The 72,089-nt window shown below is 42.9% G+C and overlaps 10 non-coding genes across 10 annotated transcripts; 5 read left to right on the top strand and 5 right to left on the bottom strand.

The window, feature by feature from the left end:
* Positions 1-11,862: 11,862 nt before the first annotated feature.
* On the top strand, positions 11,863-11,976 carry LOC140317317 (U5 spliceosomal RNA). The gene has a single exon (XR_011917641.1). It is a non-coding gene; the product is annotated as a U5 spliceosomal RNA (small nuclear RNA).
* Positions 11,977-12,284: 308 nt separating this feature from the next.
* LOC140317036 (U2 spliceosomal RNA) lies at positions 12,285-12,479 on the top strand. The gene has a single exon (XR_011917388.1). It is a non-coding gene; the product is annotated as a U2 spliceosomal RNA (small nuclear RNA).
* A 2,645-nt stretch (positions 12,480-15,124) lies between these two features.
* Positions 15,125-15,315, bottom strand: LOC140317310 (U2 spliceosomal RNA). Its single transcript, XR_011917635.1, has one exon. It is a non-coding gene; the product is annotated as a U2 spliceosomal RNA (small nuclear RNA).
* Positions 15,316-15,632: 317 nt separating this feature from the next.
* Positions 15,633-15,746, bottom strand: LOC140317418 (U5 spliceosomal RNA). Its single transcript, XR_011917734.1, has one exon. It is a non-coding gene; the product is annotated as a U5 spliceosomal RNA (small nuclear RNA).
* Positions 15,747-35,742: 19,996 nt separating this feature from the next.
* LOC140317284 (U5 spliceosomal RNA) lies at positions 35,743-35,857 on the top strand. The gene has a single exon (XR_011917611.1). It is a non-coding gene; the product is annotated as a U5 spliceosomal RNA (small nuclear RNA).
* A 2,145-nt stretch (positions 35,858-38,002) lies between these two features.
* Positions 38,003-38,117, bottom strand: LOC140317283 (U5 spliceosomal RNA). Its single transcript, XR_011917610.1, has one exon. It is a non-coding gene; the product is annotated as a U5 spliceosomal RNA (small nuclear RNA).
* A 21,162-nt stretch (positions 38,118-59,279) lies between these two features.
* Positions 59,280-59,393, top strand: LOC140317393 (U5 spliceosomal RNA). The gene has a single exon (XR_011917711.1). It is a non-coding gene; the product is annotated as a U5 spliceosomal RNA (small nuclear RNA).
* A 316-nt stretch (positions 59,394-59,709) lies between these two features.
* Positions 59,710-59,900, top strand: LOC140317298 (U2 spliceosomal RNA). Its single transcript, XR_011917624.1, has one exon. It is a non-coding gene; the product is annotated as a U2 spliceosomal RNA (small nuclear RNA).
* Positions 59,901-62,542: 2,642 nt separating this feature from the next.
* Positions 62,543-62,734, bottom strand: LOC140317020 (U2 spliceosomal RNA). The gene has a single exon (XR_011917373.1). It is a non-coding gene; the product is annotated as a U2 spliceosomal RNA (small nuclear RNA).
* Positions 62,735-63,050: 316 nt separating this feature from the next.
* LOC140317203 (U5 spliceosomal RNA) lies at positions 63,051-63,164 on the bottom strand. Its single transcript, XR_011917537.1, has one exon. It is a non-coding gene; the product is annotated as a U5 spliceosomal RNA (small nuclear RNA).
* Between the last annotated feature and the right edge of the window lie 8,925 nt (positions 63,165-72,089).

Below are 72,089 nucleotides of genomic sequence, written 5' to 3'. Positions count from 1 at the left end.
AAAGTCCGACCATGGTTTGTAAAAAGCGGGTAAGAAAAGGTGCGAATGCCCGACAATGTATGATCAAAAGAGGGAGTGGAGGTTTTCGGCTGCAAGAAGGTCTGAATGTCCAACCATAATTTGTAAAAACCGGGGAAGAAAAGGCTCGAAAGCCCGACTATACACCATCAAAAGTGGGAGCGGAGGTGTTCAGCTGCAACAAGGTGTGAATGTCTACCCATAATTACTGAAAAATGGGTAAGAAAAGGTGCGAATGCCTAACCATACATCATCAAAAGAGGGAGCGGAGGTGTTCCGCTGTAAGACGGTGTGAATGTCCGACCATAGATGGTAAAAAGCGGGTAAGAAAAGGTTAAATTACCCGACTGTACACAATCAAAAGAGGGAGCGGAGTTGTTCAGCTAAGAGAAGGTGTGAAAGTCCGACCTTGGTTTGTAAAAAGCGGGTAAGAAAAGGTTCGTATGCCCGAATATACACCATCAAAAGCGGAAGCGGAGGTGTTCGGCTGCAAGATATTGTGAACGTCCGACCAAAGTTTGTAAAAAGCAGTTAAGAAAAGGTTCGAATATCTAACCAAACATAATCAAAAGCGGGAGCAGAGCTGTTCGACTGGAAGTAGGTGTGAATGTCAGATCATAATTTGCAAAAAGCTGATGAGAAAGGGTGAGAATGCCCGACTATACACCATCAAATGCGGTAGCGGAGTTGTTCGGCTGTGAGTAGGTGTGAATCTCCAACCATAATTGCTGAAAAATGTGTTAGAAAAGGTAAAAATGCCGGTCCATACATAATCAAAATCGGGAGAGGTGGTGTTCAGCTGCAAGAAGGTCTAAATGTCCATCAATAATTGCTAGAAAACATGAAAGAAAATTTTCAAAAATCAAACCACACATGATCATAAGTGGGAGAGGAGGTGTTCAGCTGCAAGAAGGTGTGAATGTCCACCCATAATACCTGAAAAATGGGTAAAAAAAAGGTGCGAATGCCCAAACATACATCATCAAAAGCAGGAGTGCATGTGTTCGGCTACAAGAAGGTGTGAACGTCCAACCAAAGTTTGTAAAAAGCAGTTAAGAAAAGGTTCGAATATCCAACCATACATAATCAAAAGCGGGAGCAGAGCTGTTCGACTGCAAGTAGGTGTGAATGTCAGATCATAATTTGCAAAAAGCTGATGAGAAAGGGTGAGAATGCCCGACTATACACCATCAAATGCGGGAGCGGAGTTGTTCGGCTGTGAGTAGGTGTGAATCTCCGACCATAATTGCTGAAAAATGTGTTAGAAAAGGTAAGAATGCCGGTCCATACATCATCAAAAGCGAGAGAGGTTGTGTTCGGCTGCAAGTAGGTGTGAATGTCCAGCCATAATTACTCACAAACGGGTAAGAAAAGGTAGTATTGCCAGACCATATATGATCAAAACAGGGAGCGGAGGTGGTTCAGCTGCAAGAAGGTTTGAATGTCCGACTAAAGTTCAAATATATTAACAAAAGCGGGAGGAGAGGTCTTCGGATGAGAGTGGTTGAAAATTTCTAACCATAATGTATAAAATGCGGTGAAAAAAAGGTGTGAGAGAACACTAAAAGGTGGAGCGGAAGTGTTCAGCTGCAAGAAGGTGTGAATGTTCGACTATATTTGGTGAAAAGCAGGTGAAGCAAGGTCTGAATGCCCAACCTTACATCATCAAAAGCGAGATCAGAGGTGTTTGGCTGCAAGAAGGCCATAGTTTGCCAAAAGCGGGTAAGGTGCGAATGTCCGACTAAATATCAACAAAATTTGGGGCGGAGGTCTTCGGATGCAAGTGGGTGTGAATGTCCGACTATATTTGGTGAAAAGCAGGTGAAGCAAGGTCTGAATGCCCAACCTTACATCATCAAAAGCGAGATCAGAGGTGTTTGGCTGCAAGAAGGCCATAGTTTGCCAAAAGCGGGTAAGGTGCGAATGACCGACTAAATATCAACAAAAGTGGGGGCGGAGGTCTTCGGATGTAAGTGGGTATGAATATCCCACCATACAAGTATGGTGGAGAGGAAGCTGTGAATGGCCGACCATAGTAAGAGGCGGGTGAGAGAAGGTGCGAATGTCAAACCATACATAATCAAAACAGGGAGCGGAGGTGTTCTGCTGTAAGAAGGTGTGAATGTCCAACCATAGTTGGTAAAAAGCGGGTAAGAAAAGGTTAAAATTCCCGACTGTACACAATCAATAGCGGGAGCGGAGTTGTTCGGCTACTAAAAGGTGTGAAAGTCCGACCATGGTTTGTAAAAAGCGGGTAAGAAAAGGTGCGAATGCCCGACAATGTATGATCAAAAGAGGGAGTGGAGGTTTTCGGCTGCAAGGTCTGAATGTCCAACCATAATTTGTAAAAACCGGGGAAGAAAAGGCTCGAAAGCCCGACTATACACCATCAAAAGTGGGAGCGGAGGTGTTCAGCTGCAAGACGGTCTGAATGTCCATCAATAATTGCTAGAAAACATGAAAGAAAATTTTCGAATATCAAACTGCACATGATCATAAGCGGGAGAGGAGGTGTTCAGCTGCAAGAAGGTGTGAATGTCTACCCATAATTACTGAAAAATGGGTAAGAAAAGGTGCGAATGCCTAACCATACATCATCAAAAGAGGGAGCGGAGGTGTTCCGCTGTAAGACGGTGTGAATGTCCGACCATAGATGGTAAAAAGCGGGTAAGAAAAGGTTAAATTACCCGACTGTACACAATCAAAAGAGGGAGCGGAGTTGTTCAGCTAAGAGAAGGTGTGAAAGTCCGACCTTGGTTTGTAAAAAGCGGGTAAGAAAAGGTTCGTATGCCCGAATATACACCATCAAAAGCGGAAGCGGAGGTGTTCGGCTGCAAGATATTGTGAACGTCCGACCAAAGTTTGTAAAAAGCAGTTAAGAAAAGGTTCGAATATCTAACCAAACATAATCAAAAGCGGGAGCAGAGCTGTTCGACTGGAAGTAGGTGTGAATGTCAGATCATAATTTGCAAAAAGCTGATGAGAAAGGGTGAGAATGCCCGACTATACACCATCAAATGCGGTAGCGGAGTTGTTCGGCTGTGAGTAGGTGTGAATCTCCAACCATAATTGCTGAAAAATGTGTTAGAAAAGGTAAAAATGCCGGTCCATACATAATCAAAATCGGGAGAGGTGGTGTTCAGCTGCAAGAAGGTCTAAATGTCCATCAATAATTGCTAGAAAACATGAAAGAAAATTTTCAAAAATCAAACCACACATGATCATAAGTGGGAGAGGAGGTGTTCAGCTGCAAGAAGGTGTGAATGTCCACCCATAATACCTGAAAAATGGGTAAAAAAAAGGTGCGAATGCCCAAACATACATCATCAAAAGCAGGAGTGCATGTGTTCGGCTACAAGAAGGTGTGAACGTCCAACCAAAGTTTGTAAAAAGCAGTTAAGAAAAGGTTCGAATATCCAACCATACATAATCAAAAGCGGGAGCAGAGCTGTTCGACTGCAAGTAGGTGTGAATGTCAGATCATAATTTGCAAAAAGCTGATGAGAAAGGGTGAGAATGCCCGACTATACACCATCAAATGCGGGAGCGGAGTTGTTCGGCTGTGAGTAGGTGTGAATGTCCGACAATAATTGCTGAAAAATGTGTTAGAAAAGGTAAGAATGCCGGACCATATATCATCAAAAGCGGGAGAGGTTGTGTTCGGCTGCAAGAAGGTGTGAATGTCCAGCCATAATTACTCACAAATGGGTAAGAAAAGGTACTATTGCCAGACCATATATGATCAAAACAGGGAGCGGAGGTGGTTCAGCTGCAACAAGGTTTGAATGTCCGACTAAAGTTTGTAAAAAGCGGGTAAGACAAGGTGTGAATGCCCGACAATGTATGATCAAAAGAGGAGCGGAGGTTTTCGGCTGCAAGAAGGTCTGAATGTCCACCCATAATTACTGAAAAATGGGTAAGAAAAGGTGCGAAAGCCCAACCGCACATGATCATAAGTGGATGAGAAGGTAGTAAGTAGTGCAAGTAGGTGTGAATCTAAGATCATAATTTGTAAAAAGCGGGTAAGAAAAGGTAAGAATGCCCAACCATAAATTATCAAAAGCGGCAGCAGAGTTTCGGCTGGTATTTATCAATGTCTAGATAGATTTCAACAAAAAACAACGTTGTACTTTGCAGTAAAAGAAAGTGCAAATCAAAAGTTTTAGGAATCCGAGAATAAGCTTATTTTCATGAGTTCTGCACGATTTCGGATTTTATGTATAAAATGAATTTCTTCACGCAAACTAAGTTAACACTGCTTTGTCCTTCATATGTACCCATTTCTACATATATTTCAAGCATAAACTTCCTCATACTACCCTGAATGAGAAAGAGCCACACTTGTGATTAAGCCATACCTCCCTTTTGAGGAGTTCTGCATGATTTGGGATTTTATCTATAAAATTAATTCCTTCACTCAAACTATGTTAAAACGGCTTTTACCTTCATATTTATCAATGTCTCAATAGATTTAAACAAAAAAACAACGTTGTACTTTGCAATAAAAGAAAGAGCAAATCAAAAGTTTTAGGAATCCGAGAATAAGCTTATTTTCATGAGTTCTGCACGATTTCGGATTTTATGTATAAAATGAATTCATTCACTCAAACCAAGTTAAAACTGCTTTTTCCTTCATATTTATCAATGTCTAGATCGACTTCAACAAAGAACAACATTGTATTTTGCAGTAGAAGAAAGAGCAAAACTGAAGGATCAGGAATCCGAGAATAAGCTTCTTTTCATACGTTCTGCATGATTTGGGATTTTATGTATAAAATGAATTCCTTCTCTTAAACTAAGTTAACACTGCTTTGTCCTTCATATGTACCCATTTCTACATATATTTCAAGCATAAACTTCCTCATACTACCCTGAATGAGAAAGAGCCACACTTGTGATTAAGCCATACCTCCCTTTTGAGGAGTTCTGCATGATTTGGGATTTTATCTATAAAATTAATTCCTTCACTCAAACTATGTTAAAACGGCTTTTACCTTCATATTTATCAATGTCTCAATAGATTTAAGCAAAAAAAACAACGTTGTACTTTGCAATAAAAGAAAGAGCAAATCAAAAGTTTTAGGAATCCGAGAATAAGCTTATTTTCATGAGTTCTGCACGATTTCGGATTTTATGTATAAAATGAATTCATTTCTCTCAAACCAAGTTAAAACTGCTTTTTCCTTCATATTTATCAATGTCTAGATCGACTTCAACAAAGAACAACATTGTATTTTGCAGTAGAAGAAAGAGCAAAACTGAAGGATCAGGAATCCGAGAATAAGCTTATTTTCTTATGGGCAAGTGGGAACTGCTTTGTCCTTCATATTTATCAATGTGTATTTGGATTTCAACTTCTTCTACTGCATCTTCTTCACACCTTCTTGTAGCCGAACACTTCCGCTCCCGCTATTGATTGTGTACAGTCGGGTATTTTAACCTTTTCTTACCCGCTTTTTACCAACTATGGTCGGACATTCACACCGTCTTACAGCGGAACACCTCCGCTCCCGCTTTTTATGGTGTATAGTCGGGCATTCGAACCTTTTCTTACCCGCTATTTACAAACTATGGTAGGACATTCAAACCTTCGTGTATCCGAAAACCTCCGCTCTCTCTTTCGATCATACATTTTCGGACATTCGCACCTTTTCATACCCGCTTTTTACAAACCATGGTCGGACTGTCACACCTTCTTGTAGCCAAACACATCCGCTCCCGCTATTGATTGTGTACAGTCGGGTATTTTAACCTTTTCTTACCCTTATGATCATGTGCGGTTTGATTTTCGAAAAGTTTCTTTCATGTTTTCTAGCAATTATTGATGGACATGTAGACCTTCTTGCAGCTGAACACCTCCGCTCCCGCTTTTGATCATACATTGTCAGGCATTCGCACTTTGTCTTACCCACTTTTTACAAACTTTAGTCGAACAGTCACACCTTTTTGCAGCCGAACACCATCTCTACCGCTTTTGATGATGTATGGTCCAGCATTCTTACCTTTTCTAACACATTCTTCAGTAATTATGGTCGGACATTCACACCTACTTGCAGCTGAACACCTCCTCTCCTGCTTATGATCATGTGCAGTTTGATATTCGAAAATTTTCTTTCATGTTTTCTAGCAATTATTGATGGACATTCAGACCGTCTTGAAGCTGAACACCTCCGCTCCCACTTTTGATGGTGTATAGTCGGGCTTTCGAGCCTTTTCTTCCCCGGTTTTTACAAATTATGGTTGGACATTCAGACCTTCTTGCAGCCGAAAACCTCCACTCCCTCTTTTGATCATACATTGTCGGGCATTCGCACCTTTTCTTACCCGCTTTTTACAAACCATGGTCGGACTTTCACACCTTCTTGTAGCCGAACACTTCCGCTCCCTCTTTTGATGGTGTATGTTCGGGCACTCGAACCTTTTCTTACCCGCTTTTTACAAACTATGGTCAGACATTCAAACCTTCTTGTAGCGGAACACATCCACTCCTGCTTTTGATGATGGGTATTCAAACCTACTTGTTGCCCGCTTTTCATTAATTATGGGTGGACATACACACCTTGTCGCAGCCAAACACCTCCGCTCCCTGTTTTGATCATGTATGATTGGACATTCGCACCTTTTCTCTCCCGCTTTTTACTATGGTCGGCCATTCACAGCTTCCTCTCCACCATACTTGTATGGTGGGATATTCACACCCACTTGCATCCGAAGACCTCCGCCCCCACTTTTGTTGATATTTAGTCGGTCATTCGCAGCTTACCCGCTTTTGGCAAACTATGGCCTTCTTGCAGCCAAACACCTCTGATCTCGTTTTTGATGATGTAAGGTTAGGCATTCAGACCTTGCTTCACCTGCTTTTCACCAAATATAGTCGAACAGTCACACCTTCTTGCAGCCGAACACTTCTGCTCCACCTTTTAGTGTTCTATGGGGTATTCACACCTTTTTTTTCACAGCATTTTATAGATTATGGTTGGAAATTCTCACCCACTCTTATCCGAAGACCTCTCCTCCTGCTTTGGTAAATATATAGTCGGGCATTCGAACCTTTTCTTACCCGCTTTTTACAAATTATGGTCGAACATTCACACCTACTTGCAGCCGAACACCTCCGCTCCCGCATTTGATGGTGTATAGTCGGGCATTCTCACCCTTTCTCATCAGCTTTTTGCAAATTATGATCTGACATTCACACCTACTTGCAGTCGAACAGCTCTGCTCCCGCTTTTGATTATGTTTGGTTGGATATTCGAAACTTTTCTTCACTGCTTTTTACAAACTTTGGTTGGACGTTCACACCTTCTTGCAGCCGAACACCTCCGCTTCCGCTTTTGATGGTATATATTCGGGCATTCGAACCTTTTCTTACCCGCTTTTTACAAACCATGGTCGGACTTTCACACCTTCTTGTAGCCGAACAACTCCGCTCCCGCTATTGATTGTGTACAGTCGGGTATTTTAACCTTTTCTTACCCGCTTTTTACCAACTATTGTTGGACATTCACACCGTCTTACAGCGGAACACCTCCGCTCCCTCTTTTGATGGTGTATGTTCGGGCATTCGAACCTTTTCTTACCCGCATTTTACGAACTATGGTCGGACATTCAAAACTTCTTTTAGCCGAACACATCCACTCCTGCTTTTGATGATGTATGGTTGAGCATTCGCACCTTTTCTTACCCATTTTTTACAAACTATGGTCGGACATTCACACCTTCTTGCAGCTGAACACCTCCCTCTCCCGCTTTTGATGATGTATAGTCGGGCTTTCGAGCCTTTTCTTCCCCGGTTTTTACAAAATTATTGTTGGACATTCAGACCTTCTTGCAGCCGAAAACCTCCGCTCCCTCTTTTGATCATACATTGTCGGGCATTCGCACCTTCTCTTACCCGCTTTTTACAAACCAGGGTTGGACTTTCACACCTTTTAGTAGCCGAACAACTCCGCTCCCGCTATTGATTGTGTACAGTCGGGTATTTTCACCTTTTGTTACCCGCTTTTTAACAACTATGGTCAGACATTCATACCTTCTTACAGTGGAACACCTCCGCTCCCTCTTTTGATGGTGTATGTTCGGGCATTCGAACCTTTTCTTACCCGCTTTTTACAAACTATGGTCGGACATTAAAACCTTCTTGTAGCCGAACACATCCACTCCTGCTTTTGATGATGTATGGTTGGGCATTCGTACCTTTTCTTACCCATTTTGCAGTAATTATGGGTGGACATTCACACCTTTTTGCATTTTAACACCTCCTCTCCCGCTTATGATCATGTGCGGTTTGATATTCGAAAATTCTCTTCCATGTTTTCTAGCAATTATTGATGGACATTCAGACCTTCTTGCAGCTGAACACCTCCGCTCCAGCTGTTGATGGTGTATAGTCGGGCTTTCGAGCCTTTTCTTCCCCGATTTTTACAAATTATGGATGGACATTCAGACCTTCTTTCAGCTGAAAACCTCCGCTCCCTCTTTTGATCATACATTGTCGGGCATTCGCACCTTTTCTTACCTGCTTTTTCAATTCATGGTCGGACTTTGACACCTTTTAGTAGCGGAACAACTCTGCTCCCGCTATTGATTGTGTACAATAGGGTATTTTAACCTTTTCTTACCCGCTTTTTGCCAATTACTGTTGGACATTCCCACCTTCTTACAGCGGAACACCTCCGCTCCCTCTTTGATGGTGTATGTTCGGGCATTCGAACCTTTTCTTACCCGCTTTTTACAAACTATGGTCAGACATTCAAACCTTCTTGTAGCCGAACACATCCACTCCTGCTTTTGATGATGGGTATTCAAACCTACTTGTTGCCCGCTTTTCATTAATTATGGGTGGACAAACACACCTTGTCGCAGCCAAACACCTCCGCTCCCTGTTAGGATCATGTATGGTTGGGCATTCGTACCTTTTCTTACCCATTTTGCAGTAATTATGGGTGGACATTCACACCTTCTTGCATTTGAACACCTCCTCTCCCGCTTATGATCATGTGCGGTTTGATATTCGAAAATTCTCTTCCATGTTTTCTAGCAATTATTGATGGACATTCAGACCTTCTTGCAGCTGAACACCTCCGCTCCAGCTGTTGATGGTGTATAGTCGGGCTTTCGAGCCTTTTCTTCCCAGATTTTTACAAAATATGGATGGACATTCAGACCTTGTTTCAGCCGAAAACCTCCGCTCCCTCTTTTGATCATACATTGTCGGGCATTCGCACCTTTTCTTACCCGCTTTTTACAAACCATGGTCGGACTTTCACACCTTTTAGTAGCGGAACAACTCTGCTCCCGCTATTGATTGTGTACAATCGGGTATTTTAACCTTTTCTTACCTGCTTTTTGCCAACTATGGTCGGACATTCACACCTTCTTACAGCGGAACACCTCCGCTCCCTCCTTTGATGGTGTATGTTCGGGCATTCGAACCTTTTCTTACCCGCTTTTTACAAACTATGGTCAGACATTCACACCTTCTTGCAGCCGAACACTTCCGCTCTACCTTTTAGTGTTCTATGGGGTATTCACACCTTTTTTTTCACCGCATTTTATAGATTATGGTTGTAAATTCTCACCAGCTCTTATCCGAAGACCTCTCCTCCTGCTTTGGTTAATATATAGTCGGGCATTCGAACCTTTTCTTACCCGCTTTTTACAAATTATGGTCGAACATTCACACCTACTTGCAGCCGAACACCTCCGCTCCCGCTTTTGATGGTGTATAGTCGGGCTTTCGAGCCTTTTCTTCCCCGGTTTTTACAAATTATGGTTGGACATTCAGACCTTGCATTCGAAAACCTCCGCTCCCTCTTTTGATCATACATTGTCAGGCATTCGCACCTACTTGCAGCCGAATACTTCCGCTCCACCTTTTAGTGATGTATGGTTGGCATTTGCACCTTTTCTTACCCTTTCTTACCCTACTGATTGCTTAAGATTAAGTTGTTTTTTCTCAAACTACAACATTTTTTTAATTGTTGAAACTTGATTTGAAGTGGATAAATAAGGAGGACAAACAGTTTTGAGTCAGGCTGATAGAAGGAATTAATTTTATAGCAAAATCTGTATTTCGTCATATGTCGAGAGATGCTTATTGCTGAAGAAGTACAAAGTACAACGTTGTTTATCGTTGAAACTTGATTAGACATGAATAAATATGAAGGACAAAGCAGTCTTAACTTGGTTAGAGTTAAGGTTTTATAGGAGAATCCGAATTCGTGCATAACTCGTAAAATAGAGCTTATTTTCGGATTCCTGAAGAATGAGTCTGGTTCTTTCTCATAATACAAAGTTTGTTGTTTATTGTTGAAACTTCATCAGAAGTGAAGAAATAAATGAATGCCTATCAACAAATGTGGGATCTAAACTCTAGTGCTTCCTCTAAAATAATTTCCTTTCTCAATTCAGAAATGTGTGTGTGTAAGTTACAACACCCGTGACACCAAAACGGCTTTCTTTTCTCTCTTTTCTCTACACTCTGCACTGTGAGAACACACACCAAATCAGAAAGGCTTTTTTCTCTCTTTTCTACATTATGGACTGTGGGGACACAAAACCGCTCTCTCTTTTTTTTTTTGATTGTGTGCCAGGGCGTTGTCTCACGTATTAGATTATGCTTACGATACGAATGGGTTTATCAGTCACATCAGAATCCATACATACTGATCCTCCCGTAATAAAATGGTCGGATCTTATCAAACACACTTTGTTTCTTGTGACAATCAAGTCAGCGAAACAGCGTATACACGTCAAGACACTGAATCAAGTTTGCCACAAGTTTGGCAGTATTGCTCTGCCGTCAGCAATCATACACCCATTTTATTTTCGTGAGACATGTGCAGGCACCTGTTCATCTACTGTTCTATCACTATGAATTAGTTTATCTATTATCAATAAGGATACTTCTACAACTACTATCAAAGTATGTCCAGACTTCTTATGTTGTCAGTTGCTATATATGAATAAGTGGGTAGCTACTGACAAGCATTAAGCATGTCACACAGCCCAAACATATAACATTTCAGGACACACCACACAGTTAACAACCACCGTGAAGTGTCAAAGCCCAAACATGTAACATTCAACAGGACACTTACACAAGACATTCTAATCAAACAGTCAGACAACATACAAGAACATATACCCCAGCCGGCATTGCTCCCTGCCTATTTTCCTACAGCTCACTATGTGTGCGCACACCTTTATTCACAAACTCTTCAACTTATACTCTTTTACCAAAGCTGCTACAGCTCGATTGGCCGAATACCCTTAGATCCTATTTCGGTGAATTTGACATCTGCCTTACATGTAACAGATTAGCGGTTTAGCAGTTTTAATTTAGTTTGAGTGAAGGAATTCATTTTATAGCAAAATCCGAAATCGTGAAGAACTCATGAAAGTAAGCTTATTCTCGGATTCCTGAAACTTTAGATTTGCTCTTTCTTTTACTGCAAAGTACAACGTTGTTTTTTTTTTGTTTAAATCTTTCTAGACATGGTAAATATGAAGGACAAAGCAGTTTTAACATAGTTTGAGTGAAGGAATTCATTTTATAGATAAAATCCCAAGAGTCTGCTGAGAAAAGAGAGTGAATGCGAAGTAGACTTTAACACGGCTCTGGGAGCGAGCCGAGTGTGGGCTAACCGGGAGAATTGCTTGAAAGAAACGCGACACCGAATGAGCGGTCAGAACAAAGCCTCAATACGGTGTTCCCGTGGTGTTTTTGTTGCTGCCTTGTCGATTGCACAGGGGCAAGCGTTTCAACCAAGCAACGCTCACCATGGGGAAGGTGGCTATGGCAACTAGCCTGATGCCCTGCTCCCGCAGTGACGGATAATCGTACTCTGGTTTCTCTTCATAACATACAAGTCTTTCGCCTTTTACTAAAGACTTTCGTGGAGAGCAGCACTAATGAGTTGTTTCTATTTTTGGCAGGCTTTACCTTTGCGGGTGAAGCCCTTTCTGTCTGTGCAAAAGAAATCTTGTTACTGTGCAGAGTGACTTCTCTGAGTAGAGTCGCCTTACTTGTTGCGATTGTGCCGATGTTCGAAGCTGGAGTGCAAAGTTGTTGCTTGAATGGTGCTTGCTGGAGCATGCGGGAGTGCAAAGTTATACCATTTAAAAGGGCTGAAGAGTGCTCAGTGCAGCGGGTGGGCGGAGGTGCAACGTGACACTCTGGCCACCTATGGCCATAAAAAGAACACTGCTACAAGTGCGCATTGTGCCAGCAAGGGCCCTCGGACCTGAAACAGTGGACAGTTATCGCTTCTCGGCCTTTTGGCTAAGATCAAGTGTAGTATCTGTTCTTATCAGTTTAATATCTGATATGTCCTCTATACGAGGACTACATATTAAATGGATTTTTAGCAATAGGTTGAGTTGAAAAAGTAGCTTGCTCCGTTCACGTTCCAAGCATTGACCCGTACTGCAGTGCCGCTGGGAACGGTGCGCTCTTCTCTACTCTGTGAAAAAGCAAACAGCGGTGCAGGATGCAAGTTTCAGGGAGCCCAAGATGAAACTTTCTTTTAGTCTGCTGAGAAAAGAGAGTGAATGCGAAGTAGACTTTAACACGGCTCTGGAGCGAGTCTGAGTGCGGGCTAACCGGGAGAATTGCTTGAAAGAAACGCCATACCAATGAGCGGTCAGAACAAAGCCTCAATACGGTGTTCCCGTTGTGTTTTTGTTGCTGCCGCTGTTTGCTTTTTCACAAGAGCGCACCTGTTGAGGGGGGCCTGGGGGGGCCTGGGTGATGGTGGGTCTCAGGCCCGGGCTGCTGCGACTGGTGTGACCGGGTGGTTTGGTTTGTATGTTTTTTGTTTGTTGTTTGTTTGTTTTTTGTAGAGGTCCTCCGGAGTGGGGTTGGGTGAGTGGGGTGGGGCGGGATGGGTACCTTCTGGGGGTACAGTAGCTCCCAGAATATGGTCGCTGCAGGCCCCGAGCCTGGTGGACATCAGGGCCCTCCTGTCCTGTGTTGGCTCCCTTTTAAAAAGTACAGAACTTAGAACAGGTCTAGTCCTGGCTTTCGGCAGAACTGTCTTCTTTACTTTTTTTTTTTTTTTCCCCTTATCGTGGTTCAGCATTATGGCAGCAGAATTGTAGTCTGAATACCTTTGATGCCAAACAGATTTGCTTTGCCAAGGGAAGTTTTATAAATGTAAAGCTCCCCTTGATGCCCATTTATTTATTTCTGTTTACAATATATGACATGTAATAGAACTGAACCGGACCGGGGGACAAGGAAAGAAGAAGAGGAAAGAAGAGAAAAACAGAACATACATCGCATACAACACAGCTGTGGATATAGATGACCTGAGACGACATGATAATACATCAACTGCTTAGCGACCATACTACTGGACTAATGAATGTGGTTGTGTGTGTGTGAGAACATGCAACACCCATGGCACAGGACCTACATGATAACCGTGCTTAGTTATGAGTGTATAAGCGTACAGGGGCCACAATCCACAGCCCCCCCAAGCAATCAGAAGCAGGCAGAGAGGGCCACAAGACCCAGGCCACCAGCAGCCCCCCACAGAGCACAGAACCCAGGAAGCCCACTGCAGGGGCAACCACGCATCCACCCAGAAGACTGCAGAGGAAGCCCCCGGAAAAGAGCCCCCATAAGCATAGGGCAGAGGCCCTCCGGGAGCCAGGGGCAACAGCCCACCGACGTCGCCAGGCCCCAGCCGCCCAGACATGGGCCGTGCACTGGATCCGGGCCCCAGGAGCCCGAGCGCCCCCAAACCCCCCGACAGAGGCCCCACCCAATACCCAGGAGGTGCCAAGCGCCCCAGACAGCCACACAGTGGGTCAGCGCCTGCCCCAGCACCCCTGGCCAAGTGCCTGGGAGTCAAGACGTGCCCACAGGTGGGTGAAGTCGCGAGCAGCGGAGAGAGCCACGCCGCCCCCCCCCATCGGGAGAAGCACAGGCAGGCCAGGCGACAGCAAGTCCAAGATCCAGGCCAATCATTACCACACACACTTTCATGTCCCATACATCCACACGTCCTCCCTCCCTCTCAGACTCCGCTGGGGTGTAGTGCAGCGGGCACACAGGGGGGCCAGCAGCCCCCCAGCCACCACAGACCCCAAACCAGCAGAACAATTAATTAATCCTCCTGGCCCCTCCCGCCCCGAGCAGCAACCAGGAAGCAGGGGTGTGCGAAGAAGACCCCTCCCTCACCCTTCTGGCTCTTCAATATTTTCTAATAGTGAGCAATTAAAATTGAGGGGCAGCCAAACTTGTAGAACTGGGAGCGTGGCCCCTCTGGGCAGCCTACATACCCAAAGAGCCCCGCCCACCAGATGCCACTCAGTGTAACCACCCCCCAAGACCTAATGTGTGTGTGTGAGTGTGTTTGATAAGTAGTAATGTCTAAGGTGTAATTAAACACAGGGGTGGGAACTGCAGAGTGCAACTACTGCAGAGTCCACTACACCCCCACCGAACACTACACGCCCCCAAAACCCTTCATGTGTGAGTGTGTGCTGTGTACAGGAACCAGAAGGGAGAATGGGGATATACACTGGGGGCAGCCAGGGACTGGCTGCAATAGGCATCCCCGCTACCAGGGAGCCAACACAGGACAGGAGGGCCTGATGTCCACCAGGCTCGGGGCCTGCAGCGACCATATTCTGGGAGCTACTGTACCCCCAGAAGGTACCCATCCCGCCCCACCCACACTCAACCCAACCCCACTCCGGAGGACCTCTACAAAAAACAAACAAACAACAACAAAAAACAAACAAACAAACCACCCCGGTCACACCAGTCGCAGCAGCCCGGGCCTGAGACCCACCATCACCCAGGCCCCCCCAGAGCCCCCCTCAACAGGTGCGCTCTTGTGAAAAAGCAAACAGCGGCAGCAACAAAAACACAACGGGAACACCGTATTGAGGCTTTGTTCTGACCGCTTCATTTGGTATGGCGTTTCTTCAAGCAATTCTCCCGGTTAGCCGACACTCGGCTCGCTCCCATAGCCGGGTTAAAGTCTACATCGCATTCACTCTCTTTTCTCAGCAGACTAAAAGAAAGTTTCATCTTGGGCTCCCTGAAACTTGCATCCTGCACCGCTGTTTGCTTTTTCACAAGAGTAGAGAAGAGCGCACCGTTCCCAGCGGCACTGCAGTACGGGGTCAATGCTTGGAGTGAACGGAGCAAGCTACTTTTTCAACTCCTATTGCTAAAAATCCATTTAATATGTAGTCCTCGTATAGAGGACATATCAGATATTAAACTGATAAGAACAGATACTACACTTGATCTTAGCCAAAAGGCCGAGAAGCGACAACTGTCCACTGGTTCACGTCCCGAGGGCCCTTCCTGGCACAATGCGCACTTGTCCGCTAACACCCCTGTTCTTTTTATGGCCATAGGTGGCCAGAGTGTCACTTTGCACCTCCGCCCACCCGCTGCACTGAGCACTCTTCAGCCCTTTTAAATGGTATAACTTTGCACTCCCGCACGCTCAAGCAAGCACCATTCAAGCAACAACTTTGCACTCCAGCTTCGAACATCGGCACAGTCGCAACAAGTAAGGCGACTCTACTCAGAGAAGTCACTCTGCACAGTAACAAGATTTCTTTTGCACAGACAGAAAGGGCTTCACCCGCAAAGGTAAAGCCTGCCAAAAATAGAAACAACTCATTAGTGCTGCTCTCCACAGAAGTCTTTAGTAAAAGGAGAAAGACTTGTACGTTATGAAGAGAAACCAGAGTACGATTATCCGTCACTGCGGGAGCAGGGCATCAGGCTAGTTGGCATAGCCACCTTCCCCATGGTGAGCTTTGCTTGGTTGAAACGCTTGCTCCCCCCCCCCCCCCCCCCCCCCCCCCTTGCTCCTCGGCTGACCAAGTAGGAACAATCGGGCCCTATTCGATGGCTGCCTTGTCTTTTACTCTGTGCAAAAGACAAGGCAGCAACAAAAACACCACGGGAAAACCGTATTGAGGCTTTGTTCTGACCGCTCATTCGGTGTCGCGTTTCTTTCAAGCAATTCTCCCGGTTAGCCCGCACTCGGCTCGCTCCCAGAGCCGTGTTAAAGTCTACTTCGCATTCACTCTCTTTTCTCAGCAGACTCTTGGGATTTTATCAATAAAATGAATTCTTTCACTCAAACTATGTTAAAACTGCTTTGTCCTTCATATTTACCATGTCTTGAAAGATTTAAACAAAAAAACCAACGTTGTACTTTGCAGTAAAAGAAATAGCAAATCTAAAGTTTCAGGAATCCGAGAATAAGCTTACTTTCATGAGTTCTTCACGATTTCGGATTTTGCTATAAAATGAATTCCTTCACTCAAACTAAATTAAAACTGCTAAACCGCTAATCTGTTACATGTAAGGCAGATGTCAAATTCACCGAATTAGGATTATTCGGTATTCGGCCAATCGAGCTGTAGCAGCTTCGGTAAAAGAGTATAAGTTGAAGAGTTTGTGAATAAAGGTGTGCACACACATAGTGAGCTGTAGGAAAATAGGCAGGGAGCAATGCCGGCTGGGGTATATGTTCTTGTATGTTGTCTGACTGTTTGATTTGAATGTGTTATGTAAGTGTCCTGTTGAATGTTACATGTTTGGGCTTTGACACTTCACGGTGGTTGTTAACTGTGTGGTGTGTCCTGAAATGTTATATGTTTGGGCTGTGTGACATGCTTAATGCTTGTCAGTAGCTACCCACTTATTCATATATAGCAACTGACAACATAAGAAGTCTGGACATACTTTGATAGTAGTTGTAGAAGTATCCTTATTGATAATAGATAAACTAATTCATAGTGATAGAACAGTAGATGAACAGGTGCCTGCACATGTCTCACGAAAATAAAATGGGTGTATGATTGCTGACGGCAGAGCAATACTGCCAAACTTATGAGTTCTTGTGGCAAACTTGATTCAGTGTCTTGACGTGTATACGCTGTTTCGCTGACTTGATTGTCACAAGAAACAAAGTGTGTTTGATAAGATCCGACCATTTTATTACGGGAGGATCAGTATGTATGGATTCTGATGTGACTGATAAACCCATTCGTATCTTAAGCATAATCTAATACGTGAGACAACGCCCTGGCACACAATCAAAAAAAAAAAGAGAGAGCGGTTTTGTGTCCCCACAGTCCATAATGTAGAAAAGAGAGAAAAAAGCCTTTCTGATTTGGTGTGTGTTCTCACAGTGCAGAGTGTAGAGAAAAGAGAGAAAAGAAAGCCGTTTTGGTGTCACGGGTGTTGTAACTTACACACACACATTTCTGAATTGAGAAAGGAAATTATTTTAGAGGAAGTACTAGAGTTTAGATCCCACATTTGTTGATAGGCATTCATTTATTTCTTCACTTCTGATGAAGTTTCAACAATAAACAACAAACTTTGTATTATGAGAAAGAACCAGACTCATTCTTCAGGAATCCGAAAATAAGCTCTATTTTACGAGTTATGCACGAATTCGGATTCTCCTATAAAACCTTAACTCTAACCAAGTTAAGACTGCTTTGTCCTTCATATTTATTCATGTCTAATCAAGTTTCAACGATAAACAACGTTGTACTTTGTACTTCTTCAGCAATAAGCATCTCTCGACATATGACGAAATACAGATTTTGCTATAAAATTAATTCCTTCTATCAGCCTGACTCAAAACTGTTTGTCCTCCTTATTTATCCACTTCAAATCAAGTTTCAACAATTAAAAAAATGTTGTAGTTTGAGAAAAAACAACTTAATCTTAAGCAATCAGTAGGGTAAGAAAGGGTAAGAAAAGGTGCAAATGCCAACCATACATCACTAAAAGGTGGAGCGGAAGTATTCGGCTGCAAGTAGGTGCGAATGCCTGACAATGTATGATCAAAAGAGGGAGCGGAGGTTTTCGGCTGCAAGGTCTGAATGTCCAACCATAATTTGTAAAAACCGGGGAAGAAAAGGCTCGAAAGCCCGACTATACACCATCAAAAGCGGGAGCGGAGGTGTTCGGCTGCAAGTAGGTGTGAATGTTCGACCATAATTTGTAAAAAGCGGGTAAGAAAAGGTTCGAATGCCCGACTATATATTAACCAAAGCAGGAGGAGAGGTCTTCGGATAAGAGTGGGTGAGAATTTACAACCATAATCTATAAAATGCGGTGAAAAAAAAGGTGTGAATACCCCATAGAACACTAAAAGGTAGAGCGGAAGTGTTCGGCTGCAAGAAGGTGTGAATGTCTGACCATAGTTTGTAAAAAGCGGGTAAGAAAAGGTTCGAATGCCCGAACATACACCATCAAAGGAGGGAGCGGAGGTGTTCCGCTGTAAGAAGGTGTGAATGTCCGACCATAGTTGGCAAAAAGCAGGTAAGAAAAGGTTAAAATACCCGATTGTACACAATCAATAGCGGGAGCAGAGTTGTTCCGCTACTAAAAGGTGTGAAAGTCCGACCATGGTTTGTAAAAAGCGGGTAAGAAAAGGTGCGAATGCCCGACAATGTATGATCAAAAGAGGGAGCGGAGGTTTTCGGCTGAAACAAGGTCTGAATGTCCATCCATATTTTGTAAAAATCTGGGAAGAAAAGGCTCGAAAGCCCGACTATACACCATCAACAGCTGGAGCGGAGGTGTTCAGCTGCAAGAAGGTCTGAATGTCCATCAATAATTGCTAGAAAACATGGAAGAGAATTTTCGAATATCAAACCGCACATGATCATAAGCGGGAGAGGAGGTGTTCAAATGCAAGAAGGTGTGAATGTCCACCCATAATTACTGCAAAATGGGTAAGAAAAGGTACGAATGCCCAACCAAACATGATCCTAACAGGGAGCGGAGGTGTTTGGCTGCGACAAGGTGTGTTTGTCCACCCATAATTAATGAAAAGCGGGCAACAAGTAGGTTTGAATACCCATCATCAAAAGCAGGAGTGGATGTGTTCGGCTACAAGAAGGTTTGAATGTCTGACCATAGTTTGTAAAAAGCGGGTAAGAAAAGGTTCGAATGCCCGAACATACACCATCAAAGGAGGGAGCGGAGGTGTTCCGCTGTAAGAAGGTGGGAATGTCCAACAGTAATTGGCAAAAAGCGGGTAAGAAAAGGTTAAAATACCCTATTGTACACAATCAATAGCGGGAGCAGAGTTGTTCCGCTACTAAAAGGTGTCAAAGTCCGACCATGAATTGAAAAAGCAGGTAAGAAAAGGTGCGAATGCCCGACAATGTATGATCAAAAGAGGGAGCGGAGGTTTTCAGCTGAAAGAAGGTCTGAATGTCCATCCATAATTTGTAAAAATCGGGGAAGAAAAGGCTCGAAAGCCCGACTATACACCATCAACAGCTGGAGCGGAGGTGTTCAGCTGCAAGAAGGTCTGAATGTCCATCAATAATTGCTAGAAAACATGGAAGAGAATTTTCGAATATCAAACCGCACATGATCATAAGCGGGAGAGGAGGTGTTAAAATGCAAAAAGGTGTGAATGTCCACCCATAATTACTGCAAAATGGGTAAGAAAAGGTACGAATGCCCAACCATACATCATCAAAAGCAGGAGTGGATGTGTTCGGCTACAAGAAGGTTTTAATGTCCGACCATAGTTTGTAAAAAGCGGGTAAGAAAAGGTTCGAATGCCCGAACATACACCATCAAAAGAGGGAGCGGAGGTGTTCCACTGTAAGAAGGTAAGAATGTCTGACCATAGTTGGTAAAAAGCGGGTAAGAAAAGGTGAAAATACCCGACTGTACACAATCAATAGCGGGAGCGGAGTTGTTTGGCTACTAAAAGGTGTGAAAGTCCGACCCTGGTTTGTAAAAAGCGGGTAAGAGAAGGTGCGAATGCCCGACAATGTATGATCAAAAGAGGGAGCGGAGGTTTTCGGCTGCAAGAAGGTCTGAATGTCCAACAATAATTTTGTAAAAACCGGGGAAGAAAAGGCTCGAAAGCCCGACTATACATCATCAAAAGCGGGAGCGGAGGTGTTCAGCTGCAAGAAGGTCTGAATGTCCATCAATATTTGCTAGAAAACATGAAAGAAAATTTTCGAATATCAAAGCACACATCATCATAAGCGGGAGAGGAGGTGTTCAGCTGCAAGAAGGTGTGAATGTCCGACCATAGTTTGTAAAAAATGGGTAAGAAAAGGTGCGAATGCTCAACCATACATCATCAAAAGCAGGAGTGGATGTGTTCGGCTAAAAGAAGTTTTGAATGTCCGACCATAGTTCGTAAAATGCGGGTAAGAAAAGGTTCGAATGCCCGAACATACACAATCAAAAGAGGGAGCGGAGGTGTTCCGCTGTAAGACGGTGTGAATGTCCAACAATAGTTGGTAAAAAGCGGGTAAGAAAAGGTTAAAATACCCGACTGTACACAATCAATAGCGGGAGCGGAGTTGTTCGGCTACAAGAAGGTGTGAAAGTCCGACCATGGTTTGTAAAAAGCGGGTAAGAAAAGGTTCGAATGCCCGAATATATACCATCAAAAGCGGAAGCGGAGGTGTTCGGCTGCAAGAAGGTGTGAACGTCCAACCAAAGTTTGTAAAAAGCAGTGAAGAAAAGTTTCGAATATCCAACCAAACATAATCAAAAGCGGGAGCAGAGCTGTTCGACTGCAAGTAGGTGTGAATGTCAGATCATAATTTGCAAAAAGCTGATGAGAAAGGGTGAGAATGCCCGACTATACACCATCAAATGCGGGAGCGGAAGTGTTCGGCTGTGAGTAGGTGTGAATGTCAAACCATAATTGCTGAAAAATGTGTTAGAAAAGACTAGAATGCCGGACCATACATCATCAAAAGCTGGAAAAGTGGTGTTCGGCTGCAAGTAGGTGTGAATGTCCAGCCATAATTACTCACAAACCGGTAAAAAAAGGTAGTATTGCCAGACCATACATTATCAAAACAGGGAGCGGAGGTGGTTCAGCTGCAAGGTGTGAATGTCTGACTAAAGTTTATAAAAAGCGGGTAAGACAAGGTGCGAATGCCTGACAATGTATGATCAAATGAGGGAGCGGAGGTTTTCGGCTGCAAGGTCTGAATGTACAACCATAATTTGTAAAAACCGGGGAAGAAAAGGCTCGAAAGCCCGACTATACACCATCAAAAGCGGGAGCGGAGGTGTTCAGCTGCAAGTAGGTGTGAATGTTCGACCATAATTTGTAAAAAGCGGGTAAGAAAAGGTTTGAATGCCCGACTATATATTAACAAAAGCAGGAGGAGAGGTCTTCGGATAAGAGTGGGTGAGAATTTCCAACCATAATCAATAAAATGCGGTGAAAAAAAAGGTGTGAATACCCCATAGAACACTAAAAGGTGGAGCAGAAGTGTTCGGCTGCAAGAAGGTGTGACTGTTCGACTATATTTGGTGAAAAGCAGGTGAAGCAAGGTCTGAATGCCCAACCTTACATCATCAAAAGCGAGATCAGAGGTGTTTGGCTGCAAGAAGGCCATAGTTTGCCAAAAGCGGGTAAGCTGCGAATGACCGACTAAATATCAACAAAAGTGGGGGCGGAGGTCTTCGGATGCAAGTGGGTGTGAATATCCCACCATACAAGTATGGTGGAGAGGAAGCTGTGAATGGCCGACCATAGTAAAAAGCGGGTGAGAAAAGGTGCGAATGTCCAATCATACATGATCAAAACAGGGAGCGGAGGTGTTTGGCTGCGACAAGGTGTGTATGTCCACCCATAATTAATGAAAAGCGGGCAACAAGTAGGTTTGAATACCCATCATCAAAAGCAGGAGTGGATGTGTTCGGCTACAAGAAGGTTTGAATGTCTGACCATAGTTTGTAAAAAGCGGGTAAGAAAAGGTTCGAATGCCCGAACATACACCATCAAAAGAGGGAGCGGAGGTGTTCCGCTGTAAGACGGTGTGAATGTCCAACCATAGTTGGTAAAAAGCGGGTAAGAAAAGGTTAAAATACCCGACTGTACACAATCAATAGCGGGAGCGGAGTTGTTCGGCTACAAGAAGGTGTGAAAGTCCGACCATGGTTTGTAAAAAGCGGGTAAGAAAAGGTGCGAATGCCCGACAATGTATGATCAAAAGAGGGAGTGGAGGTTTTCGGCTGCAAGAAGGTCTGAATGTCCAACCATAATTTGTAAAAACCGGGGAAGAAAAGGCTCGAAAGCCCGACTATACACCATCAAAAGTGGGAGCGGAGGTGTTCAGCTTCAAGACGGTCTGAATGTCCATCAATAATTGCTAGAAAACATGAAAGAAAATTTTCGAATATCAAACTGCACATGATCATAAGCAGGAGAGGAGGTGTTCAGCTGCAAGAAGGTGTGAATGTCTACCCATAATTACTGAAAAATGGGTAAGAAAAGGTGCGAATGCCTAACCATACATCATCAAAAGAGGGAGCGGAGGTGTTCCGCTGTAAGACGGTGTGAATGTCCGACCATAGATGGTAAAAAGCGGGTAAGAAAAGGTTAAATTACCCGACTGTACACAATCAAAAGAGGGAGCGGAGTTGTTCAGCTAAGAGAAGGTGTGAAAGTCCGACCTTGGTTTGTAAAAAGCGGGTAAGAAAAGGTTCGTATGCCCAAATATACACCATCAAAAGCGGAAGCGGAGGTGTTCGGCTGCAAGATATTGTGAACGTCCGACCAAAGTTTGTAAAAAGCAGTTAAGAAAAGGTTCGAATATCTAACCAAACATAAGAATGAGTCTTTTCCGCTGTAGAATGCCCGACTATACACCATCAAATGCGGGAGCGGAGGTGTTCGGCTCTGAGTAGGTGTGAATATCCGACCATAATTGCTGAAGAATGTGTTAGAAAAGGTAAGAATGCTGGACCATACATCATCAAAAGCGGTAGAGATGGTGTTCGGCTGCAAAAAGGTGTGACTGTTCGACTAAAGTTTGTAAAAAGTGGGTAAGACAAAGTGCGAATGCCTGACAATGTATGATCAAAAGCGGGAGCGGAGGTGTTCAGCTGCAAGAAGGTCTACATGTCCATCAATAATTGCTAGAAAACATGAAAGAAACTTTTCGAAAATCAAACCGCACATGATCATAAGTGGGATAGGAGGTGTTCAGCTGCAAGGTGTGAATGTCCACCCATAATTCCTGAAAAATGGGCAAAAAAAAGGTGTGAATGCCCAACCATACATCATCAAAAGCAGGAGTGGAAGTGTTCAGCTACAAGAAGGTGTGAACGTCCAACCAAAATATGTAAAAAGAAGTTAAGAAAAGGTTCGAATATCCAACCAAACATAATCAAAAGCGGGAGCAGAGCTGTTCGACTGCAAGTAGGTGTGAATGTCAGATCATAATTTGCAAAAAGCTGATGAGAAAGGGTGAGAATGCCCGACTATACATCATCAAATGCGGGAGCGGAGTTGTTCGGCTGTGAGTAGGTGTGAATCTCCGACCATAATTGCTGAAAAATGTGTTAGAAAAGATAAAAATGCCGGTCCATACATCATCAAAAGCGAGAGAGGTTGTGTTCGGCTGCAAGTAGGTGTGAATGTCCAGCCATAATTACTCACAAACGGGTAAGAAAAGGTAGTATTGCCAGACCATATATGATCAAAACAGGGAGCGGAGGTGGTTCAGCTGCAAGAAGGTTTGAATGTCAAACTAAAGTTCAAATATATTAACAAAAGCGGGAGGAGAGGTCTTCGGATGAAATTGGTTGAAAATTTCCAACCATAATGTATAAAATGCGGTGAAAAAAAAGGTGTGATAGAACACTAAAAGGTGGAGCGGAAGTGTTCGGCTGCAAGAAGGTGTGAATGTCCGACTATATTTGGTGAAAAGCAGGTGAAGCAAGGTCTGAATGCCCAACCTTACATCATCAAAAGCAAGATCAGAGTTGTTTGGCTGCAAGAAGGCCATAGTTTGCCAAAAGCGGGTAAGGTGCGAATGTCCGACTAAATATCAACAAAATTTGGGGCGGAGGTTTTCGGATGCAAGTTGGTTGGAATATCCCACCATACAAGTATGGTGGAGAGGAAGCTGTGAATAGCCGACCATAGTTTGGAAAAAGCGGGAAAGAAAAGGTTTGAATGCCCGAACATACACCATCAAAAGAGGGAGCGGAGGTGTTCCGCTGTACGAAGGTGTGAATGTCCGACCATACTTGGTAAAAAGCGGGTAAGAAAAGGTTAAATACCCGACTGTACACAATCAATAGCGGGAGCGGATGTGTTCGGCTACAAGAAGGTGTGACAGTCCGACCATGGTTTGTAAAAAGCGGGTAAGAAAAGGTGCGAATGTCCGAAAATGTATGATCAAAAGAGAGAGCGGAGGTTTTCGGATACACGAAGGTTTGAATGTCCTACCATAGTTTGTAAATAGCGGGTAAGAAAAGGTTCGAATGCCCGACTATACACCATAAAAAGCGGGAGCGGAGGTGTTCCGCTGTAAGACGGTGTGAATGTCCGACCATAGTTGGTAAAAAGCGGGTAAGAAAAGGTTAAAATACCCGACTGTACACAATCAATAGCGGGAGCGGAAGTGTTCGGCTACAAGAAGGTGTGAAGAAGATGCAGTAGAAGAAGTTGAAATCCAAATACACATTGATAAATATGAAGGACAAAGCAGTTCCCACTTGCCCATAAGAAAATAAGCTTATTCTCGGATTCCTGATCCTTCAGTGTTGCTCTTTCTTCTACTGCAAAATACAGTGTTGTTCTTTGTTTAAATCTATCGAGACATTGATAAATATGAAGGTAAAAGCTGTTTTAACATAGTTTGAGTGAAGGAATTGATTTTATAGAAAAAATCCCAAATCATGCAGAACTCCTCAAAAGGGGCGTATGGCTTAATCACAAGTGTGGTTCTTTCTCATTCAGGGTAGTATGAGGAAGTTTATGCTTGAAATATATGTAGAAATGGGTACATATGAAGGACAAAGCAGTGTTAACTTAGTTTGAGAGAAGGAATTCATTTTATACATAAAATCCCAAATCATGCAGAACCTATGAAAAGAAGCTTATTCTCGGATTCCTGATCCTTCAGTTTTGCTCTTTCTTCTACTGCAAAATACAATGTTGTTCTTTGTTGAAGTCGATCTAGACATTGATAAATATGAAGGAAAAAGCAGTTTTAACTTGGTTTGAGTGAATGAATTCATTTTATACATAAAATCCGAAATCGTGCAGAACTCATGAAAATAAGCTTATTCTCGGATTCCTAAAACTTTTGATTTGCTCTTTCTTTTATTGCAAAGTACAACGTTGTTTTTTTGCTTAAATCTATTGAGACATTGATAAATATGAAGGTAAAAGCCGTTTTAACATAGTTTGAGTGAAGGAATTAATTTTATAGATAAAATCCCAAATCATGCAGAACTCCTCAAAAGGGAGGTATGGCTTAATCACAAGTGTGGCTCTTTCTCATTCAGGGTAGTATGAGGAAGTTTATGCTTGAAATATATGTAGAAATGGGTACATATGAAGGACAAAGCAGTGTTAACTTAGTTTGAGAGAAGGAATTCATTTTATACATAAAATCCCAAATCATGCAGAACGTATGAAAAGAAGCTTATTCTCGGATTCCTGATCCTTCAGTTTTGCTCTTTCTTCCACTGCAAAATACAATGTTGTTCTTTGTTGAAGTCGGTCTAGACATTGATAAATATGAAGGAAAAAGCAGTTTTAACTTGGTTTGAGTGAATGAATGAATTTTATACATAAAATCCGAAATCGTGCAGAACTCATGAAAATAAGCTTATTCTCGGATTCCTAAAACTTTTGATTTGCTCTTTCTTTTATTGCAAAGTACAACGTTGTTTTTTGTTGAAATCTATCTAGACATTGATAAATACCAGCCGAAACTCTGCTGCCGCTTTTGATAATTTATGGTTGGGCATTCTTACCTTTTCTTACCCGCTTTTTACAAATTATGATCTTAGATTCACACCTACTTGCACTACTTACTACCTTCTCATCCACTTATGATCATGTGCGGTTGGGCTTTCGCACCTTTTCTTACCCATTTTTCAGTAATTATGGGTAGACATTCAGACCTTCTTGCAGCCGAAAACCTCCGCTCCTCTTTTGATCATACATTGTCGGGCATTCACACCTTGTCTTACCCGCTTTTTACAAACTTTAGTCGGACATTCAAACCTTGTTGCAGCTGAACCACCTCCGCTCCCTGTTTTGATCATATATGGTCTGGCAATAGTACCTTTTCTTACCCATTTGTGAGTAATTATGGCTGGACATTCACACCTTCTTGCAGCCGAACACAACCTCTCCCGCTTTTGATGATATATGGTCCGGCATTCTTACCTTTTCTAACACATTTTTCAGCAATTATTGTCGGACATTCACACCTACTCACAGCCGAACACCTCCGCTCCCACATTTGATAGTGTATAGTCGGGCATTCTCACCCTTTCTCATCAGCTTTTTGCAAATTATGATCTGATATTCACACCTACTTGCAGTCGAACAGCTCTGCTCCCGCTTTTGATTATGTTTGGTTGGATATTCGAACATTTTCTTAATGCTTTTTACAAACTTTGGTCGGACGTTCACACCGTCTTGCAGCCGAACACCTCCGCTTCCGCTTTTGATGGTGTATAGTCGGGCATTCGAGCCTTTTCTTACCCACCTATTACTTACTATGGTTGGACATTCAAACCTTCTTGTAGCCGACTACATCCGCTCCTGCTTTTGATGATGTATGATTTGGCATTCGCACCTTTTCTTACCCATTTTTCAGTAATTATTGGTCGGACATTCAGACCTTCTTGCACCTGAACACCTCTGCTCCTGCTTTTGATGGTGTATAGTTGGGCTTTCGAGCCTTTTCTTCCCCGATTTTTACAAATTACTGTTGGACATTCAGACCTTGCAGCCGAAAACCTCCGCTCCCTCTTTTGATCATACATTGTCGGGCATTCGCCCCTTGTCTTACACGGTTTTTACAAACTTTAGTCAGACATTCACACCTTGCAGCTGAACCACCTCCACTCCCTGTTTTGATCATGTGTGGTCTGGAAATACTACCTTTTCTTCCCCCGTTTGTGAGTAATTATGGCTGGACATTCACATCTACTTGCAGCCGAAAAACAATCTCTCCCGCTTTTGATGATGTATTGTCCGGCATTCTAGTCTTTTCTATCACATTTTTCAGCAATTATGATCTGACATTCACACCTACTTGCAGTCGAACAGCTCTGCTCCCGCTTTTGATTATGTTCGGTTGGGTATTCAAACCTTTTCTTAACTGCTTTTTACAAACTTTGGTCGGACGTTCACACCTTCTTGCAGCCGAACACCCCCGCTTCCGCTTTTGATGGTATATATTCGGGTATTCGAACCTTCTCTTACCCGCTTTTTACAAACCATGGTTGGACTTTCATACCTTCTTGTAGCTGAACAACTCCACTCCTGCTTTTGATAATTTATGGTTGGACATTCGCATCTTTTCCTACCCATTTTTCAGTAATTATGGGTGGATATTCACATCTTCTTGCAGCTGAACACCTCCTCTCCCGCTAATGATCATGTAAGGTTTGATATTCGAAAATTTTCTTTCATGTTTTAAAGCAATTATTAATGGACATTCACACCTACTTGCAGCCGAACACCACCTCTCCCGCTTTTGATGATGTATGGACCGGCATTCTTACCTTTTCTAACACATTTTTCAGCAATTATGGTTGGAGAATCACACCTACTCACAGCCGAACAACTCCGCTACCGCATTTGATGGTGTATAGTCGGGATTTCTCACCCTTTTTCATCAGCTTTTTGCAAATTATGATCTGACATTCACACCTACTTGCAGTCGAACAGCTCTGCTCCCGCTTTTGATTATGTTTGGTTAGATATTCGAACCTTTTCTTAACTGCTTTTTTACAAACTTTGGTCGGACGTTCACACCTTCTTGCAGCCGAACACCTACGCTTCCGGTTTTGATAGTGTATATTCGGGCATACGAACCTTTTCTTACCCGCTTTTTACAAACCATGGTCGGACTTTCACACCTTCTCTTAGCTGAACAACTCCGCTCCCTCTTTTGATTGTGTACAGTCGGGTATTTTAACTTTTTCTTACCCGCTTTTTACCAACTATGATCGGACATTCACACCGTCTTACAGCGGAACACCTCCGCTCCCTCTTTTGATGGTGTAATGTTCGGGCATTCGAACCTTTTCTTACCCGCTTTTTACAAACCAGGGTCGGACTTTCACACCTTTTAGTAGCCGAACAACTCCGCTCCCGCTATTGATTGTGTACAGTCGGGTATTTTAACCTTTTCTTACCCGCTTTTTACCAACTATGGTCGGACATTCAAACTGTCTTACAGCGGAACACCTCCTCTCCCGCTTATGATCATGTACGGTTTGATATTCGAAAATTTACTTTCTTGTTTCAAAGCAATTATTGATGGACATTCAAACCTTCTTTTTGATGGTGTATAGTCGGGCTTTCGAGCCTTTTCTTCCCGGTTTTTACAAACCATGATCGGACTTTCACACCTTCTTGTAGCCGAACACATCCGCTCCCGCTATTGATTGTGTATAGTCGGGCATTCGAACCTTTTCTTACCCGCTTTTTACAAACTATGGTGGGACATTCAAACCTTCTTGTATCCGAAAACCTCCGCTCTCTCTTTTGATCATACATTGTCGGACATTCGCACCTTTTCTTACCCGATTTTTACAAACCATGGTCGGACTTTCACACCTTCTTGTAGCCGAACACATCCGCTCCCGCTATTGATTGTGTACAGTCGGGTATTTTAACCTTTTCTTACCCGCTTTTTACCAACTATGGTCGGACATTCACACCTTCGTACAGCGGAACACCTCCGCTCCCTCTTTTGATGGTGTATGTTCGGGTATTCAAACCTTTTCTTACCCGCTTTTTCCAAACTATGGTCGGCTATTCACAGCTTCCTCTCCACCATACTTGTATGGTTGGATATTCACACCCACTTGCATCCGAAGACCTCTGCCCCAAATTTTGTTGATATTTAGTCGGACATTCGCACCTTACCCGCTTTTGGCAAACTATTGCCTTCTTGCAGCCAAACACCTCTGATCTCGCTTTTGATGATGTAAGGTTGGGCATTCAGACCTTGCTTCACCTGCTTTTCACCAAATATAGTCGGACATTCACACCTTCTTGCAGCCGAACACTTCCGCTCCACCTTTTAGTGTTCTATCACACCTTTTTTTCACCGCATTTTATACATTATGATCGGAAATTTTCAACCACTCTCATCCGAAGATCTCTCCTCCCGCTTTCTTTAATATATTTGAACTTTAGTCGGAGACATTCAAACCTTCTTGCAGCTGAACCACCTCCGCTCCCTGTTTTGATCATATATGGTCTGGCAATACTACCTTTTCTTACCCGTTTGTGAGTAATTATGGCTGGACATTCACACCTACTTGCAGCCGAACACAACCTCTCTCGCTTTTGATGATGTATGGACCGGCATTTTTACCTTTTCTAACACATTTTTCAGCAATTATGGTCGGAGATTCACACCTACTCACAGCCGAACAACTCCGCTCCCGCATTTGATGATGTATAGTCGGGCATTCTCACCCTTTCTCATCAGCTTTTTGCAAATTATGATCTGACATTCACACCTACTTGCAGTCGAAAAGCTCTGCTCCCGCTTTTGATTATGTTTGGTTGGATATTCGAACCTTTTCTTAACTGCTTTTTACATATTTTGGTTGGACGTTCACACCTTCTTGTAGCCGAACACTTCCACTCCTGCTTTTGATGATGTATGGTTGGGCATTCACACCTTTTTTTTGCCCATTTTTCAGGAATTATGGGTGGACATTCACACCTTGCAGCTGAACACCTCCTCTCCCACTTATGATCATGTGTGGTTTGATTTTCGAAAATTTTCTTTCATGTTTTCTAGCAATTATTGATGGACATTTAGACCTTCTTGCAGCTGAACACCACCTCTCCCTCTTTTGATGATGTATGGACCGGCATTTTTACCTTTTCTAACACATTTTTCAGCAATTATGGTCGGAGATTCACACCTACTCACAGACGAACAACTCCGCTCCCGCATTTGATGATGTATAGTCGGGCATTCTCACCCTTTCTCATCAGCTTTTTGCAAATTATGATCTGACATTCACACCTACTTCCAGTTGAACAGCTCTGCTCCCGCTTTTGATTATGTTTGGTTAGATATTCGAACCTTTTCTTAACTGCTTTTTACAAACTTTGGTCGGACGTTCACACCTTCTTGCAGCCGAACACCTACGCTTCCGGTTTTGATAGTGTATATTCGGGCATACGAACCTTTTCTTACCCGCTTTTTACAAACCAAGGTCGGACTTTCACACCTTCTCTTAGCTGAACAACTCCGCTCCCTCTTTTGATTGTGTACAGTCGGGTAATTTAACCTTTCTTACCCGCTTTTTACCATCTATGGTCGGACATTCACACCGTCTTACAGCGGAACACCTCCGCTCCCTCTTTTGATGATGTATGGTTAGGCATTCGCACCTTTTCTTACCCATTTTTCAGTAATTATGGGTAGACATTCACACCTTCTTGCAGCTGAACACCTCCTCTCCCGCTTATGATCATGTGCAGTTTGATATTCGAAAATTTTCTTTCATGTTTTCTAGCAATTATTGATGGACATTCAGACCGTCTTGCAGCTGAACACCTCCGCTCCCACTTTTGATGGTGTATAGTCGGGCTTTCGAGCCTTTTCTTCCCCGGTTTTTACAAATTATGGTTGGACATTCAGACCTTCTTGCAGCCGAAAACCTTCACTCCCTCTTTTGATCATACATTGTCGGGCATTCGCACCTTTTCTTACCCGCTTTTTACAAACCATGGTCGGACTTTCACACCTTTTAGTAGCCGAACAACTCCGCTCCCGCTATTGATTGTGTACAGTCGGGAATTTTAACCTTTTCTTACCCGCTTTTTACCAACTATGGTCGGACATTCACACCTTCTTACAGCAGAACACCTCCGCTCCCTGTTTTGATTATGTATGGTTTGACATTCGCACCTTCTCTCACCCGCCTTTTACTATGGTCGGCCATTCACAGCTTCCTCTCCACCATACTTGTATGGTGGGATATTCATACCCACTTGCATCCGAAGACCTCCGCCCCCACTTTTGTTGATATTTAGTCGGTCATTCGCACCTTACCCGCTTTTGGCAAACTATGGCCTTCTTGCAGCCAAACACCTCTGATCTCGCTTTTGATGATGTAAGGTTGGGCATTCAGACCTTGCTTCACCTGCTTTTCACCAAATATAGTCGGACATTCACACCCACTTGCATCCGAAGACCTCCGCCCCAAATTTTGTTGATATTTAGTCGGACATTCGCACCTTACCCGCTTTTGGCAAACTATGGCCTTCTTGCAGCCAAACACCTCTGATCTCGCTTTTGATGATGTAAGGTTGGGCATTCAGACCTTGCTTCACCTGCTTTTCACCAAATATAGTCGAACATTCACACCTTCTTGCAAACGAACACTTCCGCTCCACCTTTTAGTGTTCTATCACACCTTTTTTTCACCGCATTTTATACATTATGGTTGGAAATTTTCAACCACTCTCATCCGAAGACCTCTCCTCCCGCTTTTGTTAATATATTTGAACTTTAGTCGGACATTCAAACCTACTTGCAGCTGAACCACCTCCGCTCCCTGTTTTGATCATATATGGTCTGGCAATACTACCTTTTCTTACCCGTTTGTGAGTAATTATGGCTGGACATTCACACCTACTTGCAGCCGAACACAACCTCTCTCGCTTTTGATGATGTATGGACCGGCATTCTTACCTTTTCTAACACATTTTTCAGCAATTATGGTCGGAGATTCACACCTACTCACAGCCGAACAACTCCGCTCCCGCATTTGATGGTGTATAGTCGGGCATTCTCACCCTTTCTCATCAGCTTTTTGCAAATTATGATCTGACATTCACACCTACTTGCAGTCGAACAGCTCTGCTCCCGCTTTTGATTATGTATGGTTGGATATTCGAACCTTTTCTTAACTGCTTTTTACAAACTTTGGTTGGACGTTCACACCTTCTTGTAGCCGAACACATGCACTCCTGCTTTTGATGGATGTATGGTTGGGCATTCGCACCTTTTTTTTACCCATTTTTCAGGTATTATGGGTGGACATTCACACCTTCTTGCAGCTGAACACCTCCTCTCCCACTTATGATCATGTGTGGTTTGATTTTTGAAAATTTTCTTTCATGTTTTCTAGCAATTATTGATGGACATTTAGACCTTCTTGCAGCTGAACACCACCTCTCCCGATTTTGATTATGTATGGACCGGCATTTTTACCTTTTCTAACACATTTTTCAGCAATTATGGTTGGAGATTCACACCTACTCACAGCCGAACAACTCCGCTACCGCATTTGATGGTGTATAGTCGGGCATTCTCACCCTTTCTCATCAGCTTTTTGCAAATTATGATCTGACATTCACACCTACTTCCAGTCAAACAGCTCTGCTCCCGCTTTTGATTATGTTTGGTTAGATATTCGAACCTTTTCTTAATTGCTTTTTACAAACTTTGGTCGGACGTTCACAATATCTTGCAGCCGAACACCTCCGCTTCCGCTTTTGATGGTGTATATTCGGGCATACGAACCTTTTCTTACCCGCTTTTTACAAACCAAGGTCGGACTTTCACACCTTCTCTTAGCTGAACAACTCCGCTCCCTCTTTTGATTGTGTACAGTCGGGTAATTTAACCTTTTCTTACCCGCTTTTTACCATCTATGGTCGGACATTCACACCGTCTTACAGCGGAACACCTCCGCTCCCTCTTTTGATGATGTATGGTTAGGCATTCGCACCTTTTCTTACCCATTTTTCAGTAATTATGGGTAGACATTCACACCTTCTTGCAGCTGAACACCTCCGCTCCCACTTTTGATGGTGTATAGTCGGGCTTTCGAGCCTTTTCTTCCCCGGTTTTTACAAATTATTGTTGGACATTCAGACCTTCTTGCAGCCGAAAACCTCCACTCCCTCTTTTGATCATACATTGTCGGGCATTCGCACCTTTTCTTACCCGCTTTTTACAAACCATGGTCGGACTTTCACACCTTTTAGTAGCCGAACAACTCCGCTCCCACTATTGATTGTGTACAGTCGGGTATTTTAACCTTTTCTTACCCGCTTTTTACCAACTATGGTTGGACATTCACACCTTCTTACAGCAGAACACCTCCGCTCCCTTTTTTGATTATGTATGGTTTGACATTCGCACCTTCTCTCACCCGCCTTTTACTATGGTCGGCCATTCACAGCTTCCTCTCCACCATACTTGTATGGTGGGATATTCACACCCACTTGCATCCGAAGACCTCCGCCCCCACTTTTGTTGATATTTAGTCGGTCATTCGCAGCTTACCCGCTTTTGGCAAACTATGGCCTTCTTGCAGCCAAACACCTCTGATCTCGCTTTTGATGATGTAAGGTTGGGCATTCAGACCTTGCTTCACCTGCTTTTCACCAAATATAGTCGGACATTCACACCTTCTTGCAGCCGAACACTTTAGTGTTCTATGAGGCATTCACATATTTTTTTTCACCGTATTTTATAGATTATGGTTGGAAATTCTCACCCACTCTCATCCGAAGACCTCTCCTCCCGCTTTTGTTAATATATAGTTGGGCATTCGAACCTTTTCTTACCCGCTTTTTACAAATTATGGTCGAACATTCACACCTACTTGCAGCTGAATACTTCCGCTCCACCTTTTAGGTATGTATGGTTGGCATTTGCACCTCTTTTTATACTGATTGCTGAAGATTAAGTTGTTCTTTCTCAAACTACAAATTTTTTTTAATTGTTGAAACTTGATTTGAAGTGGATAAATAAGGAGGACAAACAGTTTTAAGTCAGGCTGATAGAAGGAATTAATTTTATAGCAAAATCTGTATTTCGTCATATGTCGAGAGATGCTTATTGCTGAAGAAGTTCTTTCTCATTCTACAAAGTACAACGTTGTTTATCGTTGAAACTTGATTAGACATGAATAAATATGAAGGACAAAGCAGTCTTAACTTGGTTTGAGTTAATGAATTCGTTTTATAGGAGAATCCGAATTCGTGCATAACTCATAAAATAGAGCTTATTTTCGGATTCCTGAAGAATGAGTCTGGTTCTTTCTCATAATACAAAGTTTGTTGTTTATTGTTGAAACTTCATCAGAAGTGAAGAAATAAATGAATGCCTATCAACAAATGTGGGATCTAATCTCTAGTGCTTCCTCTAAAATAATTTCCTTTCTCAATTTAGAAATGTGTGTGTGTAAGTCACAACACCCGTGACACCAAAACGGCTTTCTTTTCTCTACACTCTGCACTATGAGCACACACACCAAATCAGAAAGGCTTTTTTCTCTCTTTTCTACATTATGGACTGTGGGGACACAAAACCGCTCTCTCTCTTTTTTTTTTTTTATCGTGTGCCAGGGCGTTGTCTCACGTATTAGATTATGCTTAAGATACGAATGGGTTTATCAGTCACATCAGAATCCATACATACTGATCCTCCCGTAATAAAATGGTCGGATCTTATCAAACACACTTTGTTTCTTGTGACAATCAAGTCAGCGAAACAGCGTATACACGTCAAGACACTGAATCAAGTTTGCCACAAGAACTCATAAGTTTGGCAGTATTGCTCTGCCGTCAGCAATCATACACCCATTTTATTTTCGTGAGACATGTGCAAGCACCTGTTCATCTACTGTTCTATCACTATGAATTAGTGATCTATTATCAATAAGGATACTTCTACAACTACTATCAAAGTATGTCCAGACTTCTTATGTTGTCAGTTGCTATATATGAATAAGTGGGTAGCTACTGACAAGCATTAAGCATGTCACACAGCCCAAACATATAACATTTCAGGACACACCACACAGTTAACAACCACAGTGAAGCGTGTCAAAGCCCAGACATGTAACATTCAACAGGACACTTACACAACACATTCAAATCAAACAGTCAGACAACATACAAGAACATATACCCCAGCCGGCATTGCTCCCTGCCTATTTTCGTACAGCACACTATGTGTGCGCACACCTTTATTCACAAACTCTTCAACTTATACTCTTTTACCGAAGCTGCTACAGCTCGATTGGCCGAATACCCTTTGATCCTATTTCGGTGAATTTGACATCTGCCTTACATATAACAGATTAGCGGTTTAGCAGTTTTAATTTAGTTTGAGTGAAGGAATTCATTTTATAGCAAAATCCGAAATCGTGAAGAACTCATGAAAGTAAGCTTATTCTCGGATTCCTGAAACTTTAGATTTGCTCTTTCTTTTACTGCAAAGTACAACGTTGTTTTTTTTTGTTTAAATCTTTCTAGACATGGTAAATATTAAGGACAAAGCAGTTTTCACATAGTTTGAGTGAAGGAATTCATTTTATAGATAAAATCCCAAGAGTCTGCTGAGAAAAGAGAGTGAATGCGAAGTAGACTTTAACACGGCTATGGGAGCGAGCCGAGTGTGGGCTAACCGGGAGAATTGCTTGAAAGAAACGCGACACCGAATGAGTGATCAGAACAAAGCCTCAATACGGGATTCTCGTGGTGTTTTTGTTGCTGCCTTGTCTTTTGCACAGAGTAAAAGACAAGGCAGCCATCGAATAGGGCCCGATTGTTCCTAGTTGGTCAGCCGAGGAGCAAGGGGGGGGGGGAGCAAGCGTCTCAACCAAGCAAAGCTCACCATGGGGAAGGTGGCTATGCCAACTAGACTGTTGCCCTGCTCCCGCAGTGACGGATAATCGTACTCTGGTTTCTCTTCATAACGTACAAGTCTTTCGCCTTTTACTAAAGATTTCTGTGGAGAGCAGCACTAATGAGTTGTTTCTATTTTTGGCAGGCTTTACCTTTGCGGGTAAAGCCCTTTCTGTCTGTGCAAAAGAAATCTTGTTACTGTGCAGAGTGACTTCTCTGAGTAGAGTCGCCTTACTTGTTGCGACTGTGCCGATGTTCGAAGCTGGAGTGCAAAGTTGTTGCTTGAATGGTGCTTGCTGGAGCGTGCGGGAGTGCAAAGTTATACCATTTAAAAGGGCTGAAGAGTGCTCAGTGCAGCGGGTGGGCGACACTCTGGCCACCTTGAAAACCGAGGTTACATCCACTACCAGGGGCAGCCCAAGTTCCGCCGCAAGTGTGGTGAGCATGGGCACCTGGTTGAGGCTTGTACCAAGGTGTTATGTGGGAAGAGCAGAGAAATTGGGCAAACTTTTGGAGAGTGTCCAAATGGCAGGAAATGTAATCTCTGTGGAGAATTAAATCACCTCTTCAGAGATTGCCCTAAATCTTTTGCCAACAAATTAAAGACGGTAAAGCCACAGTCAAGCCAACAAAGAGAAGGACCAAAGGTGGCAGTTGGTGAACAAAGGGAAGAGGTTGACCCAATAAATTCAAACTTCCCGCCAAAAGCTTGGATTGGAAGTGAGGAGCAAAAAGGGGAGGGGCCTGTAGAGGCCTCACCACTCAGTGTTGAAGTCTGTGAGAATTCACAGGCAGAGGGTGGAGCTACGCTAAATGAGGAGGAAGAGCAGACAGGTGAGTCTAGTGAAGATACTCACCTCCCCGAAGGTCAACAGCCGAAGAGGACGGCATCTGAGCCTCTGATTCCCCAGTGGTATCAGAGAAGAGGGGAAGAGTTAGGTCCCTTTCAGACAGTTCTTCAGTGGAAGAACCTAGAGTCTTCCCCTCCGACTCACCAAATGAGGTCTCCTTTTTAACTTCAGCTCTGCAATCAACCCCCAGGGACTCAAAGTTAAATGCAATATCGATAAATGGGGCCACATTTCCTCCCATTGTCTATGGTTTTTTAAAAAAGGTAGTCCACATTCTTGTATTAAAAACACATCTGATTTTATGGAGTCTAAGAAGGATAAAATACTCTGGGCTCTTGTCTTTGATTTCACACTTCTCACATTTAGTGTTGAGAAGGTGAGAACCATTAAAAGCATAAAGGAAAGTAGGTATGTCATTTTCGTTTTTCTAAGTTATCAAAACAAATTACACACAGGTTATTTCTTGGGAAACTAGCTCTTCCTTCATTTCTTTAGGTGAAAAGTGAGTAGGGTGATCTATATTTCCTTTTCGGACTCTCTGTGTTGGCCTCTGACGCAATGTTGCATTTAACTTTGAGTCCCTGGGGGTTGATTGCAGAGCTGAAGTTAAAAAGGAGACCTCATTTGGTGAGTCGGAGGGGAAGACTCTAGGTTCTTCCACTGAAGAACTGTCTGAAAGGGACCTAACTCTTCCCCTCTTCTCTGATACCACTGGGGAATCAGAGGCTCAGATGCCGTCCTCTTCGGCTGTTGACCTTCGGGGAGGTGAGTATCTTCACTAGACTCACCTGTCTGCTCTTCCTCCTCATTTAGCGTAGCTCCACCCTCTGCCTGTGAATTCTCACAGACTTCAACACTGAGTGGTGAGGCCTCTACAGGCCCCTCCCCTTTTTGCTCCTCACTTCCAATCCAAGCTTTTGGCGGGAAGTTTGAATTTATTGGGTCAACCTCTTCCCTTTGTTCACCAACTGCCACCTTTGGTCCTTCTCTTTGTTGGCTTGACTGTGGCTTTACCGTCTTTAATTTGTTGGCAAAAGATTTAGGGCAATCTCTGAAGAGGTGATTTAATTCTCCACAGAGATTACATTTCCTGCCATTTGGACACTCTCCAAAAGTTTGCCCAATTTCTCTGCTCTTCCCACATAACACCTTGGTACAAGCCTGAACCAGGTGCCCATGCTCACCACACTTGCGGCAGAACTTGGGCTGCCCCTGGTAGTGGATGTAACCTCGGTTTTCAAGGTGGCCAGAGTGTCGCCCACCCGCTGCACTGAGCACTCTTCAGCCCTTTTAAATGGTATAACTTTGCACTCCCGCACGCTCCAGCAAGCACCATTCAAGCAACAACTTTGCACTCCAGCTTCGAACATCGGCACAGTCGCAACAAGTAAGGCGACTCTACTCAGAGAAGTCACTCTGCACAGTAACAAGATTTCTTTTGCACAGACAGAAAGGGCTTTACCCGCAAAGGTAAAGCCTGCCAAAAATAGAAACAACTCATTAGTGCTGCTCTCCACAGAAATCTTTAGTAAAAGGCGAAAGACTTGTACGTTATGAAGAGAAACCAGAGTACGATTATCCGTCACTGCGGGAGCAGGGCAACAGGCTAGTTGGCATAGCCACCTTCCCCATGGTGAGCTTTGCTTGGTTGAGACGCTTGCTCCCCCCCCCCCCCTTGCTCCTCGGCTGACCAACTAGGAACAATCGGGCCCTATTCGATGGCTGCCTTGTCTTTTACTCTGTGCAAAAGACAAGGCAGCAACAAAAACACCACGAGAATCCCGTATTGAGGCTTTGTTCTGATCGCTCATTCGGTGTCGCGTTTTTTTCAAGCAATTCTCTCGGTTAGCCCACACTCGGCTCGCTCCCATAGCCGTGTTAAAGTCTACTTCGCATTCACTCTCTTTTCTCAGCAGACTCTTGGGATTTTATCTATAAAATGAATTCCTTCACTCAAACTATGTGAAAACTGCTTTGTCCTTAATATTTACCATGTCTAGAAAGATTTAAACAAAAAAAACAACGTTGTACTTTGCAGTAAAAGAAAGAGCAAATCTAAAGTTTCAGGAATCCGAGAATAAGCTTACTTTCATGAGTTCTTCACGATTTCGGATTTTGCTATAAAATGAATTCCTTCACTCAAACTAAATTAAAACTGCTAAACCGCTAATCTGTTATATGTAAGGCAGATGTCAAATTCACCGAAATAGGATCAAAGGGTATTCGGCCAATCGAGCTGTAGCAGCTTCGGTAAAAGAGTATAAGTTGAAGAGTTTGTGAATAAAGGTGTGCGCACACATAGTGTGCTGTACGAAAATAGGCAGGGAGCAATGCCGGCTGGGGTATATGTTCTTGTATGTTGTCTGACTGTTTGATTTGAATGTGTTGTGTAAGTGTCCTGTTGAATGTTACATGTTTGGGCTTTGACACGCTTCACTGTGGTTGTTAACTGTGTGGTGTGTCCTGAAATGTTATATGTTTGGGCTGTGTGACATGCTTAATGCTTCTCAGTAGCTACCCACTTATTCATATATAGCAACTGACAACATAAGAAGTCCGGACATACTTTGATAGTAGTTGTAGAAGTATCCTTATTGATAATAGATCACTAATTCATAGTGATAGAACAGTAGATGAACAGGTGCTTGCACATGTCTCACGAAAATAAAATGGGCGTATGATTGCTGACGGCAGAGCAATACTGCCAACTTATGAGTTCTTGTGGCAAACTTGATTCAGTGTCTTGACGTGTATACGCTGTTTCGCTGACTTGATTGTCACAAGAAACAAAGTGTGTTTGATAAGATCCGACCATTTTATTACGGGAGGATCAGTATGTATGGATTCTGATGTGACTGATAAACCCATTCGTATCTTAAGCATAATCTAATACGTGAGACAACGCCCTGGCACACGATAAAAAAAAAAAAAGAGAGAGAGCGGTTTTGTGTCCCCACAGTCCATAATGTAGAAAAGAGAGAAAAAACCCTTTCTGATTTGGTGTGTGTGCTCATAGTGCAGAGTGTAGAGAAAAGAAAGCCGTTTTGGTGTCACGGGTGTTGTGACTTACACACACACATTTCTAAATTGAGAAAGGAAATTATTTTAGAGGAAGCACTAGAGATTAGATCCCACATTTGTTGATAGGCATTCATTTATTTCTTCACTTCTGATGAAGTTTCAACAATAAACAACAAACTTTGTATTATGAGAAAGAACCAGACTCATTCTTCAGGAATCCGAAAATAAGCTCTATTTTATGAGTTATGCACGAATTCGGATTCTCCTATAAAACGAATTCATTAACTCAAACCAAGTTAAGACTGCTTCATATTTATTCATGTCTAATCAAGTTTCAACGATAAACAACGTTGTACTTTGTAGAATGAGAAAGAACTTCTTCAGCAATAAGCATCTCTCGACATATGACGAAATACAGATTTTGCTATAAAATTAATTCCTTCTATCAGCCTGACTTAAAACTGTTTGTCCTCCTTATTTATTCACTTCAAATCAAGTTTCAACAATTAAAAAAAATTTGTAGTTTGAGAAAGAACAACTTAATCTTCAGCAATCAGTATAAAAAGAGGTGCAAATGCCAACCATACATACCTAAAAGGTGGAGCGGAAGTATTCAGCTGCAAGTAGGTGTGAATGTTCGACCATAATTTGTAAAAAGCGGGTAAGAAAAGGTTCGAATGCCCGACTATATATTAACAAAAGCGGGAGGAGAGGTCTTCGGATGAGAGTGGGTGAGAATTTCCAACCATAATCTATAAAATACGGTGAAAAAAAATATGTGAATGCCTCATAGAACACTAAAAGCGGAAGTGTTCGGCTGCAAGAAGGTGTGAATGTCCGACTATATTTGGTGAAAAGCAGGTGAAGCAAGGTCTGAATGCCCAACCTTACATCATCAAAAGCGAGATCAGAGGTGTTTGGCTGCAAGAAGGCCATAGTTTGCCAAAAGCGGGTAAGCTGCGAATGACCGACTAAATATCAACAAAAGTGGGGGCGGAGGTCTTCGGATGCAAGTGGGTGTGAATATCCCACCATACAAGTATGGTGGAGAGGAAGCTGTGAATGGCCGACCATAGTAAAAGGCGGGTGAGAGAAGGTGCGAATGTCAAACCATACATAATCAAAAAAGGGAGCGGAGGTGTTCTGCTGTAAGAAGGTGTGAATGTCCAACCATAGTTGGTAAAAAGCGGGTAAGAAAAGGTTAAAATACCCAACTGTACACAATCAATAGCGGGAGCGGAGTTGTTCGGCTACTAAAAGGTGTGAAAGTCCGACCATGGTTTGTAAAAAGCGGGTAAGAAAAGGTGCGAATGCCCGACAATGTATGATCAAAAGAGGGAGTGGAGGTTTTCGGCTGCAAGAAGGTCTGAATGTCCAACCATAATTTGTAAAAACCGGGGAAGAAAAGGCTCGAAAGCCCGACTATACACCATCAAAAGTGGGAGCGGAGGTGTTCAGCTGCAAGAAGGTGTGAATGTCTACCCATAATTACTGAAAAATGGGTAAGAAAAGGTGCGAATGCCTAACCATACATCATCAAAAGAGGGAGCGGAGGTGTTCCGCTGTAAGACGGTGTGAATGTCCGACCATAGATGGTAAAAAGCGGGTAAGAAAAGGTTAAATTACCCGACTGTACACAATCAAAAGAGGGAGCGGAGTTGTTCAGCTAAGAGAAGGTGTGAAAGTCCGACCTTGGTTTGTAAAAAGCGGGTAAGAAAAGGTTCGTATGCCCGAATATACACCATCAAAAGCGGAAGCGGAGGTGTTCGGCTGCAAGATATTGTGAACGTCCGACCAAAGTTTGTAAAAAGCAGTTAAGAAAAGGTTCGAATATCTAACCAAACATAATCAAAAGCGGGAGCAGAGCTGTTCGACTGGAAGTAGGTGTGAATGTCAGATCATAATTTGCAAAAAGCTGATGAGAAAGGGTGAGAATGCCCGACTATACACCATCAAATGCGGTAGCGGAGTTGTTCGGCTGTGAGTAGGTGTGAATCTCCAACCATAATTGCTGAAAAATGTGTTAGAAAAGGTAAAAATGCCGGTCCATACATAATCAAAATCGGGAGAGGTGGTGTTCAGCTGCAAGAAGGTCTAAATGTCCATCAATAATTGCTAGAAAACATGAAAGAAAATTTTCGAAAATCAAACCACACATGATCATAAGTGGGAGAGGAGGTGTTCAGCTGCAAGAAGGTGTGAATGTCCACCCATAATACCTGAAAAATGGGTAAAAAAAAGGTGCGAATGCCCAACCATACATCATCAAAAGCAGGAGTGCATGTGTTCGGCTACAAGAAGGTGTGAACGTCCAACCAAAGTTTGTAAAAAGCAGTTAAGAAAAGGTTCGAATATCCAACCATACATAATCAAAAGCGGGAGCAGAGCTGTTCGACTGCAAGTAGGTGTGAATGTCAGATCATAATTTGCAAAAAGCTGATGAGAAAGGGTGAGAATGCCCGACTATACACCATCAAATGCGGGAGCGGAGTTGTTCGGCTGTGAGTAGGTGTGAATCTCCGACCATAATTGCTGAAAAATGTGTTAGAAAAGGTAAGAATGCCGGTCCATACATCATCAAAAGCGAGAGAGGTTGTGTTCGGCTGCAAGTAGGTGTGAATGTCCAGCCATAATTACTCACAAACGGGTAAGAAAAGGTAGTATTGCCAGACCATATATGATCAAAACAGGGAGCGGAGGTGGTTCAGCTGCAAGAAGGTTTGAATGTCCGACTAAAGTTCAAATATATTAACAAAAGCGGGAGGAGAGGTCTTCGGATGAGAGTGGTTGAAAATTTCCAACCATAATGTATAAAATGCGGTGAAAAAAAGGTGTGATAGAACACTAAAAGGTGGAGCGGAAGTGTTCGGCTGCAAGAAGGTGTGAATGTTCGACTATATTTGGTGAAAAGCAGGTGAAGCAAGGTCTGAATGCCCAACCTTACATCATCAAAAGCGAGATCAGAGGTGTTTGGCTGCAAGAAGGCCATAGTTTGCCAAAAGCGGGTAAGGTGCGAATGTCCGACTAAATATCAACAAAATTTGGGGCGGAGGTCTTCGGATGCAAGTGGGTGTGAATGTCCGACTATATTTGGTGAAAAGCAGGTGAAGCAAGGTCTGAATGCCCAACCTTACATCATCAAAAGCGAGATCAGAGGTGTTTGGCTGCAAGAAGGCCATAGTTTGCCAAAAGCGGGTAAGGTGCGAATGACCGACTAAATATCAACAAAAGTGGGGGCGGAGGTCTTCGGATGCAAGTGGGTGTGAATATCCCACCATACAAGTATGGTGGAGAGGAAGCTGTGAATGGCCGACCATAGTAAAAGGCGGGTGAGAGAAGGTGCGAATGTCAAACCATACATAATCAAAACAGGGAGCGGAGGTGTTCTGCTGTAAGAAGGTGTGAATGTCCAACCATAGTTGGTAAAAAGCGGGTAAGAACAGGTTAAAATTCCCGACTGTACACAATCAATAGCGGGAGCGGAGTTGTTCGGCTACTAAAAGGTGTGAAAGTCCGACCATGGTTTGTAAAAAGCGGGTAAGAAAAGGTGCGAATGCCCGACAATGTATGATCAAAAGAGGGAGTGGAGGTTTTCGGCTGCAAGAAGGTCTGAATGTCCAACCATAATTTGTAAAAACCGGGGAAGAAAAGGCTCGAAAGCCCGACTATACACCATCAAAAGTGGGAGCGGAGGTGTTCAGCTGCAAGACGGTCTGAATGTCTATCAATAATTGCTAGAAAACATGAAAGAAAATTTTCGAATATCAAACTGCACATGATCATAAGCGGGAGAGGAGGTGTTCAGCTGCAAGAAGGTGTGAATGTCTACCCATAATTACTGAAAAATGGGTAAGAAAAGGTGCGAATGCCTAACCATACATCATCAAAAGAGGGAGCGGAGGTGTTCCGCTGTAAGACGGTGTGAATGTCCGACCATAGATGGTAAAAAGCGGGTAAGAAAAGGTTAAATTACCCGACTGTACACAATCAAAAGAGGGAGCGGAGTTGTTCAGCTAAGAGAAGGTGTGAAAGTCCGACCTTGGTTTGTAAAAAGCGGGTAAGAAAAGGTTCGTATGCCCGAATATACACTATCAAAACCGGAAGCGGAGGTGTTCGGCTGCAAGAAGGTGTGAACGTCCGACCAAAGTTTGTAAAAAGCAGTTAAGAAAAGGTTCGAATATCTAACCAAACATAATCAAAAGCGGGAGCAGAGCTGTTCAACTGGAAGTAGGTGTGAATGTCAGATCATAATTTGCAAAAAGCTGATGAGAAAGGGTGAGAATGCCCGACTATACATCATCAAATGCGGGAGCGGAGTTGTTCGGCTGTGAGTAGGTGTGAATCTCCGACCATAATTGCTGAAAAATGTGTTAGAAAAGGTAAAAATGCCGGTCCATACATCATCAAAATCGGGAGAGGTGGTGTTCAGCTGCAAGAAGGTCTAAATGTCCATCAATAATTGCTAGAAAACATGAAAGAAAATTTTCGAAAATCAAACCACACATGATCATAAGTGGGAGAGGAGGTGTTCAGCTGCAAGAAGGTGTGAATGTCCACCCATAATACCTGAAAAATGGGTAAAAAAAAGGTGCGAATGCCCAACCATACATCATCAAAAGCAGGAGTGCATGTGTTCGGCTACAAGAAGGTGTGAACGTCCAACCAAAGTTTGTAAAAAGCAGTTAAGAAAAGGTTCGAATATCCAACCAAACATAATCAAAAGCGGGAGCAGAGCTGTTCGACTGCAAGTAGGTGTGAATGTCAGATCATAATTTGCAAAAAGCTGATGAGAAAGGGTGAGAATGCCCGACTATACACCATCAAATGCGGGAGCGGAGTTGTTCGGCTGTGAGTAGGTGTGAATCTCCGACCATAATTGCTGAAAAATGTGTTAGAAAAGGTAAGAATGCCGGTCCATACATCATCAAAAGCGAGAGAGGTTGTGTTCGGCTGCAAGTAGGTGTGACTGTTCGACTAAAGTTTGTAAAAAGTGGGTAAGACAAGGTGCGAATGCCTGACAATGTATGATCAAAAGCGGAAGCGGAGGTTTTCAGCTGCAAGAAGGTCTACATGTCCATCAATAATTGCTAGAAAACATGAAAGAAACTTTTCCAAAATCAAACCGCACATGATCATAAGTGGGATAGGAGGTGTTCAGCTGCAAGGTGTGAATGTCCACCCATAATTCCTGAAAAATGGGCAAAAAAAAGGTGTGAATGCCCAACCATACATCATCAAAAGCAGGAGTGGAAGTGTTCGGCTACAAGAAGGTGTGAACGTCCAACCAAAATATGTAAAAAGCAGTTAAGAAAAGGTTCGAATATCCAACCAAACATAATCAAAAGCGGGAGCAGAGCTTTTCGACTGCAAGTAGGTGTGAATGTCAGATCATAATTTGCAAAAAGCTGATGAGAAAGGGTGAGAATGCCCGACTATACATCATCAAATGCGGGAGCGGAGTTGTTCGGCTGTGAGTAGGTGTGAATCTCCGACCATAATTGCTGAAAAATGTGTTAGAAAAGGTAAAAATGCCGGTCCATACATCATCAAAAGCGAGAGAGGTGGTGTTCGGCTGCAAGTAGGTGTGAATGTCCAGCCATAATTACTCACAAACGGGTAAGAAAAGGTAGTATTGCCAGACCATATATGATCAAAACAGGGAGCGGAGGTGGTTCAGCTGCAAGAAGGTTTGAATGTCTCCGACTAAAGTTCAAATATATTAAAGAAAGCGGGAGGAGAGGTCTTCGGATGAGAGTGGTTGAAAATTTCCGACCATAATGTATAAAATGCGGTGAAAAAAAGGTGTGATAGAACACTAAAAGGTGGAGCGGAAGTGTTCGGCTGCAAGAAGGTGTGAATGTCCGACTATATTTGGTGAAAAGCAGGTGAAGCAAGGTCTGAATGCCCAACCTTACATCATCAAAAGCGAGATCAGAGGTGTTTGGCTGCAAGAAGGCAATAGTTTGCCAAAAGCGGGTAAGGTGCGAATGTCCGACTAAATATCAACAAAATTTGGGGCAGAGGTCTTCGGATGCAAGTGGGTGTGAATATCCAACCATACAAGTATGGTGGAGAGGAAGCTGTGAATAGCCGACCATAGTTTGGAAAAAGCGGGTAAGAAAAGGTTTGAATACCCGAACATACACCATCAAAAGAGGGAGCGGAGGTGTTCCGCTGTACGAAGGTGTGAATGTCCGACCATACTTGGTAAAAAGCGGGTAAGAAAAGGTTAAAATACCCGACTGTACACAATCAATAGCGGGAGCGGATGTGTTCGGCTACAAGAAGGTGTGAAAGTCCGACCATGGTTTGTAAAAAGCGGGTAAGAAAAGGTGCGAATGTCCAACAATGTATGATCAAAAGAGAGAGCGGAGGTTTTCGGATACAAGAAGGTTTGAATGTCCCACCATAGTTTGTAAAAAGCGGGTAAGAAAAGGTTCGAATGCCCGACTATACACAATCAATAGCGGGAGCGGATGTGTTCGGCTACAAGAAGGTGTGAAAGTCCGATCATGGTTTGTAAAAACCGGGAAGAAAAGGCTCGAAAGCCCGACTATACACCATCAAAAAGAAGGTTTGAATGTCCATCAATAATTGCTTTGAAACAAGAAAGTAAATTTTCGAATATCAAACCGTACATGATCATAAGCGGGAGAGGAGGTGTTCCGCTGTAAGACAGTGTGAATGTCCGACCATAGTTGGTAAAAAGCGGGTAAGAAAAGGTTAAAATACCCGACTGTACACAATCAATAGCGGGAGCGGAGTTGTTCGGCTACTAAAAGGTGTGAAAGTCCGACCCTGGTTTGTAAAAAGCGGGTAAGAAAAGGTTCGAATGCCCGAACATACACCATCAAAAGAGGGAGCGGAGGTGTTCCGCTGTAAGACGGTGTGAATGTCCGATCATAGTTGGTAAAAAGCGGTTAAGAAAAGGTTAAAATACCCGACTGTACACAATCAAAAGAGGGAGCGGAGTTGTTCAGCTAAGAGAAGGTGTGAAAGTCCGACCATGGTTTGTAAAAAGCGGGTAAGAAAAGGTTCGTATGCCCGAATATACACTATCAAAACCGGAAGCGTAGGTGTTCGGCTGCAAGAAGGTGTGAACGTCACACCAAAGTTTGCAAAAAAGCAGTTAAGAAAAGGTTCGAATATCTAACCAAACATAATCAAAAGCGGGAGCAGAGCTGTTCGACTGCAAGTAGGTGTGAATGTCAGAGAATAATTTGCAAAAAGCTGATGAAAAAGGGTGAGAAATCCCGACTATACACCATCAAATGCGGTAGCGGAGTTGTTCGGCTGTGAGTAGGTGTGATTCTCCAACCATAATTGCTGAAAAATGTGTTAGAAAAGGTAAGAATGCCGGTCCATACATCATCAAAAGCGGGAGAGGTGGTGTTCGGCTGCAAGTAGGTGTGAATGTCCATTAATAATTGCTTTAAAACATGAAAGAAAATTTTCGAATATCAAACCTTACATGATCATTAGCGGGAGAGAAGGTGTTCAGCTGCAAGAAGATGTGAATATCCACCCATAATTACTGAAAAATGGGTAGGAAGAGATGCGAATGTCCAACCATAAATTATCAAAAGCAGGAGTGGAGTTGTTCAGCTACAAGAAGGTATGAAAGTCCAACCATGGTTTGTAAAAAGCGGGTAAGAGAAGGTTCGAATACCCGAATATATACCATCAAAAGCGGAAGCGGGGGTGTTCGGCTGCAAGAAGGTGTGAACGTCCGACCAAAGTTTGTAAAAAGCAGTTAAGAAAAGGTTTGAATACCCAACCGAACATAATCAAAAGCGGGAGCAGAGCTGTTCGACTGCAAGTAGGTGTGAATGTCAGAGAATAATTTGCAAAAAGCTGATGAAAAAGGGTGAGAAATCCCGACTATACACCATCAAATGCGGTAGCGGAGTTGTTCGGCTGTGAGTAGGTGTGATTCTCCAACCATAATTGCTGAAAAATGTGTTAGAAAAGGTAAGAATGCCGGTCCATACATCATCAAAAGCGGGAGAGGTGGTGTTCGGCTGCAAGTAGGTGTGAATGTCCATTAATAATTGCTTTAAAACATGAAAGAAAATGTTCGAATATCAAACCTTACATGATCATTAGCGGGAGAGGAGGTGTTCAGCTGCAAGAAGATGTGAATATCCACCCATAATTACTGAAAAATGGGTAGGAAAAGATGCGAATGTCCAACCATAAATTATCAAAAGCAGGAGTGGAGTTGTTCAGCTACAAGAAGGTATGAAAGTCCAACCATGGTTTGTAAAAAGCGGGTAAGAGAAGGTTCGAATACCCGAATATATACCATCAAAAGCGGAAGCGGGGGTGTTCGGCTGCAAGAAGGTGTGAACGTCCGACCAAAGTTTGTAAAAAGCAGTTAAGAAAAGGTTTGAATACCCAACCGAACATAATCAAAAGCGGGAGCAGAGCTGTTCGACTGCAAGTAGGTGTGAATGTCAGATCATAATTGCTGAAAAATGTGATAGAAAAGACTAGAATGCCGGACAATACATCATCAAAAGCGGGAGAGATTGTTTTTCGGCTGCAAGTAGATGTGAATGTCCAGCCATAATTACTCACAAACGGGGGAAGAAAAGGTAGTATTTCCAGACCACACATGATCAAAACAGGGAGCGGAGGTTTTCGGCTGCAAGGTCTGAATGTCCAACCGTAATTTGTAAAAATCGGGGAAGAAAAGGCTCGAAAGCCCAACTATACACCATCAAAAGCGGGAGCAGAGGTGTTCAGGTGCAAGAAGGTCTGAATGTCCGACCAATAATTACTGAAAAATGGGTAAGAAAAGGTGCGAATGCCAAATCATACATCATCAAAAGCAGGAGCGGATGTGTTCGGCTACAAGAAGGTTTGAATGTCCAACCATAGTAAGTAATAGGTGGGTAAGAAAAGGCTCGAATGCCCGACTATACACCATCAAAAGCGGAAGCGGAGGTGTTCGGCTGCAAGACGGTGTGAACGTCCGACCAAAGTTTGTAAAAAGCATTAAGAAAATGTTCGAATATCCAACCAAACATAATCAAAAGCGGGAGCAGAGCTGTTCGACTGCAAGTAGGTGTGAATATCAGATCATAATTTGCAAAAAGCTGATGAGAAAGGGTGAGAATGCCCGACTATACACTATCAAATGTGGGAGCGGAGGTGTTCGTCTGTGAGTAGGTGTGAATATTCGACCATAATTGCTGAAAAATGTGTTAGAAAAGGTAAGAATGCCGGACCATATATCATCAAAAGCGGGAGAGGTTGTGTTCGGCTGCAAGAAGGTGTGAATGTCCAGCCATAATTACTCACAAATGGGTAAGAAAAGGTACTATTGCCAGACCATATATGATCAAAACAGGGAGCGGAGGTGGTTCAGCTGCAAGAAGGTTTGAATGTCCGACTAAAGTTTGTAAAAAGCGGGTAAGACAAGGTGTGAATGCCCGACAATGTATGATCAAAAGAGGAGCGGAGGTTTTCGGCTGCAAGAAGGTCTGAATGTCCACCCATAATTACTGAAAAATGGGTAAGAAAAGGTGTGAAAGCCCAACCGCACATGATCATAAGTGGATGAGAAGGTAGTAAGTAGTGCAAGTAGGTGTGAATCTAAGATCATAATTTGTAAAAAGCGGGTAAGAAAAGGTAAGAATGCCCAACCATAAATTATCAAAAGCGGCAGCAGAGTTTCGGCTGGTATTTATCAATGTCTAGATAGATTTCAACAAAAAACAACGTTGTACTTTGCAGTAAAAGAAAGTGCAAATCAAAAGTTTTAGGAATCCGAGAATAAGCTTATTTTCATGAGTTCTGCACGATTTTGGATTTTATGTATAAAATGAATTTCTTCACGCAAACTAAGTTAACACTGCTTTGTCCTTCATATGTACCCATTTCTACATATATTTCAAGCATAAACTTCCTCATACTACCCTGAATGAGAAAGAGCCACACTTGTGATTAAGCCATACCTCCCTTTTGAGGAGTTCTGCATGATTTGGGATTTTATCTATAAAATTAATTCCTTCACTCAAACTATGTTAAAACGGCTTTTACCTTCATATTTATCAATGTCTCAATAGATTTAAACAAAAAAACAACGTTGTACTTTGCAATAAAAGAAAGAGCAAATCAAAAGTTTTAGGAATCCGAGAATAAGCTTATTTTCATGAGTTCTGCACGATTTCGGATTTTATGTATAAAATGAATTCATTCACTCAAACCAAGTTAAAACTGCTTTTTCCTTCATATTTATCAATGTCTAGATCGACTTCAACAAAGAACAACATTGTATTTTGCAGTAGAAGAAAGAGCAAAACTGAAGGATCAGGAATCCGAGAATAAGCTTCTTTTCATACGTTCTGCATGATTTGGGATTTTATGTATAAAATGAATTCCTTCTCTCAAACTAAGTTAACACTGCTTTGTCCTTCATATGTACCCATTTCTACATATATTTCAAGCATAAATTTCCTCATACTACCCTGAATGAGAAAGAGCCACACTTGTGATTAAGCCATACCTCCCTTTTGAGGAGTTCTGCATGATTTGGGATTTTATCTATAAAATTAATTCCTTCACTCAAACTATGTTAAAACGGCTTTTACCTTCATATTTATCAATGTCTCAATAGATTTAAGCAAAAAAACAACGTTGTACTTTGCAATAAAAGAAAGAGCAAATCAAAAGTTTTAGGAATCCGAGAATAAGCTTATTTTCATGAGTTCTGCACGATTTCGGATTTTATGTATAAAATTAATTAATTCACTTAAACCAAGTTAAAACTGCTTTTTCCTTCATATTTATCAATGTCTAGATCGACTTCAACAAAGAACAACATTGTATTTTGCAGTAGAAGAAAGAGCAAAACTGAAGGATCAGGAATCCGAGAATAAGCTTCTTTTCATACGTTCTGCATGCTTTGGGATTTTATGTATAAAATAAATTCCTTCTCTCAAACTAAGTTAACACTGCTTTGTCCTTCATATGTACCCATTTCTACATATATTTCAAGCATAAACTTCCTCATACTACCCTGAATGAGAAAGAACCACACTTGTGATTAAGCCATACGCCCCTTTTGAGGAGTTCTGCATGATTTGGGATTTTTTTCTATAAAATCAATTCCTTCACTCAAACTATGTTAAAACGGCTTTTACCTTCATATTTATCAATGTCTCGATAGATTTAAACAAAAAAACAACGTTGTACTTTGCAGTAAAAGAAAGAGCCAATCAAAAGTTTTAGGAATCCGAGAATAAGCTTATTTTCATGAGTTCTGCACGATTTCGGATTTTATGTATAAAATGAATTCATTCACTCAAACCAAGTTAAAACTGCTTTTTCCTTCATATTTATCAATGTCTAGATCGACTTCAACAAAGAACAACACTGTATTTTGCAGTAGAAGAAAGAGCAACACTGAAGGATCAGGAATCCGAGAATAAGCTTATTTTCTTATGGGCAAGTGGGAACTGCTTTGTCCTTCATATTTATCAATGTGTAGATGGATTTCAACTTCTTCTACTGCATCTTCTTCACACCTTCTTGTAGCCGAACACTTCCGCTCCCGCTATTGATTGTGTACAGTCGGGTATTTTAACCTTTTCTTACCCGCTTTTTACCAACTATGGTCGGACATTCACACCGTCTTACAGCGGAACACCTCCGCTCCCGCTTTTTATGGTGTATAGTCGGGCATTCGAACCTTTTCTTACCCGCTATTTACAAACTATGGTAGGACATTCAAACCTTCATGTATCCGAAAACCTCCGCTCTCTCTTTTGATCATACATTTTCGGACATTCGCACCTTTTCTTACCCGCTTTTTACAAACCATGGTCGGACTGTCACACCTTCTTGTAGCCGAACACATCCGCTCCCACTATTGATTGTGTACAGTCGGGTATTTTAACCTTTTCTTACCCGCTTTTTACCAAGTATGGTCGGACATTCACACCTTCGTACAGCGGAACACCTCCGCTCCCTCTTTTGATGGTGTATGTTCGGGCATTCAAACCTTTTCTTACCCGCTTTTTCCAAACTATGGTCGGCTATTCACAGCTTCCTCTCCACCATACTTGTATGGTGGGATATTCCCACCCACTTGCATCCGAAAACCTCCGCCCCAAATTTTGTTGATATTTAGTCGGACATTCGCACCTTACCCGCTTTTGGCAAACTATGGCCTTCTTGCAGCCAAACAACTCTGATCTTGCTTTTGATGATGTAAGGTTGGGCATTCAGACCTTGCTTCACCTGCTTTTCACCAAATATAGTCGGACATTCACACCTTCTTGCAGCCGAACACTTCCGCTCCACCTTTTAGTGTTCTATCACACCTTTTTTTTCACCGCATTTTATACATTATGGTTGGAAATTTTCAACCAATTTCATCCGAAGACCTCTCCTCCCGCTTTTGTTAATATATTTGAACTTTAGTTTGACATTCAAACCTTCTTGCAGCTGAACCACCTCCGCTCCCTGTTTTGATCATATATGGTCTGGCAATACTACCTTTTCTTACCCGTTTGTGAGTAATTATGGCTGGACATTCACACCTACTTGCAGCCGAACACAACCTCTCTCGCTTTTGATGATGTATGGACCGGCATTTTTACCTTTTCTAACACATTTTTCAGCAATTATGGTCGGAGATTCACACCTACTCACAGCCGAACAACTCCGCTCCCGCATTTGATGATGTATAGTCGGGCATTCTCACCCTTTCTCATCAGCTTTTTGCAAATTATGATCTGACATTCACACCTACTTGCAGTCGAACAGCTCTGCTCCCGCTTTTGATTATGTTTGGTTGGATATTCGAACCTTTTCTTAACTTCTTTTTACATATTTTGGTTGGACGTTCACACCTTCTTGTAGCTGAACACTTCCACTCCTGCTTTTGATGATGTATGGTTGGGCATTCACACCTTTTTTTTGCCCATTTTTCAGGAATTATGGGTGGACATTCACACCTTGCAGCTGAACACCTCCTATCCCACTTATGATCATGTGCGGTTTGATTTTCGAAAAGTTTCTTTCATGTTTTCTAGCAATTATTGATGGACATGTAGACCTTCTTGCAGCTGAACACCTCCGCTCCCGCTTTTGATCATACATTGTCAGGCATTCGCACTTTGTCTTACCCACTTTTTACAAACTTTAGTCGAACAGTCACACCTTTTTGCAGCCGAACACCACCTCTCCCGCTTTTGATGATGTATGGTCCAGCATTCTTACCTTTTCTAACACATTCTTCAGCAATTATGGTCGGACATTCACACCTACTCAGAGCCGAACACCTCCGCTCCCGCATTTGATGGTCTATAGTCGGGCATTCTACAGCGGAAAAGACTCATTCTTATGTTTGGTTAGGTATTCGAACCTTTTCTTAACTGCTTTTTACAAACTTTGGTCGGACGTTCACAATATCTTGCAGCCGAACACCTCCGCTTCCGCTTTTGATGGTGTATATTCGGGCATACGAACCTTTTCTTACCCGCTTTTTACAAACCAAGGTCGGACTTTCACACCTTCACTTAGCTGAACAACTCCGCTCCCTCTTTTGATTGTGTACAGTCGGGTAATTTAACCTTTTCTTACCCGCTTTTTACCAACTATTGTTGGACATTCACACCGTCTTACAGCGGAACACCTCCGCTCCCTCTTTTGATGGTGTATGTTCGGGCACTCGAACCTTTTCTTACCCGCTTTTTACAAACTATGGTCAGACATTCAAACCTTCTTGTAGCCGAACACATCCACTCCTGCTTTTGATGATGGGTATTCAAACCTACTTGTTGCCCGCTTTTCATTAATTATGGGTGGACATACACACCTTGTCGCAGCCAAACACCTCCGCTCCCTGTTTTGATCATGTATGATTGGACATTCGCACCTTTTCTCACCCGCTTTTTACTATGGTCGGCCATTCACAGCTTCCTCTCCACCATACTTGTATGGTGGGATATTCACACCCACTTGCATCCGAAGACCTCCGCCCCCACTTTTGTTGATATTTAGTCGGTCATTCGCAGCTTACCCGCTTTTGGCAAACTATGGCCTTCTTGCAGCCAAACACCTCTGATCTCGTTTTTGATGATGTAAGGTTGGGCATTCAGACCTTGCTTCACCTGCTTTTCACCAAATATAGTCGAACAGTCACACCTTCTTGCAGCCGAACACTTCTGCTCCACCTTTTAGTGTTCTATGGGGTATTCACACCTTTTTTTTCACCGCATTTTATTGATTATGGTTGGAAATTCTCACCCACTCTTATCCGAAGACCTCTCCTCCTGCTTTTGTTAATATATAGTCGGGCATTCAAACCTTTTCTTACCCGCTTTTTACAAATTATGGTCGAACATTCACACCTACTTGCAGCCGAACAACTCCGCTCCCGCTTTTGATGGTGTATAGTCGGGCTTTCGAGCCTTTTCTTCCCCGGTTTTTACAAATTATGGTTGTACATTCAGACCTTGCAGCCGAAAACCTCCGCTCCCTCATTTGATCATACATTGTCAGGCATTCGCACCTTGTCTTACCCGCTTTTTATAAACTTTAGTCAGACATTCACACCTTGCAGCCGAATACTTCCGCTCCCTGTTTTGATAATGTATGGTCTGGCAATACTACCTTTTCTTACCGGTTTGTGAGTAATTATGGCTGGACATTCACACCTACTTGCAGCCGAACACCACTTTTCCAGCTTTTGATGATGTATGGTCCGGCATTCTAGTCTTTTCTAACACATTTTTCAGCAATTATGGTTTGACATTCAGACCTACTCACAGCCGAACACTTCCGCTCCTGCATTTGATGGTGTATAGTCGGGCATTCTCACCCTTTCTCATCAGCTTTTTGCAAATTATGATCTGACATTCACACCTACTTGCAGTCGAACAGCTCTGCTCCCGCTTTTGATTATGTTTGGTTGGATATTCGAAACTTTTCTTCACTGCTTTTTACAAACTTTGGTTGGACGTTCACACCTTCTTGCAGCCGAACACCTCCGCTTCCGCTTTTGATGGTATATATTCGGGCATTCGAACCTTTTCTTACCCGCTTTTTACAAACCATGGTCGGACTTTCACACCTTCTTGTAACCGAACAACTCCGCTCCCGCTATTGATTGTGTACAGTCGGGTATTTTAACCTTTTCTTACCCGCTTTTTACCAACTATTGTTGGACATTCACACCGTCTTACAGCGGAACACCTCCGCTCCCTCTTTTGATGGTGTATGTTCGGGCATTCGAACCTTTTCTTACCCGCATTTTACGAACTATGGTCGGACATTCAAAACTTCTTTTAGCCGAACACATCCACTCCTGCTTTTGATGATGTATGGTTGAGCATTCGCACCTTTTCTTACCCATTTTTTACAAACTATGGTCGGACATTCACACCTTCTTGCAGCTGAACACCTCCTCTCCCGCTTATGATGATGTGTGGTTTGATATTCGAAAATTTTCTTTCATGTTTTCTAGCAATTATTGATGGACATTCAGACCTTCTTGCAGCTGAACACCTCCGCTCCCGCTTTTGATGATGTATAGTCGGGCTTTCGAGCCTTTTCTTCCCCGGTTTTTACAAAATTATTGTTGGACATTCAGACCTTCTTGCAGCCGAAAACCTCCGCTCCCTCTTTTGATCATACATTGTCGGGCATTCGCACCTTCTCTTACCCGCTTTTTACAAACCAGGGTCGGACTTTCACACCTTTTAGTAGCCGAACAACTCCGCTCCCGCTATTGATTGTGTACAGTCGGGTATTTTCACCTTTTCTTACCCGGTTTTTACCAACTATGGTCAGACATTCATACCTTCTTACAGTGGAACACCTCCGCTCCCTCTTTTGATGGTGTATGTTCGGGCATTCGAACCTTTTCTTACCCGCTTTTTACAAACTATGGTCGGACATTAAAACCTTCTTGTAGCCGAACACATCCACTCCTGCTTTTGATGATGTATGGTTGGGCATTCGTACCTTTTCTTACCCATTTTGCAGTAATTATGGGTGGACATTCACACCTTTTTGCATTTTAACACCTCTCCCGCTTATGATCATGTGCGGTTTGATATTCGAAAATTCTCTTCCATGTTTTCTAGCAATTATTGATGGACATTCAGACCTTCTTGCAGCTGAACACCTCCGCTCCAGCTGTTGATGGTGTATAGTCGGGCTTTCGAGCCTTTTCTTCCCCGATTTTTACAAATTATGGATGGACATTCAGACCTTCTTTCAGCTGAAAACCTCCGCTCCCTCTTTTGATCATACATTGTCGGGCATTCGCACCTTTTCTTACCTGCTTTTTCAATTCATGGTCGGACTTTGACACCTTTTAGTAGCGGAACAACTCTGCTCCCGCTATTGATTGTGTACAATAGGGTATTTTAACCTTTTCTTACCCGCTTTTTGCCAATTACTGTTGGACATTCCCACCTTCTTACAGCGGAACACCTCCGCTCCCTCCTTTGATGGTGTATGTTCGGGCATTCGAACCTTTTCTTACCCGCTTTTTACAAACTATGGTCAGACATTCAAACCTTCTTGTAGCCGAACACATCCACTCCTGCTTTTGATGATGGGTATTCAAACCTACTTGTTGCCCGCTTTTCATTAATTATGGGTGGACAAACACACCTTGTCGCAGCCAAACACCTCCGCTCCCTGTTAGGATCATGTATGGTTGGGCATTCGTACCTTTTCTTACCCATTTTGCAGTAATTATGGGTGGACATTCACACCTTCTTGCATTTGAACACCTCCTCTCCCGCTTATGATCATGTGCGGTTTGATATTCGAAAATTCTCTTCCATGTTTTCTAGCAATTATTGATGGACATTCAGACCTTCTTGCAGCTGAACACCTCCGCTCCAGCTGTTGATGGTGTATAGTCGGGCTTTCGAGCCTTTTCTTCCCAGATTTTTACAAAATATGGATGGACATTCAGACCTTGTTTCAGCCGAAAACCTCCGCTCCCTCTTTTGATCATACATTGTCGGGCATTCGCACCTTTTCTTACCCGCTTTTTACAAACCATGGTCGGACTTTCACACCTTTTAGTAGCGGAACAACTCTGCTCCCGCTATTGATTGTGTACAATCGGGTATTTTAACCTTTTCTTACCTGCTTTTTGCCAACTATGGTCGGACATTCACACCTTCTTACAGCGGAACACCTCCGCTCCCTCCTTTGATGGTGTATGTTCGGGCATTCGAACCTTTTCTTACCCGCTTTTTACAAACTATGGTCAGACATTCACACCTTCTTGCAGCCGAACACTTCCGCTCTACCTTTTAGTGTTCTATGGGGTATTCACACCTTTTTTTTCACCGCATTTTATAGATTATGGTTGGAAATTCTCACCCACTCTTATCCGAAGACCTCTCCTCCTGCTTTGGTTAATATATAGTCGGGCATTCGAACCTTTTCTTACCCGCTTTTTACAAATTATGGTCGAACATTCACACCTACTTGCAGCCGAACACCTCCGCTCCCGCTTTTGATGGTGTATAGTCGGGCTTTCGAGCCTTTTCTTCCCCGGTTTTTACAAATTATGGTTGGACATTCAGACCTTGCAGCCGAAAACCTCCGCTCCCTCTTTTGATCATACATTGTCAGGCATTCGCACCTACTTGCAGCCGAATACTTCCGCTCCACCTTTTAGTGATGTATGGTTGGCATTTGCACCTTTTCTTACCCTTTCTTACCCTACTGATTGCTTAAGATTAAGTTGTTTTTTCTCAAACTACAACATTTTTTTAATTGTTGAAACTTGATTTGAAGTGGATAAATAAGGAGGACAAACAGTTTTGAGTCAGGCTGATAGAAGGAATTAATTTTATAGCAAAATCTGTATTTCGTCATATGTCGAGAGATGCTTATTGCTGAAGAAGTACAAAGTACAACGTTGTTTATCGTTGAAACTTGATTAGACATGAATAAATATGAAGGACAAAGCAGTCTTAACTTGGTTAGAGTTAAGGTTTTATAGGAGAATCCGAATTCGTGCATAACTCGTAAAATAGAGCTTATTTTCGGATTCCTGAAGAATGAGTCTGGTTCTTTCTCATAATACAAAGTTTGTTGTTTATTGTTGAAACTTCATCAGAAGTGAAGAAATAAATGAATGCCTATCAACAAATGTGGGATCTAAACTCTAGTGCTTCCTCTAAAATAATTTCCTTTCTCAATTCAGAAATGTGTGTGTGTAAGTTACAACACCCGTGACACCAAAACGGCTTTCTTTTCTCTCTTTTCTCTACACTCTGCACTGTGAGAACACACACCAAATCAGAAAGGCTTTTTTCTCTCTTTTCTACATTATGGACTGTGGGGACACAAAACCGCTCTCTCTTTTTTTTTTTGATTGTGTGCCAGGGCGTTGTCTCACGTATTAGATTATGCTTACGATACGAATGGGTTTATCAGTCACATCAGAATCCATACATACTGATCCTCCCGTAATAAAATGGTCGGATCTTATCAAACACACTTTGTTTCTTGTGACAATCAAGTCAGCGAAACAGCGTATACACGTCAAGACACTGAATCAAGTTTGCCACAAGAACTCATAAGTTTGGCAGTATTGCTCTGCCGTCAGCAATCATACACCCATTTTATTTTCGTGAGACATGTGCAGGCACCTGTTCATCTACTGTTCTATCACTATGAATTAGTTTATCTATTATCAATAAGGATACTTCTACAACTACTATCAAAGTATGTCCAGACTTCTTATGTTGTCAGTTGCTATATATGAATAAGTGGGTAGCTACTGACAAGCATTAAGCATGTCACACAGCCCAAACATATAACATTTCAGGACACACCACACAGTTAACAACCACCGTGAAGTGTCAAAGCCCAAACATGTAACATTCAACAGGACACTTACACAACACATTCAAATCAAACAGTCAGACAACATACAAGAACATATACCCCAGCCGGCATTGCTCCCTGCCTATTTTCCTACAGCTCACTATGTGTGCGCACACCTTTATTCACAAACTCTTCAACTTATACTCTTTTACCGAAGCTGCTACAGCTCGATTGGCCGAATACCGAATAATCCTAATTCGGTGAATTTGACATCTGCCTTACATGTAACAGATTAGCGGTTTAGCAGTTTTAATTTAGTTTGAGTGAAGGAATTCATTTTATAGCAAAATCCGAAATCGTGAAGAACTCATGAAAGTAAGCTTATTCTCGGATTCCTGAAACTTTAGATTTGCTATTTCTTTTACTGCAAAGTACAACGTTGGTTTTTTTGTTTAAATCTTTCAAGACATGGTAAATATGAAGGACAAAGCAGTTTTAACATAGTTTGAGTGAAGGAATTCATTTTATTGATAAAATCCCAAGAGTCTGCTGAGAAAAGAGAGTGAATGCGAAGTAGACTTTAACACGGCTCTGGGAGCGAGCCGAGTGCGGGCTAACCGGGAGAATTGCTTGAAAGAAACGCGACACCGAATGAGCGGTCAGAACAAAGCCTCAATACGGTTTTCCCGTGGTGTTTTCGTTGCTGCCTTGTCTTTTGCACAGAGTAAAAGACAAGGCAGCCATCGAATAGGGCCCGATTGTTCCTACTTGGTCAGCCGAGGAGCAAGGGGGGGGGGGGGGGGAGCAAGCGTTTCAACCGAGCAAAGCTCACCATGGGGAAGGTGGCTATGCCAACTAGCCTGATGCCCTGCTCCCGCAGTGACGGATAATCGTACTCTGGTTTCTCTTCATAACGTACAAGTCTTTCACCTTTTACTAAAGACTTCTGTGGAGAGCAGCACTAATGAGTTGTTTCTATTTTTGGCAGGCTTTACCTTTGCGGGTGAAGCCCTTTCTGTCTGTGCAAAAGAAATCTTGTTACTGTGCAGAGTGACTTCTCTGAGTAGAGTCGCCTTACTTGTTGCGACTGTGCCGATGTTCGAAGCTGGAGTGCAAAGTTGTTGCTTGAATGGTGCTTGCTGGAGCGTGCGGGAGTGCAAAGTTATACCATTTAAAAGGGCTGAAGAGTGCTCAGTGCAGCGGGTGGGCGGAGGTGCAAAGTGACACTCTGGCCACCTATGGCCATAAAAAGAACAGGGGTGTTAGCGGACAAGTGCGCATTGTGCCAGGAAGGGCCCTCGGACGTGAACCAGTGGACAGTTGTCGCTTCTCGGCCTTTTGGCTAAGATCAAGTGTAGTATCTGTTCTTATCAGTTTAATATCTGATATGTCCTCTATACGAGGACTACATATTAAATGGATTTTTAGCAATAGGAGTTGAAAAAGTAGCTTGCTCCGTTCACTCCAAGCATTGACCCCGTACTGCAGTGCCGCTGGGAACGGTGCGCTCTTCTCTACTCTTGTGAAAAAGCAAACAGCGGTGCAGGATGCAAGTTTCAGGGAGCCCAAGATGAAACTTTCTTTTAGTCTGCTGAGAAAAGAGAGTGAATGCGATGTAGACTTTAACCCGGCTATGGGAGTGAGCCGAGTGTCGGCTAACCGGGAGAATTGCTTGAAAGAAACGCCATACCAAATGAGCGGTCAGAACAAAGCCTCAATACGGTGTTCCCGTTGTGTTTTTGTTGCTGCCGCTGTTTGCTTTTTCACAAGAGCGCACCTGTTTAGGGGGGCTCTGGGGGGGCCTGGGTGATGGTGGGTCTCAGGCCCGGGCTGCTGCGACTGGTGTGACCGGGTGGTTTGTTTGTTTGTTTTTTGTTGTTGTTTGTTTGTTTTTTGTAGAGGTCCTCCGGAGTGGGGTTGGGTTGAGTGGGGTGGGGCGGGATGGGTACCTTCTGGGGGTACAGTAGCTCCCAGAATATGGTCGCTGCAGGCCCCGAGCCTGGTGGACATCAGGCCCTCCTGTCCTGTGTTGGCTCCCTGGTAGCGGGGATGCCTATTGCAGCCAGTCCCTGGCTGCCCCCAGTGTATATCCCCATTCTCCCTTCTGGCTCCTGTACACAGCACACACTCACACATGAAGGGTTTTGGGGGCGTGTGTGTTCGGTGGGGTGTAGTGGACTCTGCAGTAGTTGCACTCTGCAGTTCCCACCCCTGTTTTAATTACACCTTAGACATTACTACTTATCAAACACACTCACACACACACATTAGGTCTTGGGGGGTGGTTACACTGAGTGGCATCTGGTGGGCGGGGCTCTTTGGGTATGTAGGCTGCCCAGAGGGCCACGCTCCCAGTTCTACAAGTTTGGCTGCCCCTCAATTTTAATTGCTCACTATTAGAAAATATTGAAGAGCCAGAAGGGTGAGGGGAGGGGTCTTCTTCGCACACCCCTGCTTCCTGGTTGCTGCTCGGGGCGGGAGGGGCCAGGAGGATTAATTAATTGTTCTGCTGGTTTGGGGTCTCTGGTGGCTGGGGGGCTGCTGGCCCCCTGGTGTGCCCGCTGCACTACACCCCAGCGGAGTCGAGGGAGGGAGGACGTGTGGATGTATGGGACATGAAAGTGTGTGTGGTAATGATTGGGCCTGGATCTTGGACTTGCTGTCGCCTGGCCTGCCTGTGCTTCTCCCGATGGGGGGGGGGCGGCGTGGCCTCTCTCCGCTGCTCGCGACTTCACCCACCTGTGGGCACGTCTTGACTCCCAGGGCACTTGGCCAGGGGTGCTGGGGCAGGCGCTGACCCACTGTGTGGCTGTCTGGGGCGCTTGGCCCTCCTGGGTATTGGGTGGGGCCTCTGTCGGGGGGTTTGGGGGCGCTCGGGCTCCTGGGGCCCGGATCCAGTGCACGGCCCATGTCTGGGCGGCTGGGGCCTGGCGACGTCGGTGGGCTGTTGCCCCTGGCTCCCGGAGGGCCTCTGCCCTATGCTTATGGGGGCTCTTTCCGGGGGCTTCCTCTGCAGTCTTCTGGGTGGATGCGTGGTTGCCCCTGCGGTGGGCTTCCTGGGTTCTGTGCTCTGTGGGGGCTGCTGGTGGCCTGGGTCTTGTGGCCCTCTCTGCCTGCTTCTGATTGCTTGGGGGGGCTGTGGATTGTGGCCCTGTACGCTTATACACTCATAACTAAGCACGGTTATCATGTAGGTCCTGTGCCATGGGTGTTGCATGTTCTCACACACACACAACCACATTCATTATAGTCCAGTAGTATGGTCGCTAAGCAGTTGATGTATTATCATGTCGTCTCAGGTCATCTATATCCACAGCTGTGTTGTATGCGATGTATGTTCTGTTTTTCTCTTCTTTCCTCTTCTTCTTTCCTTGTCCCCCGGTCCGGTTCAGTTCTATTACATGTCATATATTGTAAACAGAAATAAATAAATGGGCATCAAGGGGAGCTTTACATTTATAAAACTTCCCTTGGCAAAGCAAATCTGTTTGGCATCAAAGGTATTCAGACTACAATTCTGCTGCCATAATGCTGAACACGATAAGGGGAAAAAAAAAAAAAAAGTAAAGAAGACAGTTCTGCCGAAAGCCAGGGACTAGACCTGTTCTAAGTTCTGTACTTTTTAAAAGGGAGCCAACACAGGACAGGAGGGCCTGATGTCCACCAGAATCGGGGCCTGCAGTGACCATATTCTGGGAGCTACTGTACCCCCAGAAGGTACCCATCCCGCCCCACCCCACTCAACCCAACCCCACTCCGGAGGACCTCTACAAAAAACAAACAAACAACAACAAAAAACATACAAACAAACCACCCGGTCACACCAGTCGCAGCAGCCCGGGCCTGAGACCCACCATCACCCAGGCCCCCCCCAGGCCCCCCCCTCAACAGGTGCGCTCTTGTGAAAAAGCAAACAGCGGCAGCAACAAAAACACAACGGGAACACCGTATTGAGGCTTTGTTCTGACCGCTCATTTGGTATGGCGTTTCTTTCAAGCAATTCTCCCGGTTAGCCCGCACTCGACTCGCTCCCAGAGCCGTGTTAAAGTCTACTTCGCATTCACTCTCTTTTCTCAGCAGACTAAAAGAAAGTTTCATCTTGGGCTCCCTGAAACTTGCATCCTGCACCGCTGTTTGCTTTTTCACAAGAGTAGAGAAGAGCGCACCGTTCCCAGCGGCACTGCAGTACGGGGGTCAATGCTTGGAGTGAACGGAGCAAGCTACTTTTTCAACTCCTATTGCTAAAAATCCATTTAATATGTAGTCCTCGTATAGAGGACATATCAGATATTAAACTGATAAGAACAGATACTACACTTGATCTTAGCCAAAAGGCCGAGAAGCGACAACTGTCCACTGGTTCACGTCCGAGGGCCCTTCCTGGCACAATGCGCACTTGTCCGCTAACACCCCTGTTCTTTTTATGGCCATAGGTGGCCAGAGTGTCACTTTGCACCTCCGCCCACCTGCTGCACTGAGCACTCTTCAGCCCTTTTAAATGGTATAACTTTGCACTCCCGCACGCTCCAGCAAGCACCATTCAAGCAACAACTTTGCACTCCAGCTTCGAACATCGGCACAGTCGCAACAAGTAAGGCGACTCTACTCAGAGAAGTCACTCTGCACAGTAACAAGATTTCTTTTGCACAGACAGAAAGGGCTTCACCCGCAAAGGTAAAGCCTGCCAAAAATAGAAACAACTCATTAGTGCTGCTCTCCACAGAAGTCTTTAGTAAAAGGCGAAAGACTTGTACGTTATGAAGAGAAACCAGAGTACGATTATCCGTCACTGCGGGAGCAGGGCATCAGGCTAGTTGGCATAGCCATCTTCCCCATGGTGAGCTTTGCTTGGTTGAGACGCTTGCCCCCCCCCCCCCCCCCCCCCCCCCCCCCCACCCTCCCCCCTTGCTCCTCGGCTGACCAAGTAGGAACAATCGGGCCCTATTCGATGGCTGCCTTGTCTTTTACTCTGTGCAAAAGACAAGGCAGCAACAAAAACACCACGGGAAAACCGTATTGAGGCTTTGTTCTGACCGCTCATTCGGTGTCGCGTTTCTTTGAAGCAATTCTCCCGGTTAGCCCGCACTCGGCTCGCTCCCAGAGCCGTGTTAAAGTCTACTTCGCATTCACTCTCTTTTCTCAGCAGACTTTTGGGATTTTATCAATAAAATGAATTCCTTCACTCAAACTATGTTAAAACTGCTTTGTCCTTCATATTTACCATGTCTTGAAAGATTTAAACAAAAAAAAACAACGTTGTACTTTGCAGTAAAAGAAATAGCAAATCTAAAGTTTCAGGAATCCGAGAATAACCTTACTTTCATGAGTTCTTCACGATTTCGGATTTTGCTATAAAATGAATTCCTTCACTCAAACTAAATTAAAACTGCTAAACCGCTAATCTGTTACATGTAAGGCAGATGTCAAATTCACCGAAATAGGATCTAAGGGTATTCGGCCAATCGAGCTGTAGCAGCTTTGGTAAAAGAGTATAAGTTGAAGAGTTTGTGAATAAAGGTGTGCGCACACATAGTGAGCTGTAGGAAAATAGGCAGGGAGCAATGCCGGCTGGGGTATATGTTCTTGTATGTTGTCTGACTGTTTGATTAGAATGTCTTGTGTAAGTGTCCTGTTGAATGTTACATGTTTGGGCTTTGACACTTCACGGTGGTTGTTAACTGTGTGGTGTGTCCTGAAATGTTATATGTTTGGGCTGTGTGACATGCTTAATGCTTGTCAGTAGCTACCCACTTATTCATATATAGCAACTGACAACATAAGAAGTCTGGACATACTTTGATAGTAGTTGTAGAAGTATCCTTATTGATAATAGATAAACTAATTCATAGTGATAGAACAGTAGATGAACAGGTGCCTGCACATGTCTCACGAAAATAAAATGGGTGTATGATTGCTGACGGCAGAGCAATACTGCCAAACTTATGAGTTCTTGTGGCAAACTTGATTCAGTGTCTTGACGTGTATACGCTGTTTCGCTGACTTGATTGTCACAAGAAACAAAGTGTGTTTGATAAGATCCGACCATTTTATTACGGGAGGATCAGTATGTATGGATTCTGATGTGACTGATAAACCCATTCGTATCGTAAGCATAATCTAATACGTGAGACAACGCCCTGGCACACAATCAAAAAAAAAAAAAGAGAGCGGTTTTGTGTCCCCACAGTCCATAATGTAGAAAAGAGAGAAAAAAGCCTTTCTGATTTGGTGTGTGTTCTCACAGTGCAGAGTGTAGAGAAAAGAGAGAAAAGAAAGCCGTTTTGGTGTCACGGGTGTTGTAACTTACACACACACATTTCTGAATTGAGAAAGGAAATTATTTTAGAGGAAGCACTAGAGTTTAGATCCCACATTTGTTGATAGGCATTCATTTATTTCTTCACTTCTGATGAAGTTTCAACAATAAACAACAAACTTTGTATTATGAGAAAGAACCAGACTCATTCTTCAGGAATCCGAAAATAAGCTCTATTTTACGAGTTATGCACGAATTCGGATTCTCCTATAAAACCTTAACTCTAACCAAGTTAAGACTGCTTTGTCCTTCATATTTATTCATGTCTAATCAAGTTTCAACGATAAACAACGTTGTACTTTGTACTTCTTCAGCAATAAGCATCTCTCGACATATGACGAAATACAGATTTTGCTATAAAATTAATTCCTTCTATCAGCCTGACTCAAAACTGTTTGTCCTCCTTATTTATCCACTTCAAATCAAGTTTCAACAATTAAAAAAATGTTGTAGTTTGAGAAAAAACAACTTAATCTTAAGCAATCAGTAGGGTAAGAAAGGGTAAGAAAAGGTGCAAATGCCAACCATACATCACTAAAAGGTGGAGCGGAAGTATTCGGCTGCAAGTAGGTGCGAATGCCTGACAATGTATGATCAAAAGAGGGGAGCGGAGGTTTTCGGCTGCAAGGTCTGAATGTCCAACCATAATTTGTAAAAACCGGGGAAGAAAAGGCTCGAAAGCCCGACTATACACCATCAAAAGCGGGAGCGGAGGTGTTCGGCTGCAAGTAGGTGTGAATGTTCGACCATAATTTGTAAAAAGCGGGTAAGAAAAGGTTCGAATGCCCGACTATATATTAACCAAAGCAGGAGAAGAGGTCTTCGGATAAGAGTGGGTGAGAATTTACAACCATAATCTATAAAATGCGGTGAAAAAAAAGGTGTGAATACCCCATAGAACACTAAAAGGTAGAGCGGAAGTGTTCGGCTGCAAGAAGGTGTGAATGTCTGACCATAGTTTGTAAAAAGCGGGTAAAAAAAGGTTCGAATGCCCGAACATACACCATCAAAAGAGGGAGCGGAGGTGTTCCGCTGTAAGACGGTGTGAATGTCCGATCATAGTTGGTAAAAAGCGGGTAAGAAAAGGTTAAAATACCCGACTGTACACAATCAAAAGAGGGAGCGGAGTTGTTCAGCTAAGAGAAGGTGTGAAAGTCCGACCATGGTTTGTAAAAAGCGGGTAAGAAAAGGTTCGTATGCCCGAATTATACACTATCAAAACCGGAAGCGTAGGTGTTCGGCTGCAAGAAGGTGTGAACGTCCGACCAAGGTTTGTAAAAAAGCAGTTAAGAAAAGGTTCGAATATCTAACCAAACATAATCAAAAGCGGGAGCAGAGCTGTTCGACTGCAAGTAGGTGTGAATGTCAGAGAATAATTTGCAAAAAGCTGATGAAAAAGGGTGAGAAATCCCGACTATACACCATCAAATGCGGTAGCGGAGTTGTTCGGCTGTGAGTAGGTGTGATTCTCCAACCATAATTGCTGAAAAATGTGTTAGAAAAGGTAAGAATGCCGGGTCCATACATCATCAAAAGCGGGAGAGGTGGTGTTCGGCTGCAAGTAGGTGTGAATGTCCATTAATAATTGCTTTAAAACATGAAAGAAAATTTTCGAATATCAAACCTTACATGATCAAAAGCGGGAGCAGAGGTGTTCCGCTGTAAGACGGTGTGAATGTCCGACCATAGTTGGTAAAAAGCGGGTAAGCAAAGGTTAAAATACCCGACTGTACACAATCAATAGCGGGAGCGGAGTTGTTCGGCTACAAGAAGGTGTGAAAGTCACACCATGGTTTGTAAAAATCGGGAAGAAAAGGCTCGAAAGCCCGACTATACACCATCAAAAAGAAGGTTTGAATGTCCATCAATAATTGCTTTAAAATAAGAAAGTAAATTTTCGAATATCAAACCGTACATGATCATAAGCGGGAGAGGAGGTGTTCCGCTGTAAGACGGTGTGAATGTCCGACCATAGTTGGTAAAAAGCGGGTAAGAAAAGGTTAAAATACCCGACTGTACACAATCAATAGCGGGAGCGGAGTTGTTCGGCTACTAAAAGGTGTGAAAGTCCGACCCTGGTTTGTAAAAAGCGGGTAAGAAAAGGTTCGAATGCCCGAACATACACCATCAAAAGAGGGAGCGGAGGTGTTCCGCTGTAAGACGGTGTGAATGTCCGATCATAGTTGGTAAAAAGCGGGTAAGAAAAGGTTAAAATACCCGACTGTACACAATCAAAAGAGGGAGCGGAGTTGTTCAGCTAAGAGAAGGTGTGAAAGTCCGACCATGGTTTGTAAAAAGCGGGTAAGAAAAGGTTCGTATGCCCGAATATACACTATCAAAACCGGAAGCGTAGGTGTTCGGCTGCAAGAAGGTGTGAACGTCCGACCAAAGTTTGTAAAAAAGCAGTTAAGAAAAGGTTCGAATTTCTAACCAAACATAATCAAAAGCGGGAGCAGAGCTGTTCGACTGCAAGTAGGTGTGAATGTCAGAGAATAATTTGCAAAAAGCTGATGAGAAAGGGTGAGAAATCCCGACTATACACCATCAAATGCTGTAGCGGAGTTGTTCGGCTGTGAGTAGGTGTGATTCTCCAACCATAATTGCTGAAAAATGTGTTAGAAAAGGTAAGAATGCCGGTCCATACATCATCAAAAGCGGGAGAGGTGGTGTTCGGCTGCAAGTAGGTGTGAATGTCCATTAATAATTGCTTTAAAACATGAAAGAAAATTTTCGAATATCAAACCTTACATGATCATTAGCGGGAGAGGAGGTGTTCAGCTGCAAGAAGATGTGAATATCCACCCATAATTACTGAAAAATGGGTAGGAAAAGATGCGAATGTCCAACCATAAATCATCAAAAGCAGGAGTGGAGTTGTTCAGCTACAAGAAGGTATGAAAGTCCAACCATGGTTTGTAAAAAGCGGGTAAGAGAAGGTTCGAATACCTGAATATATACCATCAAAAGCGGAAGCGGGGGTGTTCGGCTGCAAGAAGGTGTGAACGTCCGACCAAAGTTTGTAAAAAGCAGTTAAGAAAAGGTTTGAATATCCAACCGAACATAATCAAAAGCGGGAGCAGAGCTGTTCGACTGCAAGTAGGTGTGAATGTCAGATCATAATTGCTGAAAAATGTGATAGAAAAGACTAGAATGCCGGACAATACATCATCAAAAGCGGGAGAGGTGGTTTTTCGGCTGCAGGTAGGTGTGAATGTCCAGCCATAATTACTCACAAACGGGGGAAGAAAAGGTAGTATTTCCAGACCACACATGATCAAAACAGGGAATGGAGGTGGTTCAGCTGCAAGGTGTGAATGTCTGACTAAAGTTTGTAAAAACCGTGTAAGACAAGGGGCGAATGCCCGACAATGTATGATCAAAAGAGGGAGCGGAGGTTATCGGCTGCAAGGTCTGAATGTCCAACCATAATTTGTAAAAATCGGGGAAGAAAAGGCTCGAAAGCCCGACTATACACCATCAAAAGCGGGAGCAGAGGTGTTCAGGTGCAAGAAGGTCTGAATGTCCACCCATAATTACTGAAAAATGGGTAAGAAAAGGTGCGAAAGCCCAACCGCACATGATCATAAGTGGATGAGAAGGTAGTAAGTAGTGCAAGTAGGTGTGAATCTAAGATCATAATTTGTAAAAAGCGGGTAAGAAAAGGTAAGAATGCCCAACCATAAATTATCAAAAGCGGCAGCAGAGTTTCGGCTGGTATTTATCAATGTCTAGATAGATTTCAACAAAAAACAACGTTGTACTTTGCAGTAAAAGAAAGTGCAAATCAAAAGTTTTAGGAATCCGAGAATAAGCTTATTTTCATGAGTTCTGCACGATTTCGGATTTTATGTATAAAATGAATTTCTTCACGCAAACTAAGTTAACACTGCTTTGTCCTTCATATGTACCCATTTCTACATATATTTCAAGCATAAACTTCCTCATACTACCCTGAATGAGAAAGAGCCACACTTGTGATTAAGCCATACCTCCCTTTTGAGGAGTTCTGCATGATTTGGGATTTTATCTATAAAATTAATTCCTTCACTCAAACTATGTTAAAACGGCTTTTACCTTCATATTTATCAATGTCTCAATAGATTTAAACAAAAAAACAACGTTGTACTTTGCAATAAAAGAAAGAGCAAATCAAAAGTTTTAGGAATCCGAGAATAAGCTTATTTTCATGAGTTCTGCACGATTTCGGATTTTACGTATAAAATGAATTCATTCACTCAAACCAAGTTAAAACTGCTTTTTCCTTCATATTTATCAATGTCTAGATCGACTTCAACAAAGAACAACATTGTATTTTGCAGTAGAAGAAAGAGCAAAACTGAAGGATCAGGAATCCGAGAATAAGCTTCTTTTCATACGTTCTGCATGATTTGGGATTTTATGTATAAAATGAATTCCTTCTCTCAAACTAAGTTAACACTGCTTTGTCCTTCATATGTACCCATTTCTACATATATTTCAAGCATAAATTTCCTCATACTACCCTGAATGAGAAAGAGCCACACTTGTGATTAAGCCATACCTCCCTTTTGAGGAGTTCTGCATGATTTGGGATTTTATCTATAAAATTAATTCCTTCACTCAAACTATGTTAAAACGGCTTTTACCTTCATATTTATCAATGTCTCAATAGATTTAAGCAAAAAAACAACGTTGTACTTTGCAATAAAAGAAAGAGCAAATCAAAAGTTTTAGGAATCCGAGAATAAGCTTATTTTCATGAGTTCTGCACGATTTCGGATTTTATGTATAAAATTAATTAATTCACTTAAACCAAGTTAAAACTGCTTTTTCCTTCATATTTATCAATGTCTAGATCGACTTCAACAAAGAACAACATTGTATTTTGCAGTAGAAGAAAGAGCAAAACTGAAGGATCAGGAATCCGAGAATAAGCTTCTTTTCATACGTTCTGCATGCTTTGGGATTTTATGTATAAAATAAATTCCTTCTCTCAAACTAAGTTAACACTGCTTTGTCCTTCATATGTACCCATTTCTACATATATTTCAAGCATAAACTTCCTCATACTACCCTGAATGAGAAAGAACCACACTTGTGATTAAGCCATACGCCCCTTTTGAGGAGTTCTGCATGATTTGGGATTTTTTTCTATAAAATCAATTCCTTCACTCAAACTATGTTAAAACGGCTTTTACCTTCATATTTATCAATGTCTCGATAGATTTAAACAAAAAAACAACGTTGTACTTTGCAGTAAAAGAAAGAGCCAATCAAAAGTTTTAGGAATCCGAGAATAAGCTTATTTTCATGAGTTCTGCACGATTTCGGATTTTATGTATAAAATGAATTCATTCACTCAAACCAAGTTAAAACTGCTTTTTCCTTCATATTTATCAATGTCTAGATCGACTTCAACAAAGAACAACACTGTATTTTGCAGTAGAAGAAAGAGCAACACTGAAGGATCAGGAATCCGAGAATAAGCTTATTTTCTTATGGGCAAGTGGGAACTGCTTTGTCCTTCATATTTATCAATGTGTAGATGGATTTCAACTTCTTCTACTGCATCTTCTTCACACCTTCTTGTAGCCGAACACTTCCGCTCCCGCTATTGATTGTGTACAGTCGGGTATTTTAACCTTTTCTTACCCGCTTTTTACCAACTATGGTCGGACATTCACACCGTCTTACAGCGGAACACCTCCGCTCCCGCTTTTTATGGTGTATAGTCGGGCATTCGAACCTTTTCTTACCCGCTATTTACAAACTATGGTAGGACATTCAAACCTTCGTGTATCCGAAAACCTCCGCTCTCTCTTTTGATCATACATTTTCGGACATTCGCACCTTTTCTTACCCGCTTTTTACAAACCATGGTCGGACTGTCACACCTTCTTGTAGCCGAACACATCCGCTCCCACTATTGATTGTGTACAGTCGGGTATTTTAACCTTTTCTTACCCGCTTTTTACCAAGTATGGTCGGACATTCACACCTTCGTACAGCGGAACACCTCCGCTCCCTCTTTTGATGGTGTATGTTCGGGCATTCAAACCTTTTCTTACCCGCTTTTTCCAAACTATGGTCGGCTATTCACAGCTTCCTCTCCACCATACTTGTATGGTGGGATATTCCCACCCACTTGCATCCGAAAACCTCCGCCCCAAATTTTGTTGATATTTAGTCGGACATTCGCACCTTACCCGCTTTTGGCAAACTATGGCCTTCTTGCAGCCAAACAACTCTGATCTTGCTTTTGATGATGTAAGGTTGGGCATTCAGACCTTGCTTCACCTGCTTTTCACCAAATATAGTCGGACATTCACACCTTCTTGCAGCCGAACACTTCCGCTCCACCTTTTAGTGTTCTATCACACCTTTTTTTTCACCGCATTTTATACATTATGGTTGGAAATTTTCAACCAATTTCATCCGAAGACCTCTCCTCCCGCTTTTGTTAATATATTTGAACTTTAGTTTGACATTCAAACCTTCTTGCAGCTGAACCACCTCCGCTCCCTGTTTTGATCATATATGGTCTGGCAATACTACCTTTTCTTACCCGTTTGTGAGTAATTATGGCTGGACATTCACACCTACTTGCAGCCGAACACAACCTCTCTCGCTTTTGATGATGTATGGACCGGCATTTTTACCTTTTCTAACACATTTTTCAGCAATTATGGTCGGAGATTCACACCTACTCACAGCCGAACAACTCCGCTCCCGCATTTGATGATGTATAGTCGGGCATTCTCACCCTTTCTCATCAGCTTTTTGCAAATTATGATCTGACATTCACACCTACTTGCAGTCGAACAGCTCTGCTCCCGCTTTTGATTATGTTTGGTTGGATATTCGAACCTTTTCTTAACTTCTTTTTACATATTTTGGTTGGACGTTCACACCTTCTTGTAGCTGAACACTTCCACTCCTGCTTTTGATGATGTATGGTTGGGCATTCACACCTTTTTTTTGCCCATTTTTCAGGAATTATGGGTGGACATTCACACCTTGCAGCTGAACACCTCCTATCCCACTTATGATCATGTGCGGTTTGATTTTCGAAAAGTTTCTTTCATGTTTTCTAGCAATTATTGATGGACATGTAGACCTTCTTGCAGCTGAACACCTCCGCTCCCGCTTTTGATCATACATTGTCAGGCATTCGCACTTTGTCTTACCCACTTTTTACAAACTTTAGTCGAACAGTCACACCTTTTTGCAGCCGAACACCATCTCTACCGCTTTTGATGATGTATGGTCCAGCATTCTTACCTTTTCTAACACATTCTTCAGCAATTATGGTCGGACATTCACACCTACTCAGAGCCGAACACCTCCGCTCCCGCATTTGATGGTCTATAGTCGGGCATTCTACAGCGGAAAAGACTCATTCTTATG

This window comes from Leuresthes tenuis, unplaced genomic scaffold, assembly GCF_036924035.1.
Source record: "Leuresthes tenuis unplaced genomic scaffold, fLeuTen1.0.hap1 SCAF_10, whole genome shotgun sequence".
NCBI lineage: Eukaryota > Metazoa > Chordata > Actinopteri > Atheriniformes > Atherinopsidae > Leuresthes > Leuresthes tenuis.
This window is presented reverse-complemented; position numbering and strand designations above follow the sequence as displayed.